Genomic DNA, 72,089 nt, shown 5'->3' with positions numbered 1-72,089 from the left:
TGTCTAAAAACGTCCAAACAGTGAGCAGAGCGCTTATAGGGTTGGGTAATCAGAATGGTGGGGAGGAATGGTAAAGAAATTTCGCGTTGTGATTTTTATATGTCTGTATTATTTAATTTTATTTTTAAAACGTGTATTATTTGTAATTACCTTAAAACAAACTAGCAAAACAATCATCTAAATCAGTATGTGGTGAGCAGTCAGGCTAACCCTCACTTTTTAGAGTGTGGGCAGTATTCTTCACCACATTTGCAAGTCTTTCTGGTTACCTGTGGGAGGCAGGAAGGGAAATCCGAGCCTAGATATTTACAAGCAATTTTTTTGTCCAGGACTGTGCAGGAAAATAGGCTGGAATGAGACGTTTCTAAAAGCTGGACATTTCAGCCTGCAGTTAATCGTCCTGGCCACCAGGTGACGCTGTGCCTCTCCACAGGGAAAGACAGATGTTCGTAACCTGAACCTAGACAGAAACTTTTAGAAATTTGGGACATTGGACAAATCATCAGATTAACCCATGGAGAAATGGAGCATAGATGTTTCTTGACACACTTTTATGAGCAGATTAGAAAATTTTATCTTGGTAAGAAATTCTATTTTCTCCTAATTAGGAAAAGATGGCATTCTGATTCCTGTCTGAAAATCCCTATATCTAAACTCTAAACTTATGTTTAAGATTATGAGCATTAGGTTAACAATCAAAATGTGCATAGTGTATACTATTCATCTCACTCCAAATCTTAGGTTGACCCCATGCAGTAAAAAGTCAGATATATCTCAGACTTGTCCTCCCCTGCAGGATAATTGAAAACCATTTGATTCCTTCCTAACTTTGGGTTATATTGCAAAACAATCTTCCATTAATTTACAACAAGATGGCACAAAACCCAGGTCCTGCCAATTCCTGGATTATCTCAATAGTTGAGAGTGATTCCACCACACTTAGACTCAGGGCCTTTTTTGACCTCCCTAATGTGTTTGTGTCCTCATTAAGACCCAGACACAAATGCATTGCTCATAATAGCCAAAAAACTGGAAATAACCCACATTTCTATCAATGGTAGAAGAAATAAACAAATTGTGGTGGGTTCATAAAACAGAATACTATACGGCAGAGAAAATGAACAAACTATAATAATAATATTGATTGAAATAAGCCAAACACAAAAATAATATATAAATGTGTTTCCATTTTTATAAATTCAAAAACAGGCAGAATTAATCAATGATTTTAGAAGTCAAAGTAGTAGTTACATTTGGGGAGGTGAGATTAGTAATTTGGAGTGGGTACAAAAGGGGCTGTTGGACACTGGTTACGTTCTATTTCTTCACCCACATATCTTCATTTTGCAATAGTTCATTCAGCTGTACATTTATGGTTTCTGCACTTTCTGTGTGTATGTTATACTTTGAATTAAAAAGTTCAAAATATATAAATAATTTTTTTCTTAACATCTATGAACAACCCAGAGATTTAAAATCATAGGCATGAGATTTGAGTATCTATCTAAGTGCTTTTCACAGAGCAAAAGCTCGATACATAGTGGATTGGTTTACTGATTTCATCTACTAATCAAAGCTATTGTGATATCAAACCAACCCTGATTTTTTTTTGCTGGCTACGGGTATTTAGTTATAAAGTTTTGAGTACAGGAATAACATTGGTTAGGTCTAATGTGAGGTAGCTTTTTGTGGTCTGTCACGGATGTAAAAAATCTGGGTGAAATGAATATCTGATAAGGGATGACGAGGGTATCCTACCCTACAGAAAGGATAAAGTCCTAGCTCTTTCTAATGCCTTTGCAATTTGATGCAACCTCCTCTAGGCCTCCTTCTCTCCTCGCCCACTCTCCTTTTGGCCACACTGTGAGCAATACAAAACTCTCCACGCTCCTGTGATCCCCGGCTGACCCCTTACATGGACCACTCCCCACCCCTATTGTTTCACCTGTCCGATCCTAGTCGTTTATCACTTCTCTGTTTAGCTTCACTGCTTCGTCTACTTCACAGCTGCCACCTGCTCCCCAGCTAGCACAGTCTACCCTGGAACACGGACCATGCACTTAACACATTTGCGGACATATCTGTTCTACCTGCCAAACTGTAAGTTTCTAAAGGGCTGATGCAAGTATCCCAAATACCTATCCCAGTGCTGGGCACATGGTAGATGCTAATAAATATTTTTGGAATCAAAGATCTAACTGTGAAAATAGTGTCTTCCTTAAAGAGATCTAGATTTTCTCCATTTGGCTCTCTAAACCTTCATATATTGTCAACAATATGGTGTAGAAGTAGCATAAGGATCTGTAAAATTAAGAATGAAAATAGCTTAAGGACAGACAGCATTGTCCCAGTAAATACATGGATAAATTCGACTTCATGAAATTTCTGTTTCCCTGTAGACCCCACTGACCTTTTAGGTTTGAAAATCTTACCACGTTGGTGGTAACATGAAATCATTTGTTCATGGTTATATCCAGATAGGCAGTCATTCTGTAGGTATTTATTGAGTAACTGCTATATGTATAAGGTGCTAGAATGGTTCAGATATTTGGTCTTGGGATGGAGGATGGATTTTCTTGTCTATATGTCTCGTATTTACAAGCTACTCTGAATGGATTTATGAAGAGATGTTTCTGGAGCCAAAGTCATGATTATTCTGAGTCTGATCTGCTGATTTGTCCCTAAGTCCCTTCCTTTCCTCATTTTTGGTGACTTCGTCTCTACCTACAAATTTTCCAATTCCAGTTACTGGAATCAATTATAACCTGAAAAAGAAAGTTTTCAACCAGTTTCAGCTCTACTTTTACATGGCCTTTGCATCTCAATCCTTGTTGAAATGAATGTTGTAGTAATGTCCTGAGGCTCCCATAACAAAGTACCACAAACTGGGTGGCTTTACACAGTAGAAGTGTATTCTGTCACAGTTCTGGATACTGGAAGTCCAAAATCAAGAGGTTGCCAAGGTTATGCCCCCTCCAAAAGCTTTAGGAAAGGATTCTTCCTTGCCTCTTCCAGCTTTTGGTAGCCTCAGGCATTCACTGGCTGTAGACACATCACTTCAATCTCTGCCTCCATCGTCACATGGCTGTCTTCTCCTTGTGTGTCTTTGTGTCTTCACACGGCATTCTCCTCTCCGTATGTCTCTCTTCTCCTCTTCTTACAAGGACACCAGTCATATTGGGTTAAGGGCTCACTCTGTTCAAGTATGTCCTCATCTTAACTAATTACATTGGTGTAACTGACCCTATTTCCAAATAAGGTCACGTTCTGAGGTTCTGGTGGTTATGACTTCAACATATGTTTTGAGGGAACACATTTCAACCCATAACAAATGTCATGGGAAGTTCTCAAAACAGAATTCTCCCCTCATTTCAGAGCCTCAATTTTCTGAGTGCCCTAGTTCTTATTATTTGGCTTTGGCTTTACTTCTGGTTTCTGAGTTTCTGCTCTGACAGTTGCCTACTGCTTAGGCCTCACCTTGCTCCTCACAATCACCCTGCTAGTGGCTAAAACATGCAAGATACTAGTATTTATGAAGCTACATGCAGAGTACTGTGCTAAGCTTTTTGCTTTTATTCTATAGTCTTTTTAATCCTAATTTTACCAGTTGACCGTAAGACAAAGTCGTCCATCTAATGAAAGGTAGGGTTGGTAGATCCAAATCCAGGTCTGCCTGACTCTGCAGATGAAGATGTTTCCCCTCTACCAGCTTCCTGACTATTCTGGGAGTTCCTGGGCCAAATTCCATGTGATAGACCTGAACTCTCCCGTCACTTGTCATCCATTTAACGAGATGTTCCTCTCTCAGAAAGAAGATGAAATAACCAATTCTGACTTCTTTCTGCTATTCTAGATAAGTCACATCAAGATCTATGCATAACTTTCCCCAAAGATAAACTTTCCACCACGGCAGTGAATAGAACATGTGATGTCTGCAAAGATTCTTTGAAATTTTTATCCAAAAGTTGTGCCAGGAGACTTCTTAGCTTCTGCAGGAGAATGATAGCCACCTAAATCCAAGTTTCTCCATAAATTCTCCCAAAACCATATAGATGGTCAAGAAGAGCAAATACAACCACAGATGATCCATGCCTCCAACATAACCTGAATACTACAAGCTTTGATTTACATGAAAATGGGGAAGAACTATACTCAACCAGCAGAGCCAGCTTCAAAGTTCATGCTGGAGTGGAGTGTCTACAACTAAGGTAGGACCAAGATAAGACAGAAACCCCCTTATCCACCAGGCTGGCAAGCACTGAAGAACTATCAACTGCTTTGAGGCTCAGGTAGCAAGCAAAGCATAAAGCTGAGTACAGAACACCAACATGAAGAAAAAACCTCAGGCAAACTGTTGTGATTTTGTTAAATTACCATTTGTTAAGTAGAGCCCCAAGTAAGGAGTCAGATGGTGAGCCACGGTTCAACAAAAACTGAAAGAGAAAGTGAAATAAAGAAGTTTATTGCTCACAGGCCCTGGAGGAGGTTCATGGCAGCCTCAAGGGGCCACACGAGGAGGTCAAGGCAGGATGCAGCAGAGTGAGCAGCAGGACCTGGGGCACATGCCTTTTCTAGGGTCTGTAGTAGAGTGTGTCTGGAGTTCCCAGGTTAAGGCTGGATTGGTCAATGCAAACCAAAAATAGCAAGGGTTTTGGGAAGCTCCATGGGAGTCTTATCTAAGGGGTGCACAAAGGGAAGGATCTGAGAGGCAGGAGAGACAGTTTATCACCAGGGGCATTGGGGAAGTCATATCAGGAACTTACACTTGTGACTCTGCAGGCTGTTGTCGAGCATATGCACTCATGGGAGGGGCTAGTGTCAGTTCAAGGCCCCTGCAGGTCACTTAGCCACAGAAAATGGATGTCAAGGCAGCAATATTAATGGAGTAGTTTAGCTAAACTCTCAACACAAACCAATCCCCAAACTTCAAGATAGATCAATGAAAATTACCTAAATGGAAACACAAAGAGGAAAAAAAGGGAAAACAATAGAACAGAGCATCAAAGAGCTGTGAGAGAATATCAAATGGGCTAACAGACACGTAATTGTAAGGCAGAAGAGAAAAAGAAAAAGGAAAATTTGAAGAATAATGGTCAAGAATTCTCCAAAAATAATAAATACATAAAACTACAGATCCAAACAGCTCAGAAAATGCCAACCAGGATAAATATTAAGAAAGATAAATTCCAAAACAAAATAAAAAACACCTAGACTTATCATATTCAAACTGTTGAAAACAAAAGATAAAGAGGAAATCTTGAAGTCAACTAGTGGGAAAAAAGAAGCATTACATACTGAAGAAGAAAGATAAAAATTAAAGCAGACTTCTCATCAGAAACCATAGAAACCAGAAGATAATGGACTGACATCTTTAATGAGATTAAAGAAAAAACTGTCAACCCAGACTTCTATAGCTAACAAAAATATCTTTTAAAAATAGCAAACTGGTGCAGCCACTATGGAAAACAGTATGGAGATTCCTCAATAAATCAAGGATAGAACTACCATATGATCCAGCTATTCCACTGCTGGGTATTTATCCAAAGAACTTGAAAACACCAATGCATAAAGATACATGCACCCCTGTGTTCATTGCAGCGTTATTCACAATAGCCAAGACTTGGAAGCAACCTAAGTGCCCATCAAGAGACAAATGGATCAAGAAGATGTGGTATATATACACAACGGAATACTACTCAGCCATGAGAAACGATGAAATCCAGGGCCGGCCCCATGGCTTAGCAGTTAAGTGTGCACGCCCCGCTACTGGCAGCCCGGGTTCAGATCCCGGGCATGCACCAATGCACTGCTTCTCCGGCCATGCTGAGGCCGCGTCCCACATACAGCCACTAGAAGGATGTGCAACTATGACGTATAACTATCTACTGGGGCTTTGGGGAAAAAAAAAATGGAGGAGGATTGGCAATAGATGTTAGCTCAGAGCCGGTCTTCCTCAGCAAAAAGAGGAGGATTAGCACAGATGTTAGGTCAGAGCTGAGCTTCCTCACCAAAAAAAAAAAAGAAACGATGAAATCCAGCCATTTGTGATAACATGGATGGACTTTGAGGGTATTATGCGAAGTGAAATAAGTCAGAGGGAGAAGGTCAAATACTGTATGATCTCAATTATTAAGTAGTAGATAATAACAATAATAGACAAACACATAGAGACAGAGATTGGATTGGTGGTTACCAGAGGGGAAGGGGGGAGGGAGGAGGGCGAAAGGGATAATTAGGCACATGTGTGTGGTGATGGGTTGTAATTAATATTTGGGTGGTGAACATGATGTAATCTATGCAGAAATAGAAGTATAATGATATACACCTGAAATTTATACAATGTTATAAACCAATGTTACTTCAATAAAGAAAAATTTTTTTAAAAAATTTTAAAAAAAGCAAGCAGAAAAAAGAACAGATGGAACAAATATAAAGCAATTAGCAAGATGATAGATTTTAATCTAACCATATCAATAATTACATTAAATATGAATGGTATAAACAAACCAATAAAAGTCGAAGATTGTCAAATTGGATCAGGAAAAGCAACACCCAACTATATGCTGTCTACTAGAAGTCTACTTTAAATATAAACACATAGGTAGTTTAAAAGTATAGAAAAGGACACACCATGCAAACACTAATAAAATACAACGCTAGAATAGCTATGTGAACATCAGAAAAGTAGTCTTCAGTATAAGGAATATTACCAGGGATAAAGAGGGATATAACAGAATATTAAAGGGGCCAATTAACCAAGAAGACCTAACAATCTTAAATGTATATGTATTAAACAACAAAGCTTCAAAACATATGAAGCAAAAACTGGTAGAAATAAAAGGAGACAAATTCCCAATTATAGACGGTGATAGCAACAATTCTCTCTAAATAATCAATAGAGCAGGTAGACAGAAACTCAGTGTGTATATAGAAGATTTAAATAGCATTATCAACCAACTTGACCTAATTGAGGTTTATAAAACACTCCACTCACAAGAGCAGAATGCACAATCTCTTCAAGTGTACATGGAGCATTCACCAAGATAGACCATATTCTGTGCCATAAAACAAATCCTAATAAACTTAACAGAATCAAAATTATACAAAATATGTTTTCTGATAAGAGATTTAAACTAGAAATCAATAACAGAAAGATATCTGGAAAATCGCAAATATTTGAAAACTTAAACAATACATTTCTAAATAATCCACGACTTAACCAAAGAAAAAGTCACAAGTGAAATTAGAAAATAATTTTAATTGAATGAAAAAGAATAATAAAATAAAATGTTTAATGATGCAGCTCAAGCAGTGCTTAGCTGAAAATTTATATCATTGCATCAAATGTTTATATTAGAGAGGAAAAAAGGTCTTAAATCAATGATCTAAGTTTTCACCTTAAGAAATTAGAGAAAGAAAAGTAAATTAAACCCAAACCAAGCAGGAGTAAGAAAATGATAAAGATAAGATCAAAAAGCAATGAAATTGGAAATTGAAAAACAGTACTAAAGATCAAAGCAAACAAAAGCTCATTCTTTGAAAAGAATGATAAAATTGATAAACTTATAGCCAGATTGCCAAAAAAAGAGAATACACAAACTACCAGTGTCAAGAATGAAAAAAAGGGGCATGACTACAAATCCTACAGACATTAAAAGAATGATAAATATTACAAACAACTCCATGTCCACAAATTCAACAACTTAGATGAAATGAACAAATTCCTTGAAAGGCAAAAACTAACAAAGTTTACTCAAGTATAAATAAATAATTTGTAGTAGTCCTATATTTATTACAGAAACAGGCAGTGTAGTTAAAATCTTCCAGCAAAGAAAAGTCCTCTTTTTCAGGTTCAGAGGGCCTCTGTGGCAAATTCTACCAAACATTTAAGGCAGAAATAAGAAATAAAATAAAAGGCTAAGTAGCATTCAGTTGTGTGGTTATACCACACTTTGTTTATCCATTCCTCAGTCAATGCACATTTGGGTTGTTTCTACTTTTTGGCTTTATTGTGAACAACGCTGCTATGAACATTTTTATACAAGTTTTTGTATGAATGTATGTTTTTGTTTTAGGTATATAGCTAGGAGTGGAATTACTGGATCATATAGTATCTCTATGTTTAACATTGTAAGGAACTTCTAGACTCTTTTCCAAAGTGAATGCACCATTTTTCTTTCCCACCAGCAGTGTATGAGAGTTCCAATTTCTGCACATTCTCACCAACAGTTGTTATTTTTTATTATAGCTATGCTAGTGGGTGTGAAGTGGTATCTCACTGTGGTTTTCATTTGCGTTTTCCTGATCACTAATGGTGTTGAGCATCGTTTTATACACTTAGAGGCCAATTGTGTACCTTCTTTGGAGAAATGACTATTCAAATCTTTTCCCATTTTTAATTGGGTTATTTTTCTCTTTTATTGTTGAGTTGTAAGAATTCTCTGTGTGTTCTGGACACTAGACCCTCATCAGTTTTATATAATTTGAGAATATTTTCTCCCATTCTGTGGGTTGTCCTTTCACTTTCCCAATAGTGTTTTTTTGACACACAAAAGTTTTTAATTTTGATGAATCCCAACTTACCTATTTTTCCTTCAGTTGCTTGTACTTCTGGTTTTATATCTAAGAAATAGTTGCCTAGTCCAAGATCATGGAGATTTACACCTGTGTTTTCTTCTAGAGCTTTAGAATTTTTACTCTTACATTTGGGTTTTTGATCCATTTTGAGTTAGTTTTTGTATACAGCGTGAGTCCAAATTCATTCTTTTGTATATGGGTATACAATTGTCCCAGCACCATTTGCTGAAAAAGATTATTCTTTCCCCATTGAACAGTCTTGAACCCTTGTTGAAAATCAATTGACCATAGATGTTTGGGTTTAATTCTGGACTCTCAGTTCTCTTCTATTTATCTATATGTCTATCCCTATCTCAGGATCTTGCAGCTTTATTTACTGTAACTTTGTAGTAAGTTTTGAAATCAGGAAGTGTGAGTCCTCCAACTTTGTTTTTTTTCATGATAGCTTTAGCATTTCCATTAATTTTAGGATCAGTTCGTCCAATTCTGCAAAAGAAGGGCATCTATATTCATAAGGAATATTGGTCTCCAGTTTTCTTGGATTATCTTTGTTTAATTTTGGTATCAGGGAATAAAGTAGATTTTTAAGAAAACTATGAAATAGAAAAAAATTGTAACACAATATTCTGACATGAATTGAATATCATTAAAGTAGCACTTGAAGAGATTAAAAAACACTTCAAGTCAAGACATTAAAAATCAGTATTAATCTTATTTATGACATAAAGGAAAATAAAATTGTCATGAAGACTTAATTACATGATGCTCAAAGAAGAATAGATTTAAGTGAACATATGGTAAAGGACTTTGAGGAGGGTCAAAAAGCCTAGAGAAAGAAAACAAAATAAAGAAAGAGGTAAAAAGGATGAGACAGAAAGTGAGAGATATAGAAGATAGGGAAAGAAATGCCAATAGAAGAGAAATAAAGAATTATTTTTAAAAATTATATTCAAGAGAATGTTTTCAGAAAGAAAAGAAAGCCTGCATCTACACATTGAAAGGGTCCACCATGTACCTGGGAAAGTTGAACTGTAACGTTCAACTCTGAGTCCTAGCCTAACAAAAAATTAGACTTGAAAGATATTTTTTAAAACTGGATCCTCCAAAAAGACAAGAAATAACAAGGGTTGGTGAGGATATGGAGAGAAGGGAACCCTTGTCCACGATAGGTGGAAATGTAAATTGGTGCAACCATTATGGAAAACAGTATGGAAGTTCTTCAAAAAACTAAAAATAAAATACTATATGATTCAGCAATTTCACTTCTGGGTATTTATCTGAAGAAAACAGAACACTAATTTGAAGAGATAAATGGACCCCCATGTTCATTGCAGCATCATTTACAATAGCCAAGACGTGGAAACAGCCTAAGTGTCCACTGAGAGATACATAAATAAAGAAAATATGGTATATATATATATATATATATATATACACACACACACATACATACACACACGCAAACACACACACAATGGAATATTATTCAGCTATAAAAAAAGAATGAAATCTTGCCATTTGCAACAACATGAATGGACCTTGAGGTCATTATGCTAAGTGAAATGTCAGACAGAGAAAGACAAATACTGTATGATCTCACTTATATATACAATCTAAAAAGAAACAAAAAAAAATTCATAGATACAGGAAACAAGGCTGGTGGTTGACAGAGGCAAGGGGTGGGGGTGGGCCAACTGGATGAAGGGAGTCAAAAGGTAAAAGTTTCTAGTTATAAAATAAACAAGTCATGGGGATGTAATGTACAGCATGGTGACTATAGTTAATAATACTGTACTGTATATTTGAAAGTTGCTAAAAGAGTAGATCTTAAAAGTTCTCATCACAAGAAAAAAAACTAATTATGTATGATAACAGATGTTATCTAGATTTAATGTGGTGATCATTTCACAAGATGGTCATGCACTGAATAACGATGTTTCGGTCAACAATGAACCACATATATGATGGTGGTCCCATAAGATTAGTACCATATAGCCTAGGTGTGCAGTAGGCTATACCATCTAGGTTTTTGTAAGTACACTCTGTGATGTTCGCACAGTGATGAAATCGCCTAAAGACGCATTTCTCAGAACCTATACCCATAGTTAAGCAACATGTGACTGTATACAAATGTCGAATCATTACATTGTACATCTGAAACTAATACAACATTATATGTCAATTATACCTCAATAGAAATTTTTTAAAATGTTTATATATGAAGATATATGCATTTATGGCATAGTTGAATGCATTTACAGTGAAATGCCAAGTCTGAAAATCTGAGTAGATTCAACTAGTTTTTTCATACTGAGAGGTAATAGAGAAGTTATAAAAAAAAAAAAATGAGGGCCTCCAGGTAAAAATCTAGATTACTTAACAAAAGAACAAAATTTAGGTTAGCATTAGACTTTCAGCAGCAACATACATATATATATGCCTAGTATGGTGTCTGGTACTTAGGAGCAGTTCAATTAATGGCAACTCTTGCACACCGAGAGACCTGGGTTATTGCACACCTATTTCCACTTGCCACTTACCGCCCTGTTTGGGGGTTGAGCATTTGAGCACAAGAGGTAATTCGTAGGTCTGCTCTAACTCCACGATGTGGAAATATTCTTGGAACCAGAGGTATGTTTTTCTTTCACTCCCTGGCTTGCATAAGGAGTTCTTAAAACCTTTCACCTTGCCATTTTGTTTTCTTTGCTTAGATGTGTTCTAGCATGTTATGCTGTTCAACAACGATTTGTTCTGTATGTTGTTACATCATTATTTCTTTACCTTCATATTCAATTTGTTGGTGATAGTAAAATTCAGTTCAGGAACCCCACATACACAATCCTCCCTCCTTCCCTCCGTCCCCTCCTTCCCTCCGTCCCCTCCTTCCCTCTTTCCTTTGCCTTTTGGAAGGGTCTGATCTGTGTTGCTTCCTTGGACTATCTTGACTAATTCCAGTGACATTGGTTTATAATCAAATCAAGTGGATTAATGTTTGGGAATCAGTCATTAAGTACTCAGCAATAAAGGCATTTCAAAGAATACAGAAGATATTATAAGTATGGGACACATAAGCACATGAGATTTTCCTGATTTAAATGTTATATACCATTGTTCTGTTGTTGGGTTTTGTTTTGTTTTGTTTTACTTTGGATCTCTGCTAGTTGAAACCACACGGTGGGAGAAGAACATTCTACAGTATGAAGTTGGGTCAACGAGTATGAACATTTTAATGATCCTTGATACCTACACTGCAATATTACTTCTGAAAAAGATGGTTAGCAGTTTACACTGCTCCCAAAAATGTAGGGCTGAGCCTGATTTGGCCATCTCACGATCTTGGTGAGGTGCTTAAAGAGAAGTTCTAATTCCACAGCTGAAAATGCACCCCGCCCCCCGCCCCACCTTGTGTAAAGCCTGCTGCGTCAGAGAGTCTAGTCAATCATTTCCAGACCCTTCACACACTGACCTCCTTAGACCTTTTATAACTTGACGCGGCAGTAAGGTTGAGCCAGACTGCCTAGATTCAGAGTCGGTTCCACCACATATGGCTGTGTAATCTTTTGACAAATTGCTTAACTACTTAGTGTTCCAGTTTTCTCATCTGTACAAGGAGAGTACCTACTTCACAGGATTTTTCTGAGGATTAAATGTGGTGTTTACCACATTTTGCAATTCAGCCTATATTCTTTTCAATATCCTATTGTGACAAAAAAAAAATCTTTAAGGATACATTTAATTTTGGTGAACAGCCAAAAGCTTTTTGGAGGCAGGTCTGCATGAGAGGTCATTTATTAAGCCAGGTCACAAGTCTTCTCTATAAAGAATGTTTAATATTTTTTAAACGTTGGCAATCAGACATTGGCTTGGGGAGAAAATTCTCGTAATTGAGCCGGTCATCTCATTGCAGATCAATGCTAGGCAACTGAATTATTGCTAATTATTTTGTCCTCAGTCCACCTGTGTAAGTTTGCCTTATTGTTTCCCTTTAAACGGATGAATCTAGTCCCTAAGAAAACGATTATTTTATTAGTCTTGAGCTCTGGGAAAATTACTTGTATTATTTGTTTCTTTTCTTCTACTCTCCTTAAGAGACTTCTGTTAGATGGATGCATAAACTTTGAATCTATTCTCCATGTCTCAATTTTTCAATCATACTTAGACTCTATTGATCTCTGCATTGTATTCTGGAAAGGGCCCCAACTGAACCCTCCACCTCGTTCATTCATTTTGTCTGCATTCATTCTTCTAATTAGTTCATCTACTTAGTTTACTTTTACGATTCATTTATTGATTGAACAAACTTTTATCAAACACTTCTACAGTGCCAGGGACTGTCTGAGGAACATTGTTTAGATTCCCAGATCTTTTTTGGAATTGTACATCCTCAAACCTAGGGATATTGAGTTTGTCGTCTTAGTGTTTCTCCTCAAATTTCTAGGATTTGATTGTCTACTCGTCTTTGTCATCTGGGATCCCTGTTCATTCCTGTGGGGTTGCTGGTTCAGTCGCAGGTAGCCTGCCTCTGTTGATTGTGGAATGCTACAACACACTGCCACATGAGGAAAGCCAGCAGCTTGCTATCTGTGTACAAAAGCTCTCCATCGCGTTGGGAATCTGAAGCTAATTAAGGTTTTGTGGGTCTCCTCTGGCCCAGTGCCCACATTTAGTGCTTTGGCCTGAAAACAACTGCTGTTGCTGCCCGCTGCCCGGCCCAAGTAGGGGAGAGGGCCAAATGATCCAGCCATGTCAAGTGTAGCCTCTTCAAGGAATCTTCCCGCGTTTTCCAAGACCATCTTCCAGTTTGGGGCTCCCCTGTAGTCCTCCATTTCTGTAAAGCTATGCTCTCCTCTGGTCTTCTATATTGGACCCCGTTTCCCTATCTCAGAGATTCCTCAAAAAATTGGTGAATTGACAGACTTTTGGTTTCACAATGCCATTAGATTTCACTTTCTTTACTGTCATTTTTTTGGATTTGGGGAGGAAGGGAAGGCAAAGGTATTTGCTCAGTCTAACCATCTTTATCCAATTTCCCTTCTTATCTGGCATTTACTTCAATTCTGTTCAGTAGTAGGCTACGTCTTGGAGCTTAAATCTGTCTAAACTGCTAGACACCTCAGGAGGTTTATGTATTGAATTCAGTTATTACCTTCCATAAGTGCATAACCAAAGTACAAGTGTTACAGAGTTCAGAGTTCTAGCTGAGTGAAGGCATCCAAATTGGACCTTGAATAACAGAAAGAATTGGACATGTAGAGACAGGTGTATAAGAAGGGCAGCAACTAGCTACTTTGACTTGAAATGTTGAGTTCATGACAGAACTTAGTCACTCAACGTGATAAGGGAAAAAATCTGTGAGATTTGCTTTTTTTTTGATAAACTATATAGAAAGTACAGTAGGAAAAGAATTTCCAGAGACTTTTAAAAATCTACAGGCAGAAAAACTATCAGAGATCATTTATCACAAAATTAGGGTCAAATGATAAATAAAACCCATGAATTTCCATTAGTCTGTGTGTGGATATAAAGAGACCATTTAATGCCCGTTTGTGTGTGTGTGTGTGTGGGGGGGGGGATGTGTGTGGGCATGCGCACGTGTGCATACACACGTGCACACACATATTACAGATGTAGATTCAGCACCAGGTAACTCCTACTTCCATCTGTTACATATTTTGAGAACTATATAGATAAACTCTTCATTTATACTACCCAGACACTTATTTAACAGGCATTAATAGTTTTTTATGATAAGAAAGTTTAATCTAACACTTCAGAAACTATTGATAAGGTACTTTTGGGGACCTTTAGACAACGTTTCCTGCAGAACTACTGAACGGATTCCCAATTAGCATAATTGTGGGGGCAAAGGCAGTCATTTCTAAATACATTTTTAATAAAAACATTCAGTATTAAAAGATGATTTATTTAATATTTGGAAAATCCTAGCTAGGAAATTGGGGACTGAAATGGTCTACGCTGCTTAACCAAGAGGAGTCCCAAATGGGGGTAACATGTATGTAAGTGTTTTATCTTTATCCTAAAGAGACCTAGATTTTTATTTTTTAATTTATTTATTTTTTGGTGAGTAAGAGTGGCCCTGAGCTAACATCTGTTGCCAGTCTTCCTCTTTTTGCTTGAGGAATATTGTCCCTGAGCTAACACCTGTGCCAATCTTCCTCTATTTTTGTATGTGGGACACCACCACAGCATGGCTTCATGAGCAGTGAGTAGGTCTGCACCTGGGATCCGAACCCGCAAACCCCCGGCTGCAGAAGCAGAGCATGCCAACTTAACCACTATGCCACTGGGCCGGCCTGAGACATGGATTTTCAAAAGGATGAAAAATAGTCCTTTAGAGCATGGTTCTAGGGCCTGAAACCTCCTTAAGACACTGCATTGTTCGGTCAAAAAAATGACCAAAAAAAGCATTTTGAAAGCTATAGCTTACATCTCATGGCACAAAACAGATAAGCAAAACTCATCTGTTCTTTACTATATGTAGTTTGATTCCTCCACTGATTTTTTTTGACATTGACCTAAAATTTAAGAAAAAAATTCTTATGAATTTAGCTTTTATTCAAAATTAAATAAGCAAAAGCAAAATTTTTAAGAAACTTTTACAAATTACTTACATAAAAGAAAGTTAATAGGGACAGTCACAAGTTTGCAACAAATAATTACAAAAGTATCTAGGGCAGCATGAATATTAACCATGTCACAGCATGGCGATCTAACTGTGATATGAATAAGGCATAACTAACATTTGCACCGAGACCAGAATTAAAAAATAAAATGTACTTTAAAAGCTTAGTTCTACATTAAGCTTCTCTTCCCCCAGATCATTAATGAGTTTATACTATGTAATTTTTTTAAACAAACACATCCTGTCAAACTATAAATTACATAAATGGGCAGTTAATGTGAAAAGCCCCCTAAAATGTACAAACTAACTGGTACTGAATTGAGTTCTCCATTTACCTTTATGTACAATTAAATGTAAACCATATTTTCACAGTTTTAAGTGTTTTATGAATAGATGCACAGTACCATGTCAGGTTTGCAACTGTTCCTGAAAACTGGCTCTAGGTTCGGCACCCAGTGCCCGTCGGCTACTGGGATGCAAGTATTTACATAAATAAGAAACTGTGTCATAGTCAATGGTCAAGACAGTTCAGCAAGAGCAGTATTCCAACAGAGAGTGATACTCAATACCGTAGTTTACATACTTGTGCAAATATAAGCATTAGGACAGATAAATCTGAGGCAAATTCAATTTGCAAAACCTTGTATCGCTACTGTTGTAAACGTGGGCAATAAACGACCCTCGGTAAGTTCTGCTCTCTATGGCTTTTTTTTTCTTTTAAAATTTTAAAGCCAGAGAAAATGCACACATACAACCCACACACACACGCACACACACACACGTCTCACGCACATACACAGAGTTCTCATTCCATTTTAGAATATGGTACATAGTGCAACTCCATCACAATGCAGAGGTTTCACACACAGTCAGTGTGTGTTTTTCTGTGCAAGTTCTTAGTGGTCTCAGTCCTAGGTGAAGGTATTCATTTGCAGAACCACATGATTCAGGAGGTTGAAGAAAAACAAAAAACAGAATGGTTTCATTACATTTCTCAAACCAGCACTGGATGTGCAAAGGCAGCGGACAACCTGGCCATCTACACAGCCAGATTAGGGTGACTTTAAAGGAAGATCCAAGTAGTTAGTTACTTAGATTGGTCTCTAGAAAAATAGGTCAGTATATGCTGTATCTTTGTCAACCGTTCTTTCAAAGACTTCATCGACAACACCGACAGCTGATACCGGGGATCTACAGGAAGAACTGCAAGGAGCCACCAACACCATGCAGGTCCGTTAGGGGTTGCCTAAAAATAATCGACATTTTATAGTATCAATAAGACAAATATTTATGTAAGAACAACAGTAACAAACCACCAACAAGCCAGTCTTTACGGAGCACTGTCCTGTGTCAGGTCCCATCTCAATTCTTTTAATGATCATGGAATGAAGGCTATTGTTATGCCCATATAAAATGGGGAAATTGAAGCTCAGAAATGTAATGCAAATTGTTCAAGATCTCTCAGCTCATGTGCAGCAGAGCCAAGATTCAAATCCAGGCTTGACTCCGCAGCCGATACTCTTCCCTCAGCGTTGCCCTGCCTTTAAGCAGGTTTCTCACCCTCAGGGTACCGGCATTTGCGGCCAGATAATTCTTTGTTATGGAGCCTGTCCTGTGCACTGCAGCTCATTTAGCAGCTTCTCGGACCTCTATCTACCAGACGCCAGTAGCACCTCCCCAGCTGTGACAGCCAAAAATGTTTCCCGATATTGCCAAATGTCCCACAGCGGCAAAACTGCCCCTCGTTGAGAACTCTTTTTTAAAATATATATTCAAAAAATTAAGAAAAATTAATTGATATTTTAAAATTTCTTCAAAGAATTGTGGGATCCTAGGAAAGATTAAAAGAAAAAAAAAGTCTCAGCTTCTACTTTCATTTGAGAAATAGACATCACTCCAGCAAAGAAGTCCCTCTGATGTTTCAAGGGCTGACTACTGGCTATTGAAAGAACTAGGAATTTATATAAAAGAATTTTTAAGCCACCTTGACTACACATCGAATTGCTTTTTATTGAACCTGCAACATGAAGTTTCAGAATGACAAAAGGAGCTATGACATCAGTGTTGATCTCCACAAGCTCCTTCTAGAATTAAACTAGATGTCTATATTTGTGTACTGTCTGTTCTCAACTCAGTATTACTACCACCCCCTTGCGCATGTCAGAAACTACATTTCCCAGAATCCCCTCCCCCATATGGTTCCAGGTTAGACTTGCCCAATGAGAGGCAGTCCTATGAGATGTGGAAGTTGGAAGAGAGGAAGCCACTCTTCCCTGGAGACTGTTGCTGTGTGGGCAGATGTTGAGATTTGCAGAAACTTTCCAGAGAATTCTTGAAAACCTCCTGCTCCACTGCTGCAGACTGAGATACTGGTGAGGACTTCCCTGGGGCTCCTAAGAATGAGAGCAGCTTCCCGCAAGTTCTTGAGCAGCCCGGTGCTTCCCCGTGTCAGGGGGAGGTTTGTGGCTGCGGGGCAGATTCCCTGAGGATGACCTTGATTGCCACTCCTCTAGCTCCCTCAACAGTTGGGTCAACTCTACATCCTACAGTAAACCCGTCACTCCTGGAACATCCAGAGTGGCTGCTTTTGTTTTCCTGACTGAATCCTGACTTATGCAACATGACGAAAAGAAAGCAGCAGAAGAGGCCTGCGTGATAAACGGCGAGGGTGGCAAAGGCGATGGGAAAGTAATGTTGAATTTTTCTACGAGTTGGTTTGTTAATTTTTAAAACTTACTTATTCAATTTTGTGCTTATCAAAAACTATTTCTATCAAGTTTAATCAGATTGAGGTACCCAGGATAAAATGAACATGTGGCAACTGGTAATATGCTAGACACTGAATGAGTACTCAATTCGGAGATGGTGCGAATTTGAAATTTCAAGTTCGGGTGAAGAATTCAGTTGGGATTCAGACAGACTTAGGCCAACCTTTGAAAACTGGAATGAGAGGCATGTGCATCCCAGTAGGGTCTATTCTCTCTCCATCTTCATGTATCTATTTACAGTTATTCCTTTATGAAACCTATCACCTTCTGAACACAAGCATTTTAATCGATTCAATTCAAAATGCTTATGCCTAAAAGTTAGTGATTTGATGAGTTCATAATCGGATTTTCCAGGATAGGGACCCTTCTTTTATGCCTCCTGCAGCGCCTACTGCACAGATCTGCTTGCACAGAAAGTGCCTGCTATACATCCCCTAGATTAAGCTTGAATGTAAACCCTAAGTTCCTGAGCAAGGCCATAAGAACAGTAGTTTCACAAGGAGTGAAATATTAAACATGAAGAGATAATAATGAATGGAAGTGACAGGGTAAAAGTTAGGGATAAAATGAGAGGTGAGAAAAGATTTTTAAAAGTATAGAGAATGGTACATCTCTCCACTGTCAAAGAATTACAGCAAAGGCTGACTGGCTGAAAGGCATAGTTGTCTCCTGGTCAGTTTCTGGATGGTATCACGTCCCATTTTTAATTCCTTATCCCTCCTTCTGGAAAACCCTCAGTTAAGGGCTTTCTCCTTCTCTGGCACTCATGCCTATGGGCATCTCAGCTGACACCAATTTTCATCTTTTTCCTATACAAAATATAGTAGACACCACTGCTCTGGAGAACATAGTTGTGAGTCTAAAGATGGGTGGACAAAGGAAATGCTGTACAAAAAGGAAAACGAAAGAAGAAACTTAAAAATCTACTAATTTGGGTTCACAAACAAGTGAGACTTGGAAACAACATCAAAGCCATCATACCTGAAGGTTTTCTTCCCTCCCGGGCATTGATCCAAAGTGCTGAAGAATTTGGCTTCGAAATCTGTCTCTTAAATTCTGAAACCAGCTGCAGGCTTGAGAGTACACCAAATCATGAAGCTGTCTGAGATTCTCTATCTCATCTTCATTCTCAACCTAGAAATACAACAGTCAGTAAGACTCCTGAGTCTAATCTTCCTCCATATCATCAACCCTACAGAGATAGAAAAAATCATCAAAGAATAGGGAATACCTATTTCAGAGCTGGATCCGAGGATATTATTCTTATGCAATATACAGCATATATTTCTGCCTCACATAGTGCCAATGGGCCAGATGAAGAAAGAAGTGAGGGCTGATCTCCACCTGGCCTTGCTGAGTTAGCAATGCAGTTTTGCAGAACCCTACTAACAGGCCCCAATTGGGAGGGGTAAGACTGAGAGAGAGTTCTGGGGCAGAGGTCTACGGGAATTCGGAATTCCTTTTGTCTTTATGGATCAAAGGCTTTTGAAAGCAGTGGAATAAAAAAGCAGAAGAATACAGCTGCTACAATAAAAGGAAAGACTGGGGGAGGTTCAAGGTGCAGATGACACGGCAGAGAGCAGTAACAAGATGGAGGACAGCATAACTACATCTTTTACCAGGGAACTGGGTCAAAAAACAAAAACAAAAAAATGCAACAAATAACTTAGCCCATAAAGCCTGTATATCAAAACACAGAGAATAAATTATGCAATGATGAACTTCTCCTGCTGTATTGTCCCAAGGCTGTGGCTCCATCATCCTTCCATTCACCTTTCAGACTATTAGATCATCAAACCGCAAATGCAAAATTAAATGCATTAGACTTCCAGACTAAGATCCAGAGGAGGAGACTCATAAAATGCAGGTGGGAAGATGGGATGTTAACTCATCCATCTTATTTTGATTTCTGTGACACACACTTATATCCCACTCGCTACGTGCCAGGGAGTGCTCTGTTTCCTATACATTAACCAGAACAAATACCAGACCTGACTCAGCCTTTCGTGCTTCAAGGATGACTCGATATAAAAACAACAAAGGGACTCTGAAATGTTCCAAAATATAAAAGGTAAGACTATAGCACACAAGAGACAAAAGAACACATTTTTTATTTTTGAAAGACTTGAAATGAAAAATAAAACTAAAGTTTAAAACACATCTGCTTTTTGCACAATGATGTGAATGTACTTAATGCCACTGAACTGTACACTTAAAAATGGCTAAAATGGTAAATTTTATGTTATATATATTTTACCATATTAAAAATAAATAAATAAATACAAAGGTAGAGGAGCCACACGATTGAAGAATTCTGGTCTTGGAAAGACCATTAAGATTCAGTCCCCTGCTAACACACACTGGTCTTTATCTGAGCAAGAAATAAACTTCTGACTCATTAAAGCTGTTAAAAAAGAAAAAAGCATCTGCTTTGCACCCTTACAAAATTCAAGGAGACTAACCATAGGCTCTAGTAAACAAGGAATGATAAAAATGATAGGAGTCTGAGATGGAAAAAGAAGTTGGCTAAGAAGCAGGCAGAAGTTTCAAAAGCAAGCTTTTAGAGTTTTAGGATCTTTTCTTTATTGCAATAATAGAATTTAAAATTTCATTAGAAGGCACAGAAAACAGAATTACTACACTAAGAAAAAAAAAAAAGACTTTGATATTAAAAACAAATGTAAGAAGCTTTTCCAGAATGGACAAGAAATCATTACATAGATGAGGTGCTAAGATGAGGAAAAATTATTAGATGTTCCTAAGACCACAAAGACCTGGAGAACTCAGTTTTCTAAACATCAAATCCATAATGCTTTCAATATGTTATTCTATTGTCATATATTTATATTTATATATAGTCATATGTTAAGCCACATACTCAAGGGGTTTTGTCATCAAATCCAACATATGAAGATATAAATTTACATAAAACTAATAAAATAGTTATTAGTTTTACAAAGAACACTGCCTTTAACAAATGATTCTATTAACCAAGGATGACTAAGGCACAGACTGTATCAATCAACTCAAAATTTCAACTCCCGCTATACTTTTTTTGGCCTAGTGCACAAAGAAAGTATCCCATAGCATCTTTCTAATAAGATAGGAGAGGCTATATCCGACTAATCAAGTTTATCAGCAGAGAGTCAATATGGTGCAATGATAAATCACAGCACTTGGAGCCAGAGAGCTGGCTTTAAATCATTTTTATTACACTACCTATAGGATTTTAGGCAAATTAATTAATACTTCTGAGTCATACTTTTCTCATCTGTAAGTATCTCATCAAGTTCTGAAAATTCAATGAGCTAATGTTCATAGAAATGCCTAATGCTGACACTCAATAAACGCTGATTGAAATGAAGGGCCCAAATAGATCAATGAACAAGTGACAGTAGAAGATCTATGTTTTTATAATGCCTTTCCAAAGGAAATTGCCTTTAATTTGATATTTGTAGCATCACAAATCATTTTTCAGATCCCTAAACTAATTGCAGACAGTAAAGTAGGTACTGGAAAAATTAAAAGGGACTCATTCACCCTCCCCAGGTAAGATCTCACCAATAAGTACACTGACAATGCTTTATCCGTGATGTCCTAGAGTTTGAACACAGCATCCAACTGTGTCTATTTTATCATTAAGGTTATCTTGGGCATATCTTAATAAATAGAACAATTCTTAAAGGATTATCTGTGTTTACATCAAATTTCAATCTACTGTTTACATCAGCTTTGACTACTAATAAATTCAATTAAAAAAAGAGCAGGGATTAGTGCTCTCGTAACTTAGATGGGTTGAAAATTCAATTCAATCAACTATTATTAAGTACCCACCATGCAAATACACACATACATTCTAGGCACTGCGCTGGTTGTTAAGCCTGTAGAAATGAAGAGGATCCGGGTTCTGGTAGCTCAAGTTCTCCTGGAACTCACAATGATTAAGAGCAAGATAAGAAAAAGGTAACTTGGAGCTAATTTGCATAAGGATTGAGGAGGGTCTCTGATAAGAAGAACTGTTTTACGTGCCTAGAAAATATCTGCCTATACAATGCCTAGGACAGAGTATATCAAAGTGTGCTGGAAAAGAATATTTTAATATTTAATACCTCAACATCTTCCAGATATTCAATGTCTGCAGTGCAATATCCGTCTTTCATTCCTCTTTTTAAAACCCTAAACCGCTTTCCTCCGACTGTATCAACCACAGACCTTCCATCAGGTAAGAAATGTACATTTCTAATTTGTAACATACAGCCATAATCTGCAAAACTAAAAGAAAAACTCTAATGAATATCAAAGTTCAAGTAACAAGCACGCAAGTTCTCAGCAATATTCAAAGGAAGCTCCAAGATAAATAAAAATATTTAAGTACATGAAAAGCATACCTATTTTGTGTATCACTGACACACATCCCAAACTGTTTAGTTCCAGTTTGTATACTTCTCCGAATCATCAGTCGATATCTTGGCTCAAATACATGAAGAGGACAAGGCACAGTGGGGTAGGCCATAGTGCAAACAAATATTGGAACATTCTTGGTCAAGCTGAGGAAGAAAAGAATTTCATTATTATGTATCAGAACATACAACAAAAATGAGTGAAGCTTGCAATGGTAATAAATTAATATAAAACAAAAAGAAATTAGCTCCAAATAAGGTGAATAAGACTCAGCATCCCTTTCATTAAGCTCATGCTGATACAATATTACTACTAAAAATTTGTTTGTGATTCTCTTATTTATCCAAGTAAATTTGATTTTGAGATGCCAAGTTATCACAGAGAGCTAAGCATCTTTACGAATCAAAAAGCAACTGATTATAACTACTGTTTTATATTAAAAATCTGTTTAAAATATTTGTACCATGACAGAGTTAATATCTTCTATCCATAAAACACTTCAAGTTACTCTTAGATAACAGTAAGAAAAAATGAGCTCCCACAAAGGACAAAAAGCAAATTATAAAAAATTCCTAGGTATTAAAATATTTTCAAACACACTATCAAAAGCAGATAATTCAATAACATTTTTTCCAGGTAATTAAAATGATACAAGCTTTTTCATTGCCAGATTGGCAGAAAACAAGAGGGATGAAGGCGACGCCCAGCTTTGGCAAGAGTATGGATAAAACCTGTGGTGCGGGGAGCAATCTGAAGTACAACCTTGCTGAAGAAGAATCTGGCTGACAAATCAAAAACTTTAAAAGTGTTCATATCCTTTGAACCCACAGGCTCACGTTTGTTTCTACAAGTACTATAAGATTGTTCAACGTAGCACTGTGCATAGTAGCCAAAACTTAGAAGCAAAAAGAGAAGACCAGCAAAATAAATTATGACACAACCATAAAATGGGATACTATGCTTAAATGTTTATATTGAGGAGAAAAAAAGGTTATAGAATAATCTAAATAAAATGATCTCATCTTTGTTTAAAATGTATTTATATATACTAAAATCTGGAAGGATATATACCAAAATGCCAACAGTGATTCCTTTTGGATTATACCTTGGTTTTTTTTCCCCCTGAATCATTTATATTTTCTACAAAAAGACCACAAAATACTTATGTGGAATATTTAATAAAAACATATTTAATATACAAATTCCTATACATTTAAAACTGTGTATTCTACCATCACTGAGTACTCTCCTTATGAACGTTAAGAACTGAAAAAAAAAACCCAGTATACATATTAATTAGCAAGACTTCTAAATACCAGGAGATGAACTATCCCTTAAAAAACAGCCCCATTAGTAAGCAGCAAGATTCCCTCAAGCTTCTCTCCATCACATCAGCTCCCCTGACATTACTACTCCATCTGTCACTCACGGATTCCACTCCTCTGTGGGGGGTCTGCTCATGTTACTATGTTTAAGATTTCAAAAATATACCTGCAGCTTTCTTATATCCAGCTTTCTGCAGTGTTGATCAAAAAGGTTCATAACCCTGACATCAGAATATTTTCTATCATAAAATCACACAACAAAATATCGATTCTTTGGGAAGATGAATCAGTAACAATTTTTATAAAGAAAAGACTGGAAATCTCTCTTCTATTGGAGGCCACTGCCCAATGAAGACATCTGATGGACACATATTGAAAAAGAAAACTCTGCAAGCTCAATTAATCTATCCATAGAAAGTGAGAAATATAAAATGTTCGATTTATATTTTGAAAATAATGGAAATAGCATATAAAAATTACAATCTGTTCTTTAGTGTGTCCAGTTAAAAGGAAGTAAAAGAAAAAGAGCTGAGAAATTAAAAACCTATGAAAGAAATTTGAAGAGGCTCAAATGACTGGTGAAAGAGGGAAAGACATGAAGGGAAAAGAAGAGAAGAATTAAAGCACAAGAAAGAAAGATACTACACAGAGCAACAAAACCAGGTCCAACCTATCCAGGCCCAATTAGCCATTATGTTCTCTTAACAGTGGTCTGTACCACTGAATCCCAAGGTTACCTCCAGGTTTTTCACCGGTCTGTTACTAACTCAATTCAGCTACCAGTCAGCATCTTCATAATTGAGAATTTGGCCCCTAAGTCACCCCTTCCAATTTCAGTCTCAGGCCTCAAGGACCCAACCCCTTCCAAACCTCTAACTGGCTAAACTGCCTACCAATCCAGGCCACTTATCCTCACCCTTCCTCCTGCCCAGCCCTGATACCCGAGGGTTGCTGTTCCCAGCAACCCTTCTTACCAGCTCCACCTCGCCATTCCCAATTCCATTGCCTGATGTCACTGCAGGAAATCCCTCCCCGACCTAACATACTGCTTCTGGGCAAAGAACTGAGTCAATAATTCCTAACAGAACATGCGGAAGTTACCAAATGAACTTTTAAAAAATTCTGTCTATTGAGGACAGGGGAAGCTGACCAATATTCATTTAAAATATGCTTTGGACTAGACTGGGCTGAACTTAAAGACAGGATCCAGCTTGCTGTGAGAAGGTTTCTCCTTACTGTCTTAAAGGGTAGTAGTTTGTAATTTGATTATGTTAATTTTTATGAGAAGAAACTTACTGTGAGAGTTCAGCAGTTTCTTCATCATATATTTTTTTTCTCTCAGACAGCTCATCAGGCAGATACTTCACTATTAATTCTTCCAACAGCTGTGTGACACAGTACCTCCTATCTGCCAGATACTAAAAGACAATATTATTTTACATTCCAGTATTTTTTTTCCTATAGTATAAAACAGGCAACACAGTTTAACTGATACATTAGAGCCTTTATTACATATTTATGCATTCAATTCTGAATAAATATAATCAGTGAGGGGAAACATTACAATGGAGGAGGCTAAACAGGTAAACCTGTCTGCGGCTTTGCTCAAGAGCATTAAAAATACATGGCTGCCACTTGAACTAAGCACTGTATGTAAGACCTGTGTCTTGCTATGATCACAAATCCTTTATTAGTAGCACTCAGCCCTGCCCCTGCCATCTCCCACACCAATTTCCATCTGACAGCTCATGGGTACCCAAAACTAGCATTTTAACTGAGAAACAAAAATAAGGTAAGGAATAAAGAAAATAATGCATTTGGCTTATTTAAGAAAAACAAAACTATTCCCCTTTTTTTGTTCCCAATTTCAGTGGCAGAGTTTCCAGATAACTTTTCTTTCCGATTCTCCTTCCATGGTCAACCCACTATCACTTAGACCCTTATCAAGAGGTTGTTTTTCCTATATGATTCACCCACCGACTCTGACTCTATATAAAATGGTACCTTTGTCCCACTCTCTTAATACTCTGAAAAAGTGCCACCCTTACGCATTTTTGTGTCATTCTCTATGCCATCTGCTGAAAGTAATCTCTTTCACTCCTACCTATGAAAGCCGATCTAGCCTTCAAGGTCTGGCTCCAATTTCACCTTTTTCATCAAGTCTTCCTTAATTATTTTTCTGTCTCCCAAGAACCCCATATTTTACTGCCTTTACCATATAAAAGGCCGTTACCATCCCTGGCACTGTATTACATGGACAGGCATACATTATGTCTCTGCAACTAAACTAAAAACTGCATAGGGCCAGGGACCAGGTCAGAGTATATGCACAGAATTCTGGACAAAGAAAATGCCCAATACAAATTTATTTAATAAAAGTAGTGAGGAAAAACTCTTGGGAGACAATCACAAGATAAGATAAAAAGAAGCCATCCTTTAATCTGTAGACCCAGCAAAACCAAGGGTTTTTTCATTATCCAATGAAGAATAGAGCAGGAAATATGAGAGGTTGGGAAATAGTAATGGTTTCCAAACTTTAGCATGAATCAGGGCTTGTTAAAATGCAGATTGCTGAGCCCCACCTTGGAGTTTCTGATTTAGTAGCTCTGGAGTGGAGTCTGAGAATTTGTATTTTCAACAAGTTCCCAGGTGATACAGATGCTGCTGGTTAGGGGAACACACTTGGACCACTGGACTGGGAGAGGTACTCTTGAGCAGATAATACATACACAGATAATTGAAGAGTTTATTATAAAATTAATCAAATTATAGACATTATAAAAGTAATTTTATTATTATTTTCTATTAACGTAATAAAAATGTTTTAAAATTTAAGATTTATGTATTAAATTGGGGGAAATACGGCCTCTCTTACACCACTGATAGGAATCTAAATTTGTACTGTACTTCTGGGGGGGCCTAGGCAATTTGGCAATTTGTTTTAAGTCTTATAAATATAGGACCTTTGATCCAGTAATTCTCCTCCCAGGAATTTATCTTAAGGAAATAGTCAGAGACACAAAGCATGGTATATAAAAAAAGGAAGAACAAAACAACTTACATACCCAACAACAGGGAAATGTTAAATCATTGGACTATTATGCTGCTATAAAAATCATGTCTTTAAAATATATTCAAATGAAGAAATGAGCAAAATAAAATGACAAGAAAAGCATAAAACTATAAAGCATATCAATTTTATTTTTTAAAATATATATTTAGAGTTTACAAATTATATTATACAGGATGTCTTCAAAGTCAAGACACAGAATAAAGTTATTTTTAAACAGTATGTTAGTTATATTTTTAAATAATATGCTTATTTTGTTTTCCTTCAAACTCTAGACATTTTTTAAGGTGAGATATCTCTAAATTTAAAGCAATGTATCTAACTGTTAATGTGAAAAAAGCCTAATAAATATACTGGAGAGTATCTAAAAACTCTAGAAACACAGGAAAAATAGCATATTTAGAGTATTGCACCTGAAAGCATTGAGCATACTAGCTGAAAATGTAAATAACAAACTCTTTAAGAATAAGTTTATCTTATGTTTCCTGACTGGGAACATTCTGTATATGGTCTTGTGTTTTATATATTCGCTTGTTATGTAAGACACATATCAAATGTAATGATACACATATGCTTTTATGATATCTGTACAGAGCTGTGTTTTCTATATAGGAAATAACTATGCATATTCAACAGCAAAATGGTTTTATCAGTTTTTTATTCATATTTGGAAGATCTGTTTTTTTCTTTAAACAATCCTGTCAACGACCAGGGACAGAATCGTTCTCCTGATCAATGTTACCACTGTACCTGGAGCTTGAATTAGAAGGCTGTAGCCTCACCTTGGGGGCTCTCCAGTCACTCAAGCAGGACAGAGAGGATGCTGTCCTCCCACTGGTCCCAGAAGATGCCACCTGAGATCCGCTGTTTTCCTGATACCGGTTATTAGCACTGATCACTGACTGTATAAGAAGGGGCGTGGAAAGCTGTGCCTCCCTCTCTTCTTTCCAGTCTACCACTTTCTAGAGCTGCGATGTCCAGTGTGCTAGCTACTAGTTATATGTGCCTACTTAAATGTAAATCAATTAAAATTAAACAGAATTAAAAATTCAGTTCCTCAGTCACACTAACCACGTTTCAAGTGCTTAATCACCACATGCGGCTAGTGGCTACCATGTTGAACAGCATAGAAATTGAGCATTTCCATCAATGCAGAAAGTTCTATTGGACAGAGTTGTTCCAGATGTTAAAGGGGCTGGACTAGGCCTAAAATCTAGCCTATTACTGGGGGTGAGAGGCAGAGCAGTTGGGCTTCCCCAATACGGTCATTAAAATTGAGACTATTCCTGAGTAGGTACCTGACCACACCCCCTTTGTTAAAAAAAATTAACCACAGGGAGCTTGGTCACCAGGACCTCTCTGCTTTCCCCTACCCTCTCTTAACTCACTTTTCTCCAACACTAACATATGGGTAACAAAACATTATCCTTTTTGGTCACTCAGCATATATAATGTAACTCATTCTGAACATGATCATCACTATTTCTACAGCTAAACAGAAATCAAACCAGGTTGCCAAACTTAAGATCAATAAACAGATAAATATACAAATGTTTATTACCTCTTTTAAGCTTTCTTTGCAAAGGGGACAATACGGTGTATGATCTAAACAACGCTCAAGACAATTCTTACAGAATGAATGTCCACAAGGGGTTGTTACTGGCTCAAAAAACAACCTGAAATCAACCAAAATACATGTTAGTTTTCACATTAAACTATCCAGTGGAAAAACCTAACAAACTAATAACAGAAAGGAGGAAAGAGAGTTTGGTGGGCAGGAGAGGAAGGAAGGGGCAGTGGTAAATGCAATTATACCCTCCTGAACCTTTTAAAAGTTCTCCCTCAACAGAGGTACTCTGCCAGGGCCCTAGAGCTATACTGACTAATAGAACAGCCACTCACCACACGTCGCTACTAAGCGCTTGAAATGTGGCTGGTCCAAACTGAGACGTGCAGTAAATGTAAAATACACACCAGATTTCACAGACTTAGTGCAAAAGAAATAATGTAAACTATATCATTAATAATTATTAATTAGTTGTTATACAGATTCTTATTTTAGCCTCATTTTAAAACTGGTTTCTTAATAAGCTTATAAAAGCCTTACTATATAAAATTCATTCAAAAGAATAAGCCAATAAATATTACAGCTGAATCCTAAATAAATATTAGGCTTAATACCAGATGTAATACTCAAACAATATGGGAAAACTAATTTTACTTACATTATAATTATTTCCTGAAACATGACACTTCTGAATTTCTTAGAAGTACTGTTAGATGTATAAGTTCTTCAGAACTCGTCTGGTCTAATCCCCTCTCCTCATAGATCAAGAAGCCTATGGTCAGAGTTAGGGGACTTGCTCAGAAACACAGCCAGTTAGCACCAGCCTGTGTGGCCAGCACTAGGTCCCCTGACTCTTCATGCACTGCTCCTTGGACTTCATCACAGTTTATGTCAACAGAAAATGTTCTTTCAAAACTAGCAATCTTTTAGAATTATAAGCATAATGGAAATCCTTATCCAATGTTACTGTAATAGGATTTTATGGTTAAGATATATAAACAAGATAGAATCATATACATACAAATACAATTAGAATTCTTACCCAAATCTAAAACCGTGTATCTAAGTTGCAATAATAATACATCTAACTTTTACAGCACTTTACCATTTCCCAGATGCTTTTTATATGTAAGTCATTTGATTCTTACAACACTATGATAGAGGCTATGCAAATACTGACCCCACTTTCTAAATAAGGAAAAGCGAGGTTCAGAGATGAAGTTACTTGCCCAAGGTGTGAAAGGTAGATTAGGATTAAAATTCATATCTTTTGATTTTTAGTTCAGTGTTCTGTCACTTTACATCGCCTATTATTACAGAGTAGATTACCCTTATCCACTCTGTATTTTATTTATGTTAATATAAAATATTCATCTTCTATAAAATTTTATACACTTACCTCATGCAGAGAGAACACTCAAAATCTGAGACATCGATTAATTCTTCTGGGATATCACCATAAGTTAATGAAAATGTACAGAGTTCATTGGGAGTTTCTATTAAAACAAAGAGACAAGGTTATCTTCTTTAGGAAAAAGTTCAAAGGCCATTCTAAATAAATAAATGTGTTTTCTATGAGTGTAGTGAAATTTTTACCTCCCTGTTTTTTGAGCTTATTTCTTCCATCTTCATTTACAATCACATCCTGGTCTAAAAGAGACAACTTTCTTTTCAGCAGAGCACCATTTTCTTGAGCAGAGAGGAAAGGTTCTGAGGACACTCTTTTTAAACAATCCTCTCTGGCAGGCATTTCTGTTGAATTTATAGCTTGAGCTGACTGGGGATGGTTTAAGCTTCCTTTGACAGGCTCTGAAGCGACCTCTGGTATTTCTTCATTCTACAAAAATACAATAAACAAGGGGGCTGTCTTTCTTTACTATCCTTTACTGCTCTCATCAAGAATCAAACTGAAATGAAATTCCAATGCCTTATAATGTTCATTTTACTGTTCTTTTAACAGACCAACTTTTAATTCCAAAATTCTGGCCAGTAAATGATTTTTGCCCGTACTTATAGAGCCCCCAACATCCAGCTAACTTACGTTATAATGAGGTTTAAGCAGTTAATGCAAATATACCTGTTCCCACCCAGAGGAAACTAAAATAAACACAATGCTCTACATTTTCCAAGAGACTGAAAGTTTTCTGACACTCAGGTGACCTAAAATTGTGATTAATGAACAAATATTTTACATAAAAGTTTTTAGTGTAAGATGAAAGGCTACAGACGAAATCCTATTAACACAATGCTTAAATAGGTTGAAAGTCCTACCTAAATAGATTCTAGTACTTGAAACTAGGAAAGTGAAGATCTTAACTTATAAAGAAACAGATACACTAAATCCACGATAATCTTTTCTCATCCCTTACCTGCTCTGGGCTAAGCTCACTGGCAGAGTGAGACTCTTCCATTACCGAAGGAAAACCAAAAGGTTTGTTTTTAATACATGGTAATGAACTCCAGGAAGAGTCCTTCAGGCCTTCTTTTAAGTTTTCTGGTGATAATAAATTACATAAAATCTGTAAGAGAAATATTATAAAAGTAATGGAAAATATAAAATATTTGGTTAAGAATAATATAAAGTTACCTAATATTTAAGAATTTTTAGAAAATTTGTAGCAGACATTATTCTTAATGAGCAAGGAAGGAACAGATTCAGTAATGTAATACACAGAGCCACCAAAGTGATTAAAAAGTCTTACAAAACCAAAGTGTACCTCAATGCGGTCAAATCACCTCAAAGAAATGATTCAAAAGGAAGGTATGGGAGTAGTTAGATTGGCAGCCTGAGAGGGTACCCCAAGGTAAAGGTGGACTTTTTAACGTTAGGATTGTAAAAAGAAGAGATCTTAAGAAAAGTAGAAAATATTGACCTCCGAACATGAGCGAGTCCCCTCCTATGAAATAGTTCATGGTTCACCCCAATGTATATTTTAAGGCTGGACTTAGAGTGTTTATGTGAACTAAAGAACTTGGACCTCTAACTACAAAACTCTAAAATTGCATGTATTTACACTGAATTTAGCTTCTCACTGAACTACTGCCCAGCTCTATGTTGGGAGCACCAAATGGCAGCTGCCCCATAACAGACAGGAGTTAACCTGGGAGGCAGACGCAGTGTCAAAATTTCTGGGTGCTTCTATCAGGAATACATCTAAAACTCTCAAAGAGACAGGGTAGGTTGAGAGAGGGGAAGAACCCGGCTAGAAGGAAATGAGAGGGATCCAAATTTGGGGGGTTATCAAGCTCTATTTACATGTACAGCAGAGAATTTCTTAAAGTCTCAATTTGGAGGTTTGGTTTTTCAGCTGCACTCTCAAATACATAAAAATCAGAATTATTCACGAATCATTATAACGTAAATAAAAAGGAAATATATACAATGTAAATAAAAGTGTGCATACCTGGTAGGTGCTCAAGCAATACCCCATATAATGAACAAACATTTAAAAATCTGTAAATGTTTTTACATTTCCTATGATTTAAAAAAAAAGTATTAAACACACACCTACTCTAGAACCCAGCAATTCCACTCCTAGATATTTACCAGAGATATAAAAACATATGTCCACAAAATGACTTGTGTAAGAGTGTTCATAGCAGCAACTAGAAACGATTCAAATGAAAATCACTACTAACTGTGGATACCACAAATTGTGGTCTGTTCATACAATGGAACATTTAGTGAACAATAAAAAAGAAAAAATTACTGGATGTATCTCAAAAATATTATGATGAAGAAAAAAAGCCAGACACAAAAGAGTACATGCTGTATGATTCCATTTATCTATTATCCATTATTCATTTAACTTTAACAGAAGTTTTAGAATAGTCAAACTACTCTATAGTGGTAAAAATCTGAATAGTAGTTGCCTCTGGGAGCAGGCAGATAGGGGATTTACTGGAAAGGAGATGAGGGAACTTTCTACGGTGATGGAAATATTCTCTATCTTGATTGGGGCGCCGTTACATGGGTGCATAATTTCTCAAAACTCACTGAACTGTAAAATCCAGGCATTTTATTATATATGCAAATTATACCACAATTTACAAAAGCATATTGGGGAAAAACAAATATTTCGAAGCATAAGCTGTTTTGAATTCATCTGACCTTTTTAACCAACAAACAAATATTTACAGCAATATAAGGATCTCCAGCAGCATGGAAAATGCAACATTATAAGCCCTTAAAAAGCCTGCAATCTCACCAGGAAGGTAGCACGAACAAATAGGGAACAGTCAGAAAACACACAATAGTAAACAGTTTTTTGTTAAATCAGTGGGCTTGAATGTATATGCAAACAAACCTTATAGAGGATATTCCCAAGTCACCTGGATATTTATAAGGCACTTGGGATCTGAGAACAATTTCAAAGTTCTCATAGCCTCAGGGTACGTAAGAATCTCGTGGGGTGCTACGCCCCAGTTCCAAAGATTCTAATTCCAAAGGTCTGTGGTGGGGCCCAGGAATCTTTACGTTTACCATGTACCTGAGGCGATTCTGACAAAAAACCACACTCTAAGAAACACTACAAAGGGGATCAATACTGTGGCATGTTCTGAGGACACCGAGGAAAACATCATGACCGGGCACTGGAATTGTATTAGGGTAGATTTTCCCAAAAAATTTTTCAAAGACTCTTGTCTTTCCAGATGTTCTGTGAATAAGTATGACAAAAGCTGAATGCTATTGTCATGCTAGCATAGCAGAAACTCTGAGAAGACCTGAAGAAACCCGTTTAACTCAGTTTAACTCAATGTTTCAAGTCATTTGATCATAAAACCACCTCCCTTTTCTCTTTTAATTAACGCCTCCTAACACACCACAGAACAAACTTTAAAAAGTGATATATGGACTACTGACAAAAATAAGGCAAAAAAAACCCAACTAGGACAATACTATTGGTAACCATGGAAAGTAAGCAAAGTTGAGACATGAAATGAAAGGCAAAAGGCACACTAATAAAAATTCCTGAGCAGGAACATCATGACAACAATGTCTAATTAAGGATGATTAGTCTGGCTCAGATGGAACAAATTATTAGGGAACGTCTAAATTTAACTAAGCAAAAATAATGCATTTAAATATCTGTGAATGAAATGTTTTGATTTCAGTAAGAACTCAATACACTTAGTATATGAACCTGAAAACCACTCGTCAAATTGCTACTAAATTTGACTTACGGACTCCTTATGTTCTCATCCCAACTTTCTAATTAGCATTTTCAAAAAGACCTGTGTCTCAGCCCTGCCTGGAACTATTATGATTGGTGAACGAATTACCTTTTCTACTTCTAGCTTTGCAGGTGCAAAATCTTCATCAAGGGCTAAGCACTGAAGAAACAGTTGTAAGGCATCACCGAAAAAACCGGCATCGTGGAGTACCTTCCCTTTCCTGAAGTAGACCTGCAATAAAAGCACAGAGAGGCAACTTTTACCGGTAGAATTGTTTTTAAAAAATCAATATCAAGTAAAGAAAAAAAATGGTCTGCTCAGAAACGCTCATTTTGAATCTCTGAATGACTCTGAGGAGCCCAAAGCATTTAAAGATATATTTACCTACGACCTGGAGAAGCATGTACGGAGGAACGGAGGCCCAGCAAGTGACTTCAAAACCACATTTCTAATTATATCACTTCAGCGATAAGTCCAGAGGGTTCTTTGTTTTTCAACAGCTTTAAAGTTGTCCATACAGATCATTTTCCCTCTTATTCTTAATAAATATTTGACTTGTGCTAACTAGTCATGCCACCATGGGATTTGGTTCCGTTTTCCCTATTTATAACTTTCACAGCATCCTTACTATACTGTCCTCAAAGGCACAGTTTTGAATGGAGGAAGAAGTCACATAAAAGAGTAATATCTAGGGGCTGGCCCGGTGGCGCAAGCGGTTAAGTGCGCGCACTCCGCTGCGGCGGCCCGGGGTTCGCTGGTTCGGATCCCGGGCGCGCACCGACGCACTGCTTGGTAAGCCATGCTGTGGCGGCGTCCCATATAAAGTGGAGGAAGATAGGCACCGACGTTAGCCCAGGGCCGTCTTCCTCAGCGAAAAAAAAAAAAAAAAAGAGGAGGATTGGCGGATGTTAGCTCAGGGCTGATCTCCTCACAAAAAAAAAAAAAAAAAAAAAAAAAAAGAGTAATATCTAGTTTAAAGAACATATATGGGAGATGGACTGGTTTGCCTTGGCAATTTGATAGAAAGGAGAATTAGTAAACTGATTATATATTTTATATATAGGCCTCAAGTCTGTTTTAAAACTACATGGGCAAGGCAACCTCCTTTGCCCCATCTACTGTATGAAATCACTGTCTAATTCTCTAGTACCCATTATAACGCCTCAATCAATTTTCCAGCCTCAAAGACCTCTTCTCTTTCCATTAACAAACCTCTTCCACCCATGTCCAGTTCGGATTCACCTTCACAATATGGTCAGTTGTATCTCTTTGAGGAAATTTTGTATACTAAAGTCTCTATTTTTTTCTGTGCCTGGAATTGTAGCTGCTCTTTAATAAGGAAACAAAGGTTTCTTATAATTTAAAAAACTGTCAGATAATATTCACCCACTCAAAATATTGACCCTAGATTCCTAGAACTCTATATATTCTATTTAGAGACAACTAATCCATTCTGTTAAAATTTATAACCATAATTGAATGCATGTTCCCTGCAGCTGAAATTTTTAAATTCATGCAAATGTAAAACAGTAATTTTACCTCAGGCCAATTTGGCAGTTGAAAGAGAACTGCATTTAAATCTTCTATGGCTGCTTTAAACTCTTGGAGACCAGCATATGATTCAGCTCTGTAAATTTTTAGAGTCAAGTCACTGGGCTCTGAAACAAATATTTTATAAAGGTCTGATTATTTTTAAAAGATTATTATATAACCCAAAAAATACATCATACTAGATTGAAAACTGACTTAGTGATTCCAGTCAATAACCAGCAAAGTAAAGGGAATGAACAAGCACAGTGTGGGTGCAACCCACTTACATGCTGAATTTTATCTCAAGTTATATCAAATCATTATAAGTAGATTACGTTAATGGAGGAAATTATGGTTTTAAGAATAGTGGAAATATTTTTAAAACATGAATAATCACCTCTAAGAAAACAAATATTTTCTTAAAAGAGGGCATTCTATACAGATTTAAGATGTCTTAGATGTTTAAAGATTTGCCTTTTTATGGTAAATCTTAATTTTTCATACCCTAATTTCTAAGTCCTTATTTATAAACGACCATATGTGTAACTACTGCACATGGAATTTCCATAGTAACAAAGACCCACCAAGGCTCAATCTTATGAAGGTATACAACGGTCCTGATTCTGGAGGAAATGGGTTGATAAGAGTCAGGTTTTTTAAGAGGTCAAAACTGTAATTGCTGCCATTAGCCAAAATGGTATTAAACCATCCCAAAACAGATTAAATTTCAAATATTTCTGAAGAAAAAAGTTTTGTTGATAATTTCACTATCTTCTACGTCTCTACTTGAGAAACCAAATTAGTGTCCAACGGCATTCAGAATTTCAGACAGACAGCTGGTTCCCCTATGAGACTATAACCAATTACTACAGGTACATAGATTCTAAAACTGAAGTCTAAGCAAAAAACTCATTTCCAGTACATCTACAGATGAAATTAACTTGATGCTTCTTTAAAAGCTATTCATCTTTGAAGCCTTCAAAAATGTATGCTTATGATATAAAGCTTCATTATGAGAAGGGCATAAAGACCTGCAATGCCTCATTAAAAAGAAAAAAGACATAATAAAACTCCTCAATAGCTCCCTGGCTTACGCTAGTTTTTAAATGATTGCTTTTCTAGAGATAACTCTTCAATTAACAATTAAATTAGACAGCACTTTTTCAGTTGCCGGTGCTTGAAAAGTGGAATTATATCGTTCCATCAAATTTATACCAATGAAAATTTTTAAAGAAGAATGAAATTACTATTTCATGAAAATATTTCTTACTTCCCAAATAAAAAAAGACATGTCTAGAATATTTTGTCTTTTGTTTCTTAAAGCAATATAATTGGAAATCATTATCTCTGAACAAAAATGCACAGAAATTGAAAGCTCAATATGATGAATCAATCCAGAATGAAGAGTTCCAGCACAAAGCTAGACCCTGTAGGTGTTCAAAAGATTTTAATTTATCCCTGTCTTCAAGGAGCTTATAACCTAACGAGAAAATTTTATTTTACTGTGAAACGGCATCATATAATTCTGATTTGACAAGCACAAGCAGAGTTCAGAAAACGGAGAGGAGTACACGCCAAAGCAGTCCAGGAACCAGTGGTCAACCCATCAGCATCAAAAAACCCTCAGCGGTAAGGACCGCAGCCCAGGACGTGCAGTATTCCACCCTCAGCTGGGGGCTTCCTTGAGACGCCGCCTCCACTCCAGCACCTCCAGACAGAGGGAGTTCACTGTTGTAACAGGCAGTCCCTTCCCTGCCCGGATCCCTTACTGGGCTCTTCTTTAATTTCAATTTTTTCTTTTACAGCAAGTCCCCACTGCACCACACCTGACACAGTGCCTATTCAGGACTGTGGAGTACCACGCCCTTTTATCAATGTCTTCACTGCCCAGCAGTGACCTTCAGACAGCTTCTTTAGGTCAGCCCCGAAGGAGGTGACTGAGAAGACCTCTGTCTTTGCGAAAACCCAGTCAACGTATCACACTTCTCCGCTCTGACCAAAGAGAAACAAGACTGTCCCCTCTCCTCTCTACACCAAACACTCCGACTATTGAGACTCCCTCAAGGGGCTCCTAAAAAAGTTAGTACATATTGGAATAAGAAGAGAAGTACACCCTAAGAAGAGATGACAAGAGGCTTGGATTTTAAAACTTGCTCCCCAATTTCTCCTAGGTAATGTTTTTATTGAGAACTTCGAATGTTAACGGAATAATTATTTTGAAAGACTCTATCCAAAAAAAAAAAAAACCTCATCAGGTGAGTTCAAACTCCCAATACTTTTTAAAAAAGATTAGGGCCACCCAAAATTCCAAAAAAGAGCCAACTGTGCTAATTGAGGCCCTCTGAAGCATACAGAATGTCTGCCCTCCATGTAAACTTTTGCAAAAGGCAACTGTGGAAAAAGCAATCAGCCCCGACTGTGTCATTAACTCAAGTCTGAAAGAGGCAACAAATATTTACTCTATGCTATGTGGCCTGAGGACACCGGAGTAAACAGCTCACCTCTCTGCACAGGCCACCAGGGAGGGCCTGTTAGTCCACTCCTGCAAGATCCACCGTGCCCGGCAAGCACCTGGTACGTTATCGACTGAATTTGTTGAAAAAGTGCAGAAATATATAGATATGGTTTGGGCTAATTGTACTGAGCATGATTTAACTCCCAGATCTTTATCTTCGGTCCTGATTTTTTCACCCTACTTTCAGATTCATCAAATTTCCAACTGCTCGCTGTACCTTTCCTCAAACTCAGTATGTTTCCCACCAAAAAAAAAAGGGTGTCTTTTCACTGTCTTCTTAGTAACACCACTGACTTCTCAAATTACATCCTTAACTTTGTCAATTTTACCTCCTATAATATTTTTCAAATCCGCACCCGGTCTTTCCCAATCCTACTGCTAATAGCCTTAGCCCAGGCTTCCAAAATCTCTTAAAGACTATTGCAACAGCTTGCTGACGGCTCTCCCTGCCTCCAGTGTTACCCTATCTATATCCTCATCATCCACAAGATGAAATGGGATTTAGCACAACATACAAGTTCCTCCACGCCTGGCTCCTGCCCCTCTCCAGCCTTACTTCCGATCACTGTCAGCCTCCCACTTGAAGTCCCTGTAACACCTAACTGCTCCCCCTGCCCCATGTATCCACTCTATTTCCCGCCTCCTTCCTTTGCTCAGGGCTCCCTCCTTGTCCTACCATCCTTGGTCAGACCACCCCACCTCCCCATGGTCTGGATAACTTGGTCTCACCTAACAGAACAGCTCACCAATCTCTTCTCCAGACGCTCTCCCTTAAGTCCACCTCCACCCAGCATCTCAGAAGGATTAAGAGCATGAGCCTTGAAGTCAGACTGTCTGGGGTCAATTCCTGGCTCCTCCACTTACTCGCTGTGACCTGGGAATATTGCCAAACACCTCTGCACCTCAGTTTCCTCAGCTGTCAAATTGAGGGTGTTTTTGAAAATTTATTTTTATTTAAGAAACACCACTTACTATGTACTATTCTAAATGATTTACGACCTTCAGAACAATCCTATGTGGGTCTAGCATTGACCACATTTTTACAGATAAGGAAACTGAGCACAGAGAGCTGGAGTAACTTGCCCAAGATCAAACAGCTAGTAGGTGGTAGATTCAAGAGTCCACCGTAGGCGGTCTGGCTCCCGAGTTCTTGCTGTTCACCTCTATGCTAATAACAGTATCTACTTCACAAGGTTACCCCAGAGAGGGAGTTACATATGCAAAGTACTCAGAACAGGGCTTGGTACATTGTAAGCACTATTTACATCTCTGCTACTATGACTCTGTTCCTTCACTAGATGTGCACAGCATTAATTTTCAAATCTATTTCTGAGCTCCCTCCATTATTTCCTGTCTTTGTATCCTCAAATCCAGGCTTTGCTACATGTTGGCTGAGCTAGGGGAAATTCACTGAAATTTGTCCCGTGAAGCTCCTCAATTCATGCTCTCCTTTTCTCTTCTCTTAGACCCAGGAATATTGTGAGTCGTTAGGCAAATAAAAAGACTGAAATGAAATCCTGCTACACATCTGAGGAAACCAGTCTTAAGCTGTCCAAGGTATTCCTTGGGCTGAGGAGGGAGAATCCTCCAGAGTCACGATTCCTCATCTTTGTTTCAACCCTGAGGGACACGTGATTAGTAACAGGAGTTACCCGTTGTTTCTTTAGTTCATCTTCAAGAGACTTTTTTCAGATTGATATGACATTTTTAATGTACAGTTTTATGAAATATACCATATATATGTTTTAACCTGCTTTTTTTGTCCATGTAATTAAATACTAGTCCACATGATTTTTAATAGCTGCAAAGTATTCTACTATATACACACCATCTATTTTAAAATTCTCTACTCTGCAATTGTTACTTCCAAATTTTGGCTAATATAAAAAGCACTACATGAGCCAGCCCTGGTGGTCTAGTGGTTATGATTCAGAGCTCTCACCGCTGCAGCCCGGGTTCATTTCCCGGTCGTGGAACCACACCACCCGTCTGTCTGTCATTTGTCATACTGTGGCGGTGCTCTCATAGAAGAACTCAAACTAACAACTAGGATACACAAGCACGCACTGAAGTTTTAAGGGGGGAAAAAACAAGTACTACACGAACATCTATCTATATGCCTTTACATATCTGCTTATTTCCTTAGTCAACTATCAACTTAAATGACTGCAGAAAATTATACAGATACACAAATTTTTCAATACATTCTGCTAACCCTTTCATAAAAACTTTACTTATTTTATAGTCCCACAGCTGTTTATTTTGTTTACTAGAAAAATACAAATGAAAAATAGCATCATTATTTCCACATCCATCTCTTCAGTGAGTTTGACCTTTAAAACTATACATTTATAGGCTATTTGGGTTATTTATATGTAAGTGTAAAATTCCCTGTTCATATCCTTTTTCTCATTCTGAGTGTCTTTTTCTTAGATTTACATGTTGAGCTATTTCAAGAATTTTAATGGCTAACCAAAATACCAAATTTCTTTGCCTCTATTACTTTATCAAGTTCAGTATGGTAGAACCTGGTTATCACAATTAAATTAAAAGCTGCCAATAGACAAGTTATTAATGATTGATTAATAAAGTCCAGGAACAGCAGTTTGGCATAGTAATTAAGATCACAACCACTGGATTCAGATCTGGGTTCACATCCACTTTGGGCAGTTTACCTAACTCTTTGAACCTCAGTGTCTCATCTATAAAATGCTGGTGATACCCAACATCTTAAGACTGTTGTGAGGACAGTAAGGTAATGCATGTTAACAGTTAACACACTGCCTGGCACATAAGTGCTCAATAAATAATAGTTACTGTTGTTGTTAACATTACAAAATATTTCAAAACAAGTTGATAAAGAAATGAGATTAGTTTTTGATATAGGTATTAGGAGAGTATTTTCTACCTCTTCTTTTACCCAAATAAAACTTAGCCCAGATGAGAAATATCTTTAGGGATTAATGGTGCAGACTAGACAAGACTACAACAGCGAGCTGTGGGAGGGTAGGGGGCGAGGAGGAAAAAAAGACTGATTCTATCCTACCAAAGAAAAAGAAAAAAAAAAGAACAGAAGCTTCTGTCTTGCATTTTAGTTCTCTTAAGTCATTCGCCTTCCATATAAAACATAATAACAATTTTGAAAAATACCTTTCCAACAAAAGAGGCAGAATACTATACAAATTCATTTAAAAATTTACTTGACTATATCCAAGCCTCTTAGAAATATTCCAGGAAAGGGCCGGCCCCGTGGCTTAGTGGTTAAGTGCGCACGCTCCGCTGCTGGCGGCCGGGGTTCGGATCCCGGGCGCGCACTGACACACCGCGTCCCACATACAGCAACTAGAAGGATGTGCAGCTATGACCTACAACTATCTACTGGGGCTTTGGGGTAAAAATAAATAAATAAATTAGAAATATTCCAGGAAATAGAAAAACAATTCTGAATAAACAGAAGGCTAATATACAAATAACTAGAAATCTAAAATAACTGAGTTTTGGTAAATTTTGCATTATTTGTTTGATGAAGGAAAACAGGTAAAAACACAAGAATTGTTTATATAAATTAGGACACACTTAAGCGTATATAAACCCTTTTTTCATCTTCTATATCAATAAGAATATGTCATTATTGGAGCTGGCCTGGTGGCGCAGTGGTTAAGTGTGTGCGCTCTGCTTCAGTGGCCCGGGGTTCCCAGGTTCAGATCCCCGGGCACAGACTGACGCACCACTCATTAAGCCACGCTGTGGCGGCGTCCCACATACAAAATAGAGGAAGATGGGCACAGATGTTAGCTCAGGGCCACTCTTCCTCAGCAAAAAGAGGAAGATTGGCAACGGATGTTAGCTCATGGCCAAGCTTCCTCACAAAATAAAATAAAGAATACGACATTATAACTCATCTTTATAGTAAGCCTGAGGCACTGCAAAAACCCTTAAAGTGACTTCTGAATTAAAGATGAATCAGAAATATACTGCATATAGGCTCAATTAATTAGAAGTCAACAAGCCACAAGCCTGTTTTCTAGTGATTTTCAATAAATACCAATTTGCTTCAATTTTAAAAAAAAGAAAAAAAAACAAACTCTATAGAGACACGGTCTTCATTTTGTTCACTTCTGTATTTCCAGCATCTAAAATGATGCTTGGTACATAGTAGGTACTCAATAAATACTTGTTCAGTGAATAGTAAGAATATTTAAGATTTATGTTTTATATGCTGATTTTTAAAATCAACTTTATATTTAGAAGCAATATCCACATACTAGGTTTCTGCTTTCAGTTCTAACTTGGTTACTTCTTGCCTTAAGAAAGTCACTCAAAATTCTTGGAGCTCTTTTCTTCAATAAGTGAATTAACAATATTAACACTTGCCCTCCCATCTAACATGATCTTTTGTAAGGATCAGTTAAGATAATGGAAGTGAAAACATTTTGTGAACTGGAAACAACATAAAAATGTCAATGTTTACTGTTTCAGGTCCTTTGCAGAAGAAGTTAGGACATAAGTTTATTGACTAATTAAATTCAAATCTCTTCACATCAACCCAGTTGAGTTGCTTAAAATATTAAAAACCCTTTACATTTTCTTTAAATGTATTCAGTATTCACCTATAATTTGACTAACCTCTTTATAACTAAAGCTTTGCAGTATCTATATTTTATTGACGTATGCTAAAATGTTACTACGAATTAACACACACAGGCTAGAATCAGGATTTAACCCTCACTCTGGTAATATTTTTAATGTGGTACAGAGAAAAGAACAGGACCTGACATCACAAGGTGTAGATGTCAATTTTAGCTAAATCATCTTCTAGCTGTAGCACAACTCTTACATTTTTAAAATATTTTAATTAATATTTACTTTATCAGGCACCATTCAGAAGCACTTTACATGTTTTGACTCAATTCTCTCAACAGCCCTAGGCGGTTGTTATTATTGGTATCTCTCTAGGAAGTGGAGAATATTCTCACTTTTCAGATAAAGAAACTGAAACAGGGAGGTGAGACAACAGGCCCAAGGTCAGAAAGTAAGTGGGGGGCTGCGTGGGATTCAAATGCAGTTAGCCAGCTCCCAGCACACACAGCTTTAACCACTAGACCATACTGCCTATCTCCAGGAGCCTCAATTTCCTTCTGAGGATAAGAGTACTCCCCAGCATTCTTTGCGAAGATTAAATGATACTAAGAATTTTAAAACACTTGGTAATAGTCAAGGACTATATAATTAATATTAAAGACAAAAATTTCTTTCTCCAAGTATTTTAAATAAAATGTTCTCCCCTTCTGACCTTTATTTTTTTTAAACCAGTTCAAACTACAAATCATATTTTTATGTTGTTTTCTTTTGGGGGAGAGAGGTGTACACAGGGAGAAGACAAGTGTAAAAATTCATTAAAAATAAAAAGAAGACAGCATAGCAAAGTGGGATCATTGCAATAGACTCTTAGGTATAAAGATTCAATGCAGAAAAGACTGTTACATAATATCCTTGAACACTAAAAAGAAAGTTATGAAACATCTGAGAGTTAATATCAAAAGATCAATGGATTAAATGTTATCTAAATATATTTCAATTCAACAGAAACTTATGTAATCTCAATGGGAAACTTCTGATTTTGGCAAAGGTTCTCAAGCTTTCCTTTCTTGTTGACAGGAATAAATTTGGACGTGTGTGGGCTAACTGTAGACTAGATTCTTTTTTCTAATTAATAGTATTTACTTGTTTCATTATAAGAATTATATGAAGAAATTATAGTGAAGGTCTTTTTTCACTGTCAACAATAATGAAAGAACCATTAGTAACTACAACTGTACAATTATATAAATACATTTTAATACTATCTAGCTAACTAGCCGACTCTCAAAAAGTTAAAGCTTAACTGTTCAAATAGATTTATGACCCTATTAGATAACATTTTTATTTATGCCCATAAACTGTTCAATACATAATATTTGCACTTTATCAACTACAATTTGTTAGTTCTAAGATCTTTTTCCTCCTACTTTGCACTAAAAATTCAAAGGATGAAAAAAGTTATCCCTGTTAGTAGTATTCAGACACATTTTCGAGTACGGCAAATTAATGATTTTCTAAAGACCTGAAAACAAGGGGAAAATAGGCCAATGACGTGAAAGTCAGGAAACTTGGGTTCTAGACCTACAAAAGTAGGATTAAGTAGCTGAATGGGCAAAAGTCCCACTCGCTGTCTGTGCACACTGAAAAAGGGAGAGAGTAGATCTTTCAGAGTCTTTTCCTGTTAAAAATAAAATCCTCAATCCAAGGCCCAGAATCTTCCTTAATTAAAAGATTACTGGTCATAGAACATTAATCTAGACCTTACTTAATAAATGTGCTCACTGTTCTTCCATGGATTAGGACCTGAATTCTTATGAAGCCCCTAATTTAAGAGGTCAACTCACTAAATTAGCAGCAGTTAACACTGAATACTGCTGTCATTAAGTTTTATCCTTGGTTTTATACTAGCTACAAAATAACTTCCTTGGAAATTTATGTTTAACCGTTTTCATTGGATGAGCTTTAAGGGCAGGACCAACCCTGGTCCAACCTTTAGGAGAACTGGAGGATAGTGTTGCCTTTACAACCAGCTAGCTGTGTGACTGTGGACAAGTCATTTCACTGCCCCAGCTTTTGCTTCTTCAGATCTAAAATGAGGACCCTGGCCTAGATGGTCTGTACTTCCCCATTCTTACCCTCTTCACCCAGAGATGCAGAGTTGCCTGCACCAGAATTTTGTATTTCAAATAGTTCTCTTTTGTTCTGGGTCCATCATTCTGTTCTATTTTATAACTGCCTACTCCCCATAAAGAGACTGAAAGAATATAAAAATATGCCAGATTTGTGCTTTGAACTCTAAAGGTATTAAATAACTCAATATATTGTCACTAGTTCAAAATGACTAAGCACTTACGGGAAAAGATCCACAATAAGATACTCTCAGTAACATAGTTGATAAATTTACCTCATACCTAACATCAGTTTATATTTTAGATGTTTATTTTCTTGGGGATTATCCCTCAAGTATTATTTCATGCCAATATAGACACTAATCTTGAAATATGCTTATTTAGCAAAAGGCTTAACAGCGACACTATTGACATTTTATAATTGTGTGGGAGGCTGTTCTGTGCATTGTAGGATGTTCAGCAGCGACCCTGGTCTCTACCCGATAAATGTACCACCACCACCACTCCCACAAGGGGTGGCAACCAAAAATGCCTCCAGATAATGTCTCCTGGGGGGTAAAATCCCCCTGGGTAGAGAACCACCGATTTAAAGAACAACTCTTCCTTTTACGTAGACAAGTCTGGCAATGCCCCCTGCCACAGCCTAAAACTACCTTAAGAAAAGTGCTAACCTAGATTAGCAGGCCGAAGCTGCTTCTTGGAAGCAAAGAAATAGTCAAAAGATCTACAAGGCCTTTCCCCACAGCTTGATCCAGAGTGGAAAGGCCAACGGAAGCATGGCAAAGAACTCGATCAGACACTAGCTCTTTCTCCTTACCGTGAACTAGGTGTATTCGAAAGTAAGCACATATGAGTTTATGAAATAAGCATGATTTGAAATAGGCAGCTTGAAACCATCAGGAGGAACCAATTCTGCAAGCATTTTCAGGTAGGAGCTGAACACCCCGCGTAGCTCCGACACCCGCCCGAAGCCCAGCGGCCGGCAGGGCCTCGGGTGCTGGGTGCGGGCGCCCAGCTCCCGCCACGCCCACCGGACGTCACCCGTTACACAACGCCTCCCCCCCAGCTTATGCAACTCTGCCCTCCCGCGGCTTCCAATTGCCCCGGTGACTTTTGTGGGAGATGAAGGTAAACGGTGCACGCCTCGCCTCGGCTGGGGATCCTCTCCCCGCCCCGGCTGTCGTTTCCCCGCGGTGGACGCGGCCCGGCCGGGCCCGATCGGTCAATTACCGGAAAGCGCGCGGCAGGAAGCGGGCGGCCGCCGGGGCTCGCCCAGCTCCCACCCATCCCGCGCTCGGCCGCCTCGCCCCGGCCACCCGCTCCGCTCGGACGCGCCCGCCCGCCAGGCCGCGGCCGAGGGAACCCCGCGCCCGGGCGCCCCTCCCGGCGCCGCGTCACAGTCGGCTCCGAGGGCGATCCCCATTGTGACCAAAGCACCAGGGGCGCCGCCCCTCCCACACCCTCGAGGACCCGCAGCCCCGACACCCGGGGGGCACAGAGGCCTCCCTGGGGCGCAGACGAGCAGCCCGTCGGGGAAGGAGGGTGGGGTCGGCGGGCCGCGCCGCATCCCCGCGGTCACCTGCTCGCAGCGCCTCGCAGGCGGCGGCCAGGGCCTCGCGGTAGCGCCCCTGGCACAGCAGCTCCCCGAGCCGGCCGGCCGCCCGCGCTCGCTCCCGCTGGCCCGGGAACCACTTCTCGGCCAGGTGGTTGAGGACGACGCTGGTCCTGAAGCCCGAGGCGGCGACGGCGGCCGCCAGAGGCGGCGGGCGCGGGCCGGTCCCCGCAGCATCCGCGGCCGCGGCGGGGGCGGGCGGCAGCCGGTCCCGGCAGAGGCGGCAGCGGGCGCGGAGCTCTCTCCGCAGGCAGCGGCGGCAGTAGCTGTGGCCACAGGGCACGGTCACCGGCTCGCTCAGGAAGCCCCGGCAGCCCAGGCAGCTGAGCAGCCCGCCGGCGCCGGGCTCCGCGCCCGCCGCCGGGGTCGCGCTCCAGCCCAGCCCGTGGCGGAGCCGGTAGTTGAGCACCAGGCAGTCCACCAGGGTGCCGAGGCACTCGGGCCTGGCCGGGGCCCCGCGGCGCAGCGCCGCCGCGTACGCCTCCAGCGCTCCCTTCAGGTGGCCGCCCAGCGCCAGCAGCTCGCCGCGCCGGAGCAGCAGCTCCCAGCGCTCCGACTCCGCGGCCGCGCGCTCCAGCCCGTCGCCGCCGCCGCCGCCCACCTCCCAGAACCGGCCCCGGCTCTGCGGCCTGGGGGCCGTCTCCCGGCTCCCTCCCGAGGAGCCCCTCGCCACCGCCGGAGAAGACATGGCCCACGGACGGCTGCTCCGCCGCCGCCCGCCGCCACGGTCCCGGAGGCTCCGGGGCGCGCGGCTCCGCACGCGGCCCGCCAGCAGGGGGGCGTGGCGCGCGGACACGGCGGGGCGGCGCGCGCCCGGGAAGCCCCGGGGGCGGGGCCTGGCGGCGCGGGGCGGGGCGGGCTCGGCGGCGGCGTCCGGGGCTCCCCCGCACCGCCCGCGGCCGGGTCCCCGCGGAGGCGACCGCCTGGCCCCGCCCTGCCGAAGCCCCTCCTGGTGGGGGACGCGAGGTCAGATGATCCCCCAGCGGGGATCTAATTGGCTTCTCCGGAAAGAAGGGCCTGGCTTGTAGCTGAACAAAGCCCCGGGAAGCTGAGACCTCCATCCTTGTCGCCTCTCCACCCGACGTCCCCCACCTGCTATGGCTTCTCCCCTAATGCCTACTTTGTGGCGGCTCTTCTGCCGGTCACGCGGCCGGCTTCGTTAGACTGAGGGCCAAATCGCAACCCTCCCCTGACGTAGCCGCCGCCTGAGTGGGGACCCGTCGCCTCTTCCAGGCCCGTGGGAGCCTCCCCCTGTAGTGTCTTGGTTGTAAGGTGCACGTCTGCATTTTCATTAATTCATGCCCAAGTGACAGATGGACATGTAGAGGCAGAGGGCCTAGGAATCCGCAAAGTCAGGGTCCTCAAGTTTAGAGTCGCCAACTTTAGAAACAAAATAACCCCACCTAGGTTCCTGAGGCGACTCTCCAGAGGGCAAGACAGTTTTCCCTGGTGCCAAGTTTCTGCTGCCTTTCCAGTTTAAAACTCACCCTCCACCTGGAAGGAGGAAGCCTTCAGGTTCCCAAGGTGTCGGCTGTACTCTCCACATCTCATTCCTTGCCCCGCAGCTGGCTAAGGCCTATATTTGGCATTTTTAAAGAGAAAACACCAGGAGGAAGGCTTTTCACAGGGCAGTCACCATATCACTGCACCCCAAACAGGGTCTGCAGTTTTGCCCACAGAAAAAAAAGAAAATTGATCTGGTTTTTGTATAATGGGTTCCATTTCTTTTAAACTTGGTGGCAGCGAGTTTAAAGCTCTCAGTTGAAAATATTTATAGATTGATTATAGAGTATCAGCTTGTTCATGCTGGAAGTTGCTTAGAACTTTGAGTCCTTTTTCAAGTGGTTAGAAACAATGGCCCAGAGAGGGAGAGTTATTTGCCCAAAATCACACAGCTAATATTATACAGACCTTATTAGATGACCTAACTCTCATTCCATTATTATTAGGTCTTAGATAAAAGTATTTTACGTGAGATTTTCAAAATAAAATTGCTAAGTGGAAAGTTAACCTGAGCATGCTACATCTGAAATTGGCTAACGTGTAATCACCATCCCTCTTTATACAGAACAGGCAGTTAGGCCCCAAGCTGCTTTGAGTAACATGTGTTTTTACTACACAATGAGCAAATCATGTAACTTCAGAGAAGATGCAGATATATTGCCCCAAAGGGAACAAGGACAAATCTAACTGAGGAAAAGGTGAGGTTCCTGTTCCAACAGGGTGCAGAGACAGACAAGTTCATTTATCATTCATGTTCACCTGAAGCAAATTGCAGCTAAGACCCGAAGAGCAGCTCCTCATCACTTGAGGTGGGGAATATTGGAATTAATGCCCAAGCATAACCTTGAATCTAATCCTAGCCTCCACAATTACTACCTTCCCTCAATAAGCAGAAGCATGACTTTAATCAGATGCCTACATATTCGAGACTTGAAACTATAAAGTGGTAAAACAAAAATCCATATACACATGGACATTTACATTTGTGATGCATAGTCCTGTCCTTCACAGCAGCCTGCCAAATGTACGACAGTAAATACGTGTGTTCATGATTACACAAGAAGTATAATAAATTGATAAACATGCTTATATTTCTTATCAAATAGAGTTCAAAGCAGGTTTGATTATGCAATTTCCCCCAAAAGTAACATGTATAGTTCAGAAAATAATATGAAGGATCATTTGTCCTTTGGAGGTTCTTTCCCTAATAGATGTGACAAATAACCACATCTGATTCTGGTGTGAAAAAAAATGGTACGATTATGATAATGTGAGAGAAAAAAAATGGGACCGTAGGAGGAATCTTGCCGTGTTCTCTTTGGCATTTGTGAATGGTTATAATTCATGTTTGCTGGTTTATACATTTACATAACTGGTTCTCATTTATGTAACTTATTTATGTAAGAGGCTGTCCTGCCTCTGTATCCTTTGTGTACTGCACAAGTTCCCTCTGAATCAGGAAGTCTGGGGCAGAACCACCACTGACTCTGCAACAGGTCACCCTCCCTTCATTCTGTGCCCCCCCAAGAGGATCTGCGCTTAGATGCGACTGCTTTTTAAATTCAGAAGAGAGAGAAATTAGTATCTCTCTTCATTCATTTTCTAAAATTTGGACTTTGGTCTCTGAGTCACCCAGCAAGCTGCCATGGAGAAGAGAGAATCCTGCGAACCAGCCCCCAGACAGGAGGAGTAGGATGGGGTGGGGTGAATCTCTCCTCTTTTCCTCTCAGCATTTCTTGCTTCTGTCTTTGTTAACCAAGTAGTAAAATCATGAGATTTGTATTTCATTTCAGTTTTTCAGTGTTGTCTTCTAAAATAGATCAGTTATGTAAGAGAGTAAGAAGAAAAGCATATCTGTTTCCTAATTTGGAAAATGCTTATCACTATCATTCTCTGCCACACCAGAAGGAGACTTTTCCCGATATAGTGAGGTAAACTCCTATTTCAGAATCACGTAACAGAGTGCTTTTCTTGTACACGAGTCAGCTGAAGATGTGTATTTGAACCTCCTTTTTTTGCCGTGGGTGAATTTACCATTTGTTTCTTCTCATTCTTACCATTAAAAAAGAAAGACTGAATTGAAGCTTTAAAGAACCAAGCACAGTTATGTCCTCTTCCTGATTCTTGGCAGTTGGTAACATTCTAGTCAATGCATTGAAACAGTAAACTCTACAGTGTAACATAATCTGTGCATACCCAATAGCACATCTATACGTAATGCACAGGAGGAAGGGAATTGAGAGACCACCTCTCACAGCCCTGGTTGTACATATATGAGAACACTGAGAGCTGAGGAGCTGCTGGTTTAATAGAAGTCATACTGGAGAGGGGATCCAGAGACCAGTGTTGACCATATTTATGCATCTATATGTGCAAGGAAGTCACCTGGCCTCCCTGAGCCTCATTTGCCATCTGTAAAATGAGGGAACTGGAACACCCTCTTGGATGCCTTCTGCCTCTGGAGGCGAGCCCTGGGAGTTTGTTTGAACACAATGAGAGGAGGCAGAGTCTCCCAGCCTCAGGAGCACAGCAACGTGACACCTGATGAAAATGTAACAGCAGAAGGTGAAGGCTGAGAATAGAAGAGGAGGGTATCAGGAAGCACATTTTGTTGGGGCACACCCAGCCCTGTCCAGAGCAGGGGGAACCAATCTGGGGGCATGAACGTTTTCAGTCATTGGACAAGGATCTCCCATCACACACATACCTCCTCGCCTCTACTGTAAATCTGTGAGAGGCTGGAAGAGAGCCCGTGGGGGGGCCTGGTTACATAACTTGGGCATTTGTGGGGAAGTTTATATAAGATGCTAAAAATACAATATATGATTGCTCTCATAGTGTTCTAAGTGAAACGCCCTAATGAGGACAACATGAGTAGGTTAAATAGAGGTGATGCCAAGCAGATGTCTAAACCCAGTCGCAGGCAATGACTACTGACTAAACTAGTACAGTTTACTACTCATTGCTCCTGGCATCCCAGTGGGGAGCACTGTCAAAGTGCTCTAGGGCACTACCCTTCCCAAGGGCACCATTCTTATTCTTTTCTAACACTCTGAAGAATCTAGGAATAGGTAACCCATATTCTCTTTTATTGGTAGTCAAATTGATAAAATGAATGCATTTCCCAGTATCAAGCTGTTAAAAGCAAATAGACATGGGAATAAATCTTATACATTATTTAACAAGTTCTAAGAATTAATTACATATGAATTCCCTTGGTGCTCTCCATCCTCCTTCCTTGTCTACTTCCCCCTGCCTTAGCACTTAGCGTCATCTGACATATAATATATATAAGTATTATTTATCTCCTCCCTCTAGAATGTAAGCTCCTTGAGAGCTGGTATTTCTGCCCATCTTGTTCACTGATGTGTCTCTAGCACTCAGGGCACTGAGAAGCCAGTACATAATCATTGTTGAATGAGTCACACACAAATTAATGATATCACCTAATACTCTTCATTCTTGTTAGTGTCAAAAATACATTTACCATTAACACACTAGGACAATTTATTTTCTTCATTTCTCCTCTCTTTCTCTCATACTTCCCATCGGGTCTGCCAGAAAATCCTTTTGGTTCTGCCTTCAGAATACACTGAGAATCTGACCCCTCTCATTGTTCCCTCTGTCCTCAACCCCTGCTACCCCTACCACCACCCTGGCCCAAGCCACCAGCATCTCTCCTCCTAAAATAACACAACCAGATTTGGTATTCTTTAGGTAAGAGAAATAATTTTGCAGGTAGAAACTGATATAAAGAAAGTTATGTTCAGCCAAAAATACATGTATGTACATATGTATATATAAATCAAGAAAACAAATATATAACAGTCTAACATAGCAAATAAACCTTTAATAATTTGAAAATTATAAAGCACTAATAATTGGATAGAATCTAGCATGATTAATACTATTATTATTTAGAAATGCTTGCTAAACTCCTGGGAATACCAGCAAGTCTTTGAAGATTTGAAAAGATTTGGTGGGATGCCTATATGGATCAAAAAATCTTGGAGTCATCCTCTACTCCACTGTTTCTCACACACTTCACCTCTGGTAGGCCAGAAAGTCCTTTTGGTTCTACCCTCAGAATGTATCCAGAATCTGACCCCATCTTGCTCCTCCCTGGCTGTTAACCTAGTCCAAGCCTCCAGCAGCATCTCTCACCTGGATTACTGCAACAGCTTTCTAACTGGCCTCTGCTTTTGTCATTACATCCCTTCATTCTGTTATCAGCACAGCAATCAGAGTAATCACCTTAAAACATAAAGCGTATGCTCCTCGAAATACAGCATTTACTTCTCATTTTAACTCAGAAGAAAATCCAGAGTCCTGACTGTGACCCCGAAGTCAGTACTTGATCAATACCACCTTCCAGCCTTTCTGATCTCATCTCCTGCTGGTCTCCCCATCGTTACTCCTCTCCAGGCACACTGGCCTCGTCAGGGCCTTGGTCCCTTCTGTTCTCCTGGCCTGGGAAACTCTTCTGATAGATGTCCTCAAGGCTGCCTTCCTCTCTTCCTTCAGACTTTTGTGCAAATGGCATCCTCTCTGTGATGACTTGCCTGGTCTCCCTGTCTCTCCTTCCTGTTTTTTATCTTTAGCATTTATTCCTAATATACTGTATATTTTATTGATCTTATGTATTGTTTGTCACCCCAAAAGAATATAAATTCCACAAGGGGAACTTTATTTATACAACTAACTGCTTTATTCACTGTTGGATTTTCAGTGCCTAGAACACATAATAGGTCCTCAATAAAAATTGGTGACTGAAAGAATAAGAAAGGGGCTTTGGTGCTACACACAGAAACATGTTTGCTCTGATGCTCAACTCTTGCTTGTGATGGCTATGGTCTCTTATGCCACAACTACGGGGAGAGTAAAGCCTATGGAACGAAGGATATGGAATGGAAGCTCTAACATGGTTCCCTAAGACAAGATCTAACAAAATAATACTCACGTTTAAGAAAGATAAATAGAAGTTGTAATATCAGCTTGCTTGAAAAGGAATCACTAGCCCCAGTGAACAATGCCGAGTGAGTTTATTCCTTTGGAAAGTTCGTGCGTACACTGGCAATCTGGTTAACTCTCCATGCCCATCAAATGCAGAGGCGCCCTTGCCACTGTCCCCCTCCCACATTGTTCTGTTTCATTTGTGCGTTCCCAAGATTATACAACTTGGTTGGGCTGTCAGCTGGTTTAGAGGGTAAAGGCGCACAACGCAATTTTGCCTGGCTCATTTTCAGCTTCTGTCCGACTTTTTTAGAATCTGAGTTATTAGATAAATTGTAAGGATTCAAGATTGCAATTCATAAAATAATGAGTGATGTGGATAAAGAGAATATTTGTACCATTTCATATGAAAGACTAGAGTAAGGTTGTTGGGGGAGGCAGGCGTTTGAGCTGGTGGAGGAGATCAGGCATGTTAAGTATGAAGACACCTGTGACTGGGCCAGATGATCTGTGTCCAAAATGGTCCACAAGTTCAGTGCCAAAAAAGGAGAGATGATGACTTCAGATGATGGAAGAGTTCATAACCATGAGATGAAAATGTATAGATCAGAGAGTCAAGACAAGGACATAACGGTAGAAAAAACAACCAGGTTAGTGGCTGAGAAAGTTAAGAGAAAAAAAGGAGGGAGAAGATATGGAACACTTCGGGTTGATATGCATTACAGATCATCTTTATTTAGTGTCCAATACATGCCATAGGCCAGGCTGGTTTAGTGCCTTGTGCCAGAGAGAAGGATGTCTTTTCTAATTCTGAAAGAAGCAGATAAAGCGATGTTCTTTCAAACTTAAGTGAAATAAATTAAGCTGATAACACAAAGGACTCTTTCATCCAGCATGGAGCACTAATTATCACAGAAATTAACAAAATATATTAAAGGGTTTTGAACAAGTTTAAGAATAATGGATACATTAAAATACTACTAAAGGAAGTCAGACTCTACTGAAAGGTTTAGGTTAGTCAAATGATGCTTTCCCATGATCTATCCTTTGATATCTCTGTCAATAAGAGAACACTAGGCTGGATGGTCAATGGACCTAACCCAGTAGGATAGTTCCCATATTCTTATGTCTCTACTTGATTCATCCCATCAACTCCCTTATGAGCCGAATCAAAAACACATAATAACTTTGACTACAATGCCTTGCAATCAGAAATGTCTTGACCAGAGCTCTAAGTAAAATGTGAAGCATAGGAATATGTTTCAATACATGTGTAAATTCATAACGACCCTTCGCACTCCTAGCTGACTAGCTCATATAAACCCCCAGCATTCTGGCCGCTAATTAAATCTAATTCTGACTCTGGTCTTTGTGAAAATTCAGGACCTGAAATCTATGACTCTGATTCATTTCTTAGGTGACAACACTTCTAATGCAGTGTGGAGGGAACCAAAACTTCCCACAAGCACATTTATTACCACGGTAACTTTGCTACAAGTGCCTTTGGCCTTAGAGGATTTGTTAATCCAGGTAACTACATCATTGTCCCCTATTACATCAACTCAGGCCTAAAAGAATTAAGGCCCATCCCATGGAAAGGGCTTCTCCAGATTTAGATCAAACCTTTCTGAGCAGAAGGGGCATTTTGAGTAACTAAGTTCCATTCTTTTTTTCCCTAAATTTGATGTAGTTGTCTGGCTCCAAATATAACTAGATAGCTGAAATGCACCCAGCTGAGTTTACCAAGCTTTCTTTCATCTATATCTGTTTATATAAACAACTTGCTTCAGGGAATGTTCTGGAATTGTTTATATGAGAAATCAAACTTGTTTTGTGTTTATCTGAAAAAAATTAAGCCACTTATATGCAGAGGAAAAATGTGCAACTACTCGAGACGGTGTGAACTGAAGGACACTCTGCTGTATGCAATAATGCCAAAACCCTTCTGACCCAGAGGGTAAGCCACCTCGATTCTGTATATTCATGGGCAAAGTTTCTCCAACTCGACGTATGATGAGGGGGTTGTAACAGATAATTTCTAAAGTCCCTTCCTGCTCAGAGAGGCTGTAATTTCTGAACAAACACATCTCTGCCTTTTCATAATTTTCCAGTGGAAAACTAAGCAGTTTGGGCCCACATGTGACATCTTTAATTTTGTAATTAAAAAAACCCCCTTTGGGCACGGGCCATTCCCGGGTGGAGGCGGCGTCTACGCATGCGCACCGCGCTTCCGCCGCCCCGCAGAGCAGCGGTGTTTGGCGGGCGTGGGGGGCAGACGGTGTCCCTGGCCTGAGGGCGCGGCTCTTGGGGGACGTGGGCGACGTGGACAAAGGGCGGTGTGACGGCGCTAGGTCACAATGGGCAGGAGAGGGTTAAAGGCAGCCCCTCCCGGTGGTGTAGGTGGCGGCCCCGGAGGAGGGCGGGCGGTGGCGGATCGCGGCTCCGGCTGAGGGACGAAGGCGGAGGCGGTGGTGACAGGCGTGTCGCGTTGAGGAGGCCCTTCCCGAGCGCGCCGTCACGACTCCGTGCCCTCGGATGGGCGCAGTCCCGATCAAGACACAGGGCCCGTCCCCAGCTGGCAGCCGAGGGCTAAGTGGTGGGTCCTCGGCACCCCCATCCCTTCCTAGCTGTCCCCGCGGGGTGCTCTGGAGCAGGAAGGGGGCCTGCAGAGCCCGCCGCTCAGCCCCCTGCCAGCCAGGCCTGGGGAGCGCAGACGGCCTGCGGGGTGTGGAGGGAGGTGTGGAGGGGCCACAGAGAGCTGTCTTGATAAAAGATAGCCATGAGCAGCGAATCTGTTACCATACGGAAAGCAGCGTGCGGTGGGCATGTTTAATCCCAACATGGGGAGACTGCAGCGACAACTGTGCAAGGGATAGTGTGCTCTGTTCAAGCACGCATCTTTGAGAGCGGCTTTATCCAGATCAGCAAAAGAGAAGTGATCGATGCACACATCGCGTGCAAATAGTGACCTCGAGCCTCGTATCCACCAGCCCCAGACTCGCAATACCTGGTACTATGATGCTGGCCCCACCAGCTGCATGCTGTAAGGAGCATTCGGGATGTGGCTGAGACACCAGGGAAAAGGCAACCGGCTTGCAACGACCTTGGAGCTAACCAGGCAGCTTCCCTTGAAGTTTGTAAAGACAGCCATCCACAGTCATGAGAAACAACAGCCTCACCTGAAGCTAGCCACTGGCTACTCTTCTTACCTTATGCTGTGCCCCCTTCAGATGCAAGAGATCTTTTTGCTCGCTGGAAAAACCTTGTTTACCCCCCAAGACCACCAATGGAGGCTTATAGCTGTATGCAGGCCATCCTGGCTGAGGGCACAGTGGACATACCTGTGTTTGAGGCAGAGCCTGGTAGCTGTGGAGCTCCATGGAGAAGGGGATCACAGTCACGTCGGTATCAGAAGCCTTCCGATGGTCTCTGAGGTCACCTCCTCTCCTTATGCTGAGGGGGAAGGAATCCAACATGTCTTGTGCGCATAGTGTGTTCATGGAAGCACGCTCTCTCTCCTAATGACAACACTTACTGTGCCTGATAAAGGGGCAGCAGTGGTAACGACAGGCACCGCAGCAGGCGCTGTGGACATGGAGGCAACCAAGTCTATCGACTTGGCACATAAATACAGCACCGGCAGGAGCAGCCTTCGTGGATCCAGCAGGAAGTGGAACCAGCGTGTCCATGGCTGGTGCATCTGGTGTGTCCTCAGATGTCTTCACCTAGTTGGAGCAAGTGCTTTCTTCAGCACATCAGCAGGAGCTGCTGGTCGCTCCCCAGAGGGCCGCATATGTGTGGTGACTGCAGGAGCAGAGATGACCAGCAAGCCTGTTGCAGAAACAGTTAAAGGTCCCATAGCGAGACCCGTTGTCTCAGCGCTGCAGAGAGAACGCTACACAGCGAACGGGGCAGAAGGCAGAGAGTCTCCCCACCCAAGGCTGAAGCCCAGAGGGAGAGAAAGGAAAAGGACAGAATGCCCACCAGAAGTCGTTCCCAACACCGTAGGACTGGGGATCACCCTAAGATCATCCTTCTTCTGCTCCTTAGCCTGCCGCCGCTAGGGGTGAAGAAAAGGGGAAAGCCCAGCAGTCCAGGGAGCTGAGGACACAACTCCTCAAACGCCAGCCTCAGCCCCGCCACAAAGGAGTCTAGGTTATCTTAAAAATTGGGAGGACCTAAACTATGACTAGTTCAAGGTCTTCCAGCAGAAATAGCTCTTCATGAGCTTCGGAGCCTGCCTTGGTGGAGAGGTGAACGTCAAATCCAAGACAGTGCAGGAGAGCAGCATGGGGGCCACTATGCAGTCAGCAGAGTGTAGCAGGGGCTGGGAATCACTGGCACCATATCGGAGACCAAGGAGACAGTAAAAAGCCCGTCAAAAAGGAGTTAGATCACGGAAACCTAGGTGTTTCCAGCTTAGCTTGCCTTAGATTTATGTAAATAACTAAATGAATGAATAAAATGCATTCTAAGAATGAAACAAAAAACTGACAAAGCAAAATCCAAAGGCACATCTCTTTGCGTCAGGAAATTCATGTACGTGTGTTGGTGAGAAGAGTGTGGTAGGGGAAGGAAGAATCAGAACACACCTGCATTCACACGTAGAGGGAAACCGTGACTCAGTGGGCCTATGCTGGGCAGAAGAGTAGCCTCTTACCTTCTGTCTTACTCTGTTTGGGCTGCTATAACAAAAATACTGTAAGCTGGGTGGATTATAAATAACAACCATTTATTTCTCACAGTTCTGGAGGCTGGCAAGTCCAAGATCACTGTGCCAGAAGATTTGGTGTCTGTTGAGTGCCTGCTTCCTTATTGATGGTCATCTTTTCACTGTAACCTCACATGGCAGAAGGGACAAGGAATCTCTCTGGGCCTCTTTTATAAAGGGCACTAATCCCATTCATGAGGGCGGCTTATGACCTAATCACCTCTCAAAGACCCCACCTCCTAATACCATGCCTTTGGGGGTTAGGATTTCAATGTATGAATTTCAGGGTAACACAAACATTCAATCTATACCACCTTCCTTTTCTTCAAAATGCACATATTTCTTTATTTAGCCTAGTGATTCTCAAACTGCAGTGGATTTAAGAATCATCTGGCCTGCTCTCTGAAATGGTGATTCTTGGCTTTAGACAGACTGAACCAGGATCTCTTCGGGTGGGGCTATCTTGAGTGATTCTGATGGAGATGATCCGAGATCTCACTCAGAAGAAGGCTAGTGCGTGGTCCAGTTTAAGAACTGACCGTGAGAGTCAACAGGTAGGCTCTGTAGGTTTTTCATGTAGATGTGCTCATCTTTTTGAACTATGTGCTGGTTCATTTTAATCATACCTACTGTAGACATTGACTTATTAAAATTGTTGGAATAAGAGCTTACTATATGCCAGGCACTCTTTTAGGTTCTCTACCAGTTGAACCTTTTCATTACCTGAACATCTGTTTTTTATAATGCTGGATACAGACTGCCTTGTTTTTTTAGCTGCTGCCTAGTATGCCATTGTACAGGTGAGTGCTGTATAACCATTCCTCTAAGGGAGAGAGGATGGGATGGAGAAGAGAGACAATGGCCCTCCTTATTCTTATCCTTCTGATAATTACCTTTGCAAAGTATAGGGCATGCACTGACCTTCCAAGGCTTTATCATGTTGCCAAAAATATAAAGATAAATAAATATGCCATGAAATATGTAAGAAAAGAAAATCGTTTTTCAACAATGGGTTGGGGGTCAGGGAGGTTGTGTAGCAGTGGCTATATAATACAAAAGAAAATTACAAATCTTTTTGTTGTTTTGAGAAGGTATCCAAATTGGGAAATATAAACTTATCTTCATCCCCTCTTAATCATTGACTGGAAACTAGATTGAAGGAGTAGAACAGCATATATATATTTCAAGAAGGAAATAAAATGCCTTATTGCCTTAAGATACCAAATAATTGCTTCTTTCTCACAATATTCCTTTGTCCCAGCCTTGAGTCATATGTAGGAAAAAATAGTCTTTTAGCAAATTATAGTCACTGTTGAAAATTCATTTGCTCTGGTTTTATACATCGAGAGAATGACAGGTTCACAATGTTGACATGTCTGATGTAAGGCTTAAAATTAAGGCCCTGTGTTACGTATGGTTGTGATATCTGGTGAAATTGGGAGGGCCTTAAAGGAAACCATGAAAAAATGAAAAGACAACCCACCAACTGGGAGAAAATATTTGTAAATCATATATCCAACAAGGGATTAATTTTCAAAATATATAAAGAACTCATACAACTCAACAACAACAACAAAAAATAGACTGGTCAAAATATGAGCAAAGGATATGAACAAACATTTTTCCAAAGAGGATATACAGATGGCTAACAGGCACATGAAAAGATGTTAAGCATCACTAATTATTAGGGAAATGCAAATCAAAACTGCAATGAGATATTACCTTGTAGCCATCAGAATGGCTATAATTAACAAGACAAAAAGTAACTAATGTTGGAGAGGATGTGGAGAAAAGGGAACTCTCATACACTGCTGGTGGGAATGCAAACTGGTGCAGCCACTATGGAAAACAGTATGGAGATTCCTCAAAAACTTAAAAATATCATACAATCAAGCTATCCCCCTACTGGGTATATAGCGCAGTCAACAGAAGTCAACAATTCAAAGAACATGCAGTCAACAGAAGTCAACAATTCAAAGAGATTTATGCACCCCTATGTTCATTGCAGCATTATTCACAATAGCCAAGATGTGGAAGCAAGCTGAGTGCCCATCAACTGATGAATGGATAAAGAAATTGTGGTATATATATACAATGGAATACTACTCAGTCATAAAAAAGGACAAAATCGTGCCATTGGCAACAACATGGATGGATCTTGAGGGTATTATGATAAGCGAAATAAGCCAGATGGAGAAAGACAAACACTGTATGATTTCACTCATATGTGGAAAATAAACACATGAATAAGGAGAACTGATTAGTGGTTACCAGAGCGGAAGGGGGCAGGAGAGAGGGCCAAAGTGGTAAAGGGGCACATATGTATGGTGATGGATAAAAACTAGAACATTGGGGGTGAGCATGATGCAGTCTATATAGAAACTGATATATAATAATGTATACCTGAAATTATATAATGTTATAAACCAATGTGACCTCAATAAAATAATTTTTTAAAAATTGGGAGGGCCTTGAATGTCAATGGAAGTTTCCCTTCCTCACAGATAAGGTCCCTAGCCACATAATCCTCCTTATCAAGGAAACCAATGGCTGTTCCTAATTTTCCTGGAGTAGTCAGTTTCAGTTCCCTGCCAGTGAGCGGAATTACTCAAACGAGCCAGTCACATCCTCCAAGGGAACCTGATGTCACCTCACTCTCTTGATACTACAAAGGCTGCCTCCCATAGCCCCTGGTTGTAAACTCTGTTCCTTTGTGGCCCTGTGTGGTGTGCAGTGTCCTCCCCTGGACTGTGAATGTGGGTGACTATAACCCGCTGTGGATCTCCCCTGTCTAGTGTCACATGTCATGTGTTTGGCCATCCCTGTCACCCTAGGGCAGGAATCCCTCCCTCACCAACGAGATGAATAGGAGATGATTAAAACATGTTTTATCCACCAAAATAGGATCTTTGTTAAAATAAACTTCCATATGTTTAAATAAAATAAGCTTGTGTGTAATTTTAGAACGCATTAGAAATCAAGTATTTTCTCACCAATAACAAGACAGCCAGAAAAAGCGATCTACTTGGGTATTTTCTTTTTATCAAAGCCTGTCCTTGTGATAGATTGCAGTAGAAATATAAATGTCTGGCCAGTTGTACAGCGTCTGTGACAGCCACAGATTATCATGGCTACGAGAGCCCAGAAATTAGTCAATACTGGGTGAAGGAGGGGGTCATTGTTTCTCAGGAAGCAAAGCAGACAAATACAAGAAACAAGGCCTCCCACAGACTTATTTATGTGTGAGTCAGGAGTGTGATTAACACCTATTGTTTTCTTGACCAAAAATAAGCGCTAAGCTTGCAAGGGTCATGGGAGACAGCAGACCTCAGGGCTCCAGAAGAAAGGTGAGTGGAAAAGGAGGGCAGAGAGGGGAGGTCTTCGCATCTCGAGTCAGTGTTCTGACCTAGCTGCACATGTCAAATAAGGGCGTGGGGACCCTTCATGATTTCTACCCAGGGATGATTTCCAGCCCCTAGCATCAGGTGGCAAGGCACCGAAGGCCCATGCAGGCTGTGTAAAGATTATGCTACGTAAAGGATGCCCCGGGGGGTGAGGGCAGCAAGTAGCAGGGAAGAGGCCTTTGATCTATGGAAGGCAGCACTGTGGTTAGGTGGCTGCCTCTGCTCGTGTTTGTGACAGTCCCTTCAGGGTGCTCCCTGAACTGGACCGTGAAGCCTTGTTTGCACATCATCAAATGCAACCAGGTGCTCTATTCTCAAAGTAGCTTCCATTTATTAGCTACTATGTGCCCCTCACTGGTACATTATCTCCTTAAATCCACTACACAGTTTTTTGAGATGGGTACTATTATCCACATTTTACCAATGAGGCAACTGCATTCAGTAACTTATTCAAAGTCGCACAGCTAATAAGAGATGGGGCCTAAATTCAAACCCAGAGCCAAGCTTCTTAATAGCAACCAGGATGTTTCTGGGCATTTTGGGGAAGAAGGGACTAGAGAAGATGCTACTTAGGACAATAGAGAGATAGGTTAGGGCTTTCATACAAACATAGACAATTTTGCCTTAGAGAAAAATCAATCAGATGTCCCCTTAAGCATGTACCTAGTCAGAATACAGATGGATCCATGTCATGGGAATTGATAATCCAGTTAAAGAAGGAGAAATAAATGCATATTCACATTGTGTACTTTGGTGCCACTTTCCCAGTAGCTTGCAACTTACTGTACAAACTTGTTAAAGTAGTATTTTGTGCTATAGTATTTTGTGCTGTATATAAAGCACCATCCAAGACACTCATGCTCTGAAAGGCATTGATCAGCAGCCAGCACTGCACTGGTTGTGTGTTTATTTCTCCTTTCCTTATGTAAGCATGTTTACACAACATCACTACCCAGAGCAGTAGCCAAGTGACATTATGGTACCTGATGGGAACAGAGCAGTCCAGCAGAGCTCAGCACTGCAGAACAGCACGGCTTTCTGATGCTCGCCTTGAGAACATGCCACCTGGAGAGGTGTAGTCAGTTCATTTACTTTTACTGCTTCTTTGGGTTGATTGTAGCCTGTCTTTAATTTCCTTTTATTAGTTGATTTGATTTGAGGAAATATATTATAAAATCCTTCAAAGCTTAAAAAACTGACCTGGCTAAATACCTGGTCACCTTCATAAAGGTCTCTTGTAAGAATTCATTGTTATGAGATATTTTAGACATAATGATTTATAATGACATTTATAGACTTTAATGTTGGGTCTGAAAGACTCACTTGTAAATTATGCAGATTTGAGTTACATTCATGCTAATTGCGTTAGTTCAGAAAAGTGTTTCTATTGACATTAAATCACTGTGTTTTGGAGACACTGTCTTCCATTAACCTGCCCATGGTTAGCCCAGACCACTGTAGTCTCCTTTGCCACCTCAGTACTTATTTTAATTGGTATTTGTGTATTCCATAAATATATAATTATCTGTACATATCTGCTAAGCAGACTCTACTCTGCTTTGACTCCTTTTTATTACATGGAAAGTTTTCTTTTTAGGATGGATTGATGTCTTTTTCCTCTCCAAGCCTCAAAACTCCTAGCAGAATACTCTGAACATTGTGAACACACACACACACACACACACACACAACAGGATTTTATCTGACAGTAAGAGTTTCAAGTCAATTAACAATCTTATAGCTTTGAAAGTATCTCATAGGAATCAAACTTAAATGACTCCTCCCAGATACAAGTCATCTCTTGGGTAGTTTCTTGTCTTAGAGTAAAACACTTCAATTACTTCTTTATGTGATCAAATAGCCATGCAGTCCTCTGAGAGCCCATGTTAGAAGGAAATTCAACATCTAAAAGAGCATTCATTCATAAAAGATCCTACTGTATCTAGAGGCTAAAGATAGTTTAAATGTATATCCTATTTCTAGGTTATTTACCCATTAATTTATCTATTTTCTTATTCTTTTTTTTTTTTAGCCTTTTCACTCAGATCTATCAGTAACACTTCATTTTCCCAGCCCATGTCCACAAGTATTTCTAGAGCTCTTCTATGTCCATCAGTTACCTTATAGGTGTTTCTTATTTAAGAAAATCAGACATATTGAAGTCTGAACTTCTCTAATGGTTAAATTGGGAGGGATATTATTTTAAATTACAAAGGCTTCTTCACTTTACAAAAGGAACCAGGGGCCTCTCATCTCTTCTATCTAGAAATATTATTGAGCACATTTGCAAGATGAAAAGAGTTCTGCAGATGCATGACAGTGATGATAATACAACAAAGTGAAAGTACTTGTGCCACTGAACTGTACACTGAAAAACGGTTAAGATGGTCAATTTTATGTTAGGTGTATTTTACCACGGTTTAAACATATATATATTATTGAGCATCTACTGTGTGCCTGCACTGTGCGCTGACTGAGACAGATACCGTTACTGCCCACACGGCGCTTCCAGTCTACTGGGGCAGTCTAATCTAAGACATTTGATGCTGCAAGTGTGATGTGGTGCCGTGAAAGATGTGTCACTATAACTGAAAATTCGGCAGTGGGAACCTAATTTACATAGAGGGGCTCAGAGAAGGCCTGACATCAGGAGGTATTGTTAACATGAGATGGGCTTAGCCATTTGAAGGGAAGGGCTGCAGGGTCGAGGGATCAGCATGGGTGAATGATATGAGGTGGGAAAGAATTCAGTGTGTTTGAGCAACTGAAGGAAGGCCTGGTGTGGCTGAAGAAATCTTTGGGGGTGAAGAAAAATGTGGAAGAAAAAGAAGTTGGAGAAGAGTCAGAATCCAGATTGTTCAGGTTAGAGGGATTTGGATTTTACTCCAAGTAGAAGGAAAGGCACCTAAAGGTTTTAAACAGAGGATTGACATGATCTTTTTTATATTTTAAAAGACTACTCTGACTGCAATATAGAGGATGGATTGAAGGGGCCAGAGTAGAAGCAGAGAGAATAAATAAGAAGCTATTTGAGAACTTTCCCCTACTGCATCTAAAAAGATAATTTGACTTAAAAACACAACGAACATTATATTTTTCAGGCGTACATTTAAAGTGAAATAAATGCAAAGTATATCTATCAGCATTTGTTTGTTTTGTTATGTGAATCTAAATTCTTTCTTTGACTCTTTTCTACGCTACTACACGTTAATTTGCTTTCCTTTGCATTTTTCCTGAATATATAGTGGATGTTTTTTGACCAATGAATTTATGATAAAGCTATTTGTAACCTGCCCAACATTACTCATATGTAAGGTATTACTATTGCTGTTATTTAAATATCAGATGATAGAAAACACTCTAAACGATATTTCAGTGGCTGAAAAGATGCTCCTAAATTGATGATCTTTGTGTCACCATGAAAGGTCGATATTGTCCTTCCTCTCCATCCTATTTGAAATGTCCAATTTTTCCCTGGCTGATGAGCATGACCCCTGGAGATCCAAGAGGACGTTCCTAAAGAAGGGGCCACATACTCTGGACTAGGCCACATGCTCCAAGAGGTGTCTGTTTGGACACTAAAAAAGTTAAACCACTTGAATCACCAAAAGCCAAGGACTGGCAGAAAACGCACACAGAATGAGGGCAGAATTCCCATCATCAATAGTGAAGATAAAGTTGCATTGATAAAACGTACCAAGGCATTCTTTGCCTCATTGTATCCTTAGTCTTCATTCCAAGAAGCAGAAACCATCTAATGTCCAAAAAAATACTACATAAAGATGCGTAACTCAACACATTCAGGGGCTGTATAAACTTACTTCAACTAAAGACCTGAGAAGGAAATTCAGTCACCACCTACGTTCGGGGAGGCAAGCAACAACGATTCATACATAGTGTATGTTGGCAAATACTGAATGAATCTCTGCTTATTACAATACAAGCAAAGACAAAAAATAAATTGGGCTTATAAAAATGTTCTTAGAAAGAAATGAAAGGAAATATCGCATGAAGACAAATTAAAAACACACCACTGAATGTGATTTACCATAGAAACCAGAAGAAAAACACCCTTAGTAGAATGGAAGACAGCAAAGTTTCCAGGAAATGGAAGTTAGAAGTATAAGGAATGGCTAGTCCAAGATGAGAGAACTGTACAATAGGGAAAAGCAGGGAGAGGGTTATTAAGGACATAGGAAAGGATTGAAAGAACACTAAAAATGCAGTAAGAAAGTTTAAATCATCATTGGAGATGTGTTGGGCATCATTGGAGTGGAGGAAAATGAACTAGGGATATGGAAACAAACTTGAATTCTCACAGAATGAAAATAAAGTGGGTAGATGTGAAAGGATGAAAGAAAGGAAGATGGCTATGAAGAGACAGCCGAGCTCATCATACAGGTAAGCTGGGTTTTGGAAAAAAAGGCCCGAAAAATACGTTATGAGAGTGATTAACTATTTGTGTATGGAGGTTGAGAGTCATTTAATTCCAGGCAAAAATCAAGTAAAAGAGATACAAAGAGACACATCCTGGCACATATTTGGAATAGTAACGATAAAAAATTTAAATCCTATTCAGGTCAAAAAGACAAGCTACCTGTAAAAGAAGGAAAAGCAGTGAGATTCACCTGCCTCTGCAACTCTTGAGATCGGGAGACGAGGAGAAACTTCTATGTAATATTAAGACAAAATCATTTGAGATCCAGCTCTTCATAGGCAGCCAAATTATCTTTCAGGTGAAATAAAGTTATGTTCAGAAATGCAATAACTTAGAAACTGTATCATTAATATACTTTTTGGGGAAGAAAATTACTTGACAATATAATCAAACTGACTAAGAATGAAGCAAAATTAAGAGTTCAGGAATGGAAAGTGGTGGTATAAGTGTGCTTGGGATGAGCACCAAAAGCAGTTGGATGTAGCATTAAATCTCAGTAACCCTCCTAAAGCCAGTTGCAAATGAAATAATATTAAAATATTTCTTGGAAGGCGAAATATATAATGTCAAAATAATAATTTGAAAACTAACATTAATCTATATTCTCAGTTTATGTTAATAAAAAACTAAAAAACCCACAGGAATTATAAGTGTATTAAATTCCTTATCTTAGCTAGAAGACTCAAAAATATATTTTGATTCAAATAATTAGGGAAATAAAAATTAAAGGATTTTAAATCTTCAAGCAAACCATAAAGAGTTTAACATAGATTTATATCTTCAAAAATCAATAGAGAAGATAAAAACAAAAGCATATTTATATGCATTTTTAAAAGCAGGAAACAAAAAACTAGTCACTGTGAAAAAACATAAAACAAGATGACAGAAGTAACACCATATGATAAGGCATAAGAAAAGATGTCAGAAGTTAGGCCAAGCTTCTAAGTTATAACAATAAATGGAAATATATAAAGACAAAAATAACAAAAGCAAAGACTCCCAAGTGAGTCAAAATCCCCAATGTAACCTGTATATGAGAGGTGCTCCTTAAAGTGATACAAAAAGGGTAAAAAAAAAAGATGAACAAAGATATATCAGGCGATGTTAGAAAAGAAAAAACAGATGTTACAACAATAATACAAGATAATGTAGAATTACAAGATAATAGGCAAAGTGCACTAAATGAAACATGCACAAAGAAGATATAGAATTCATGAATTTTCTTAAACTGGATTATATAATACCAAAACTTTTTTTTTTTTGAGGAAGATTGGCCCTGCTCTAACATGTCTTGCCAATCTTCCTCTTTTTCTTTTTTTCTCCCCAAAGCCCCAGTACATAGTTGTGTATCATAGTTGTGGAGTTGTAGCTCTTCTGTGTTGGATACTGCCTCAGCATGGCTTGATGAGCAGGGGGTAGGTCCGAACCCGAGAACCCTGGGCTACCAAAGCAGAACGTGCAAACTTAACCGCTATGCCACTGGGCCTGCCCCTAAAACTTTTTTTTTAACTGATAAATAAGAGAAAGAAGCAGAACTATCATAGCAGTGAGAGACAATATTCTTCCCTGGTATATCAAGTAGAAAAAAGTGAGACGCTGTGTGTAATCTAACCAATAAGATTTAGTACGTGTGTCACATATATTTGTGTATGTGTAAGTTTGTACTCTATGTAGAGAGATGATAACTTCTTATTCAGCATTAGAAAATTTACCAAAATTGAGCTCATATCAGATCATTAAGAATTTAATTAATAAATTAATAATTAATAAATTAAGAATTTAATTAATTCTTAATTAAATAGAATTAAGAAATTCTATTTATCTATGGATGGATCAATTGATTGATCTATCTTTCTAATGCAAATATCACAGACCACAGTCTCTAATGCCAAACAATAGAAATAGAAATTAGAAAGAAAAGATTTAATGTTAGTATATATGTGCATGTGATGTGTCTAATTTATATATGTACACATACAATTTTTAATTGCCCTTAAAAACTCTTGGGCTAAAAAGGAAATCAAAACTGTAATTATGTTTTTATGTTAAAAATGATGACTTATCAAATGTTATGGCACGTGGCCAAACTGAACTCAGAGAGCTCTAACTTATTAGACTTAAATACATTCATTATTAAACAATAAATAAACACAGTTGTAGAAACTATTCAAAAAAAGAAATTTAAAAAAGATGCAGAATAAAACTAAGGAAAACAAAAGTGTGGAATTCATAAAGATAAAAGCAGAAATTCATTAATTGGGTAACAGAAATACATCATGTCTTAGACATTTTTCATAAACTTTGTGTTAACACGAGAAGTCCTTAGATACAGGATGTCAGAAACTAAGAAGTATTTATCTAAATGCGTGTCAACCAATGTTACGTTCACTTGTAGGGTGTCAAGATTTGCTAACAATAATGCATTATAGCATCCGTTTCTTGTTGAAATGGCTTACCATCACCTCCTATATAAACCCAGATTGGCTCTTAAAATTAAAAAATTCACTACCGCAGATATGTGAAAAGATTTGCCTATGAGGATGTTTCTCATAACATTGTTTTTTAGTGTGAAAAATTGAAAACAACCTAAATTTCCCAAGAAAAGAGGGTTATAATTGAATAAATACGCCATCCTTATGATCTAATATTATGCAATCAATAACCTGGTACTATAAAAGAATATCAAATAACACGGGGAAATGTTCCCAATATATTAAGATTCCAAAAGTACAACTCACACAGTGGAGTGTCATCTCATTTACATAGAGAGAGAGGGAGGGAGAGGCGGGATGGGGGAGGGAGGGAAACTGGAAATTGTAGATGAAAATGTATAGTGGGATTACTAATGATCTGAACTTTTTTCTTTGTGCTTCCCTGATTTTTTTTCAGTTCTAACATGAACTGATTACTTTAATATTCAGAAAAATAAACCATAAGTGTTATACTTTTAAAAATAATGCCTTCACCAATATTTTATAGGTTGAACAGGTCAGGTAGAGCAATGCCACAATTAATCATTCATTTATTTAAGAAATATGTATAGGGCGTGTGCAACTAAATACCAGGCACTGTTCTGGACATGAGATACAACAGTATCAAAGCAAAACAAGTCCCTGCCCTTTTGAAGTGTACACTTTAGAGAGAGAGAGAAAGAGAGAATAAACAAATATAAGTATATGTGAGATCATTTGGTAATAGTGTCATAAAGAAAATTGAAGCAGCGTAAGGGATAAGAAGTGATGGAAGGGAGAGGTGCTGTTTTATAGGAGGATGGCACTGTTTTGCTGTTTATATTCTTGCAGAGAAAAGCATCTAAAACAACATTTGCAGCTCTGTTCCTCTTCCATGGTCTTTTGACTCAACAGGAATTGGCGATGATCTAAGATCTACAAACTCAAAACAGACTTTTAGTTCTTGATGCTTATCTGACACCTGTATTTTAATTTTAGTACCATGACTAAAATGAGGGCGAGCAGGAGGAATCCCCAGGGGGAGGAGATGAAACTTGAGTGTGTCAAAAAAAAACAAAACTCTGATTCTTTTGGCTTCGTTTGTAATGATTTTAAACCACTTTTATTTGTGCTGCTATCGAGTTCCCCTGCCTAGAGTGGGGAGCCCCACCCAGACCTACTGATTCAGACATCTTGTTTCGACAAGCCACGCAGGTGATTCTGATGAATGCCAAGTCTGAGGACCACTGCCAAAGAGACTAGCTGAGTGAGTGTCCTTGGAGCGCTGGTATTACGTTTTGATTGTCACAATAGTGGTTGATTGTGACATTTAAGTATCTTCTGATTGAATAGTTTTATATTAACGGTGCCAATATTAAAAATCATACCTTTGGAAACTATTCTTCCAAATTCAATCATTTTAAACAACAAAAGAACTTCGTGGAACAGATTGAATCAATACATTATTCTTTAAACAAAGCATGCAAGATGCCAACATAAGCAATGTATGAAAGTGAAGTGTCTTAGTTGGAGATTAAAGGATGATGGTGTGGACCTTGAACCTGACTTGTTGGCCTCCCCCGGCCCTAAATCCTGCCTCTTCTCCATCTGTGCAGCAGCCCGTGAGGCACCTCTCTGGAGGTTCTGCAGGATACACTTTGAAAATCATTGGCTTTTAGACTAGTCATCAGGCCCTTAATTACATACTGCCTTGGCCTTATGTCTTCTTCTGGGATGTTTTTACTCACATTTCAAACGTGTGGGTTTTTTCTACACTAACAACCAGTTCTCCAACTCTTTACACCAACTGGATGTCCTACAACTCAATTCAATTCTGACACTAACTACCTGGAGTTAGTATTAGACTCCATGGGTTAAGGGTTCAGTCCCACAAGACTGCCATCACTTCAGATGCCAGTTACAAGTCCCAGGTTGCCACCTGTACTTCTGACCAATCAGGTATAAGTCAGGGATTCCCATGACCCCCTCTTCAAGTTCAATAATTTTCTAGAACCGCTCACAGCCTTGGAGGACATTTGGTCCTGTCCAAAACATCCATGAGATATTTGGTCCATGCCAAAAGGTCCTTGATATTTGGTCTTGTCCAAAACCATTTGGCATGGACCGAATATGCTCATGGGCATTTTGGACTGGACCAAATGTCAAGGACCTTTTTGTGTGGACCAAATGTCCTATGGACTTTTTGGACAGGACCAGATATCTGCTAATCGCTCATAGAACTCAGGGAAACACTTTACTTCCATTTACCAGTTTATTATAAAGGATACAACTCAGGAACAGCCAGATGGAAGAGATTCACAGGGCAAGGTATGGGAGTTAGGGGGTAGACAGAAGGAGCTTCGATGCCCTCTTTGGACATGCCATCCTTCTAGCACCTTGATGCATTTACCAACCTGGAAGCTTTCCAAACTCTATTGTTTAGGGGTTTTTCTGGAGATCCCCTCTATGTAGGATTAAGTAATTGAACTAAGTCTCCAGCCCCTCTCCCCTCTCATGATGTCCAGGGGTGGGGCTGAAAGTTCCAACCCTCTAATCACATAATTGGTTCCTCTAGCAGCCAGCCCCCATCCCGAAGCTACCTGGGGATCCACCAAGAGTCACTTTATTAGCATAAACTCAAGTATGGTTGAAAGGTGTTTCCTATGAATAACAGAAGACACTCCTTACACCTCTTATCACTTAGGAATTTCCAAGGGTTTTAGAAGCCCTGTGTCAGGAAACATTGACAAAGACTAAATACATAGTTGTTCTTGTATCACACTTCTCATAGTTTCATTTTGTGTTATTGCATTATTGCATTTTGTTTGTTTAATTTTTGCATGCTTGTGGTCTGAGCTCCTTCATGAATAAGGCAGGATAAAATATCATAAAGCATGGAATAATATAAAGAGCACACACAGAGAGACATACAATGAAAACCAATATAGCCAGTCGGCTAGCCAGGAAAAGAAAGGCAGAGGCTCCTCGTGCAGTATTCTTCTTTTATTTTCCATAGTTCGTCAACTCCATGGAAGAAGGAATACAACTGGCACATAGAAGCCATAGCCCAGCAAGGTGACAATGAGAGTTAGCAGCTATTCACATGGTTCTCAAATTTTTTTTTTAATCAAATAGGACCATGACTTTTCTCCTATGAATCTCATATTTAGGAAGATTTTACCTATTATACTAACTGCGGTATATTAAGTAAGAAATTAGTTCTCCCAATTTTAGTCAATGTAGGTATTGATCATACATTCTTAATGGGGGCAAAATTGGTCCTTATGGAGCAGGTGAAAAGATCTCACTCTTTTTATGTATAAAGCACAGATATATAGATATATAGAGAACATACGTAATATATCTATGGTATTAAAATTTCATGGGGGTGATTAGGAAAAAAAATATGTCTAAAAAGACTACTTGGGGGATGATGATGAAAAAAAAAGGTAATGATGCACTCATGTAAATGACTTCCAATCATTTTGATCAGTATGAGCTTCCCAGTATTATCACACTCTGTTGGAATTTCAGTCAAAAGCAAATAAATGTCAGATCTCAGCTTGTAGGTAAATGTGTTTATTCATTCAACAGTGAGCACTTTGCAGGCAATATTCTAGATGCTAGGAAGACAAAAGGATAAAAACAGAGTCCTGCCTTTATGGAGCTTACATTCTAGTTGGGGGAGATAGACAGTAAATAAATGAATAAAAATACATATAATATATCAAATGATGATAAGGTATTAGATGAAAAATAAAACAAGGATGGAGATTGACAGAGAGAGGGGGAGTGCTGTTCATATAAGGTGACCAGTTAGAGAAGGTTCTTCTTGGTATGGTGACATTTGAGTAGAGTCCTGTAGGGTTTTTTTAAATTTTTTTTTTTTTTGGTGAGGAAGATTGGCCCTGAGCTAACATCTGTCAATCCTCCTCTTTTTTTGCTGAGGAAGACTGGCCCTGGGCTAACATCCATGCCCATCTTCCTCTACTTTATATGGGACGCCGCCACAGCACGGCCTGACAAGTGGTGCGTCGGTGCGCGCCCGGGATCCAACTGGCGAACCCTGGGCCCCCGCAGAGGAATGCGCACACTTAACTGCTTGTGCCACCAGGCTGGCCCCGAGTCCTGTAGGTTTTGAGGCAGGAACTATAGGGATAACTGGGGGAAGAATGTTCCAGGTAGAAAGAACAGAAGTTCCAAGAACCTGAGGTAGGAGTGGGCTCAGCATGTTGGAAGTATAATAGAGGCTAAAGGAGTAGGAACAGAGTGAGCAAAAGGAAGGAGTGGGAGATGAGATCAGAGTAGCAGGTGAAAGGGGAAGGTCCTGGGGAGGGGTAACAAAGTCACATCACTGAGTAAGATGGGAAGACTTTGAAGGGTCTGAACAGAGGAGTTCACGATGTGATTTCCATCCTCAGAGGTTATGTTCTTTGCCTTGTGGAGATTAGACCTTAGTTTGGTGAGTGTGGAAGAAAGGAGACCAATTGGAAGGCTACTGCAATAGTCCAAGCAAGAAATGGTGGGGACTAGACTAGGATATCCAGATTGAGGATATATTTTAAAATATACTCTTTTGAAAGATCCAAAACAGCTCAAGGCTCCCATAATAAAGATTCCAAATTGGGAAATACAATATTATCCCAAAGTTCTAGGTCTTATTTGGGGGGAATCTTTGCCTGTTTGTGTACATGTTCAAAAAAATATTCTTCCTGGCATGGTAATTTCTTCAGCCTG

General features: G+C 39.4%; 1 protein-coding gene and 1 pseudogene across 1 annotated transcript; one reads left to right on the top strand and one right to left on the bottom strand.

Moving 5' to 3' along the window:
• Positions 1–15,132: 15,132 nt before the first annotated feature.
• Positions 15,133–46,654, bottom strand: LONRF1 (LON peptidase N-terminal domain and ring finger 1). Its single transcript, XM_058525110.1, has 12 exons — positions 45,861–46,654; positions 35,066–35,184; positions 33,635–33,757; positions 30,721–30,870; positions 29,948–30,188; positions 29,751–29,847; positions 28,346–28,460; positions 25,011–25,132; positions 22,377–22,535; positions 22,098–22,260; positions 18,970–19,122; positions 15,133–16,466 (listed from the first exon to the last, which is right to left on the bottom strand). Exons 1-12 carry the CDS (start codon positions 46,579–46,581, stop codon positions 16,308–16,310), a joined length of 2,322 nt encoding a protein of 773 aa, XP_058381093.1. The 5' UTR covers positions 46,582–46,654; the 3' UTR covers positions 15,133–16,307.
• On the top strand, positions 46,580–55,782 carry LOC131393880 (Golgi-associated RAB2 interactor protein 6-like; annotated as a pseudogene).
• The last annotated feature ends 16,307 nt before the right edge of the window (positions 55,783–72,089 follow it).

Source organism: Diceros bicornis, chromosome 29, assembly GCF_020826845.1.
Source record: "Diceros bicornis minor isolate mBicDic1 chromosome 29, mDicBic1.mat.cur, whole genome shotgun sequence".
NCBI classification, from domain to species: Eukaryota; Metazoa; Chordata; class Mammalia; order Perissodactyla; family Rhinocerotidae; genus Diceros; species Diceros bicornis.
This window is presented reverse-complemented; position numbering and strand designations above follow the sequence as displayed.

Bases quoted from the DNA above. Each gene is read 5' to 3' on its own strand.
- LONRF1 (XM_058525110.1), bottom strand. From the start codon at position 46,581: ATGTCTTCTCCGGCGGTGGCGAGGGGCTCCTCGGGAGGGAGCCGGGAG. The intron at 30,871-33,634 runs GTAATTCGTTCA...TTTCTCTTACAG, and splicing joins CAAAGCTAGAAGTAGAAAAG to ATTTTATGTAATTTATTATC. The intron at 29,848-29,947 runs GTAAAAATTTCA...TTGTTTTAATAG, and splicing joins TAAGCTCAAAAAACAGGGAG to AAACTCCCAATGAACTCTGT.